The sequence below is a fragment of the Eucalyptus grandis genome, chromosome 11, assembly GCF_016545825.1.
Source record: "Eucalyptus grandis isolate ANBG69807.140 chromosome 11, ASM1654582v1, whole genome shotgun sequence".
NCBI classification, from domain to species: domain Eukaryota; kingdom Viridiplantae; phylum Streptophyta; class Magnoliopsida; order Myrtales; family Myrtaceae; genus Eucalyptus; species Eucalyptus grandis.
Genome location: NC_052622.1, coordinates 5928013 through 6000101, shown reverse-complemented (window position 1 = coordinate 6000101; position 72089 = coordinate 5928013). Strand labels below are relative to the sequence as shown.

Sequence of the window (72089 nt, the reverse complement as noted above, 5' to 3'; positions counted from 1 at the left end):
CTTTGGTTTCTTTCGAAATAATAACTCAAATGGAGTTTTCCCTTTAAGTATCTGAGTTGGCATACGATTGATTAGGTAAGTGGCTGTGACCACACAATCTCCCCAATAATCATCTGGAACTGACGCTTGGAACTTCAAGGCTCGTGCGACTTCCAATAGATGACGATGTTTCCGTTCTACCACGCCATTTTGTTGTGGTGAATAGATACATGAGCTCTCATGTTGTATGCCATGTGTAGTAAATAGTGAAGAGCAATCATGGCTGAAGAATTCTCTCCCATTATTAGTTCAGATCCACTGTATGGATTTGTCAAACTGATTCTTTGAGAGTGAGATAAAACTTTTCAAATGAGAATAAGTCTGATTCTTAGACTGCATTAAGAAAATCCAAGTCGCACGAGAATAATCATCGACTATAGTGAGAAAATATTGAGACCCATCATGATTTAATGTGTGGTATGGTCCCCATATATCCACATGAATCAAAGAAAAAATCTCACTAGTTCGGGTGTTACTAGACGGAAAAGGCGTACGAGATTGTTTAGCAAGAGGACATATAGGACATTGTGGACATGGAAAGGAGGCACTATGACCCAATCTCAAATGCATAATGGAATTTCTATCATTGGTAGTCAAGTTACACAATGATGACTTATTTAAAGAATTGCAACGAAAATTACTTGAGAAACTATTCCAGAAAAAAAAAGGCTTTTAGAGAGACTACCCAAGCCCATTAGTTTCCCAGTCAAAATGTCCTGAAAGAAACACGTGTCAACATTGAAAATGGCCCCGCATGAATTTTCTTGACAAGCTTTTGAGACAGAGTTCAGGTTAAACTGGAATTCTGGGACATAAAGAACATTTCTAAGAGTAATCTATGAACTGAGATTGACTGTCCCTGTTTCATGGACATGGGTAATATCCCCATTGGGCAATTGCACGGAAATAGGGAAATTCAATCTGTCATTTATACTTGAGAAAAATCCCCTGTCACATATAATATGGTCGCTTGCCCCTGAATCAATTATCCACGCCTTTCTGGATATTGAATTAATCAAGCAATGGGTAATACCTGAGAAACTCGCTCCTCTATTTGTCTTGTCCATTTTTTGAAGTGCCTCCATCAACTGATGATACTGACTATACGAGATAGGTTGGTCAATTTTTTTACCGGTCGACCCAGTAACTTGATAAGCTGCTGAAATCTTTTTTTCTTTTTCACCGGGTTTTCCATGCAATTTCCAGCAATTATCAATTGAGTGATTAGTACGTTGGCAATAATCACAAAATAATTTATTCTTGCCTTTAAAATTTCTTCTGAAATTTCTTGATGATGTAGCAAGCATCGACCGTCCGTTCCTTTAATTGCAGCGAAGATCTAACCGTCCAATCCTTTAGTCGTGAGCTGCTGTCCGCCGTTGGATCCGATTGAGAGATTGAAAGTTTGCGAGCTGCCGATCCTCGTATCACATCCTGACCGTCCATCCAGTCTACTTTAAATAGCCTAAGTTCCTCTTATGCGAACCCTAATTTGGCCGCTCGTCTCTCTCTCTCACGATTTAGGGTTTGCGTCCTGGTGGCCGCGTCTTGCCGATCTCCGCGGGCTGCGAGTGCGACGCTCTCGCTGCTCCTGGTGTGGTCTGGCGTCGCATGTTGCTGACTCTCCTCCTGCACAGCCAATTGAAATATCTGCCCAATCGGCGGCATGGGATCCATGGCGAGGATCTGCAAGCGAAATCGAGGTAAGTTTCGTTCAAAATAAGGAGAAAGCGTGTAGCTTTCTCCTTGTCTTTAATGGATCTGTATTGTTTTAGAGTGGATTTCGGTCCCACGAGCTTCTCCTCGGCCGCTTCGAGATTGTTCCATAAAGACGAGAGCCTGTTGAAAACGGCTGTGACTGTCATATTTCCTTGCTTCAATTCACTGAGCTCTTGCATTAGATTAAAAATTTTCGCCTAGTCCAGCTTCCCGTACATTTCCTGGATATTTTCCCACATTTCTTTTGCATCTTCTGTTGGTGGGAGTCCGACCGCAACCTCGGAGGAGACGCAATTGCTGATCCAGGTTCGGACTAGGCGGTTGCTCTTCCTCCAGAGTCGGGCCAGGCGTTCGTCCACGAGAACTGGAATGGTTCTGTTGAGGAAACCATCTTTGTCTTTGGTTGCCAGGGCGCGCCGAAATTCCTGCGACCATCTTGTATAGTTTTCTGGCCCGGTCAATTGCTGGCTGATGAGTCGCATTTTGGTCCGTTGGCATTAGAGACAAACAATGGATCGCTGGGTTTTGGTCGTCCGGCAAGCGCCGCCGCCAGAAAAGGTAGAAAACCAGGCATGAGGTTCGGGTAGGTATTTCCTTGACCCGATTCGCTCGCCCCAATTGGATAACCCGCATGATAAAAAACCGGTTAGGGATTTGTTCCCATACCTAGCTCTCCCGACCTGCTCAACTGCTCCGATTCAATGGCTGGGCTTGCCCCATTCGTGGTTGGTGGGCCCCCATCGGCTTGGACATAGCTATGGTGGCCCACATATGCAGACGATAATGGATTTGGGCTTGGCCCAAAATAAAGTGGATACAAAATCCACTAGTATGGTTGACCCGCCAAGGGTTGCCCCACATTGAGCTGAGTCTACGTGGGTTGCCACTGTGCGGGTTGTAATTGAGTCTGCTGATTTATGGCTGGAAGTGTCGCAGGTTGAAGTTCAACTTGCAGATCTTGGGGTGTTACTTCTCTAGTCAGTGAATTTCCGGAAACATAGGTGCTGGTTTGTGGGGAGGCCATGGTAAGTAAAAAAAACTCCTTCGGATATTGATTCTAATGCCGAATAGAACCCTTTTCTGTAGGCCGAAGAACTATTTGGCAAAAGAACAAAGCAGAAGCAAATCAGAAGCCAAATGCTCTGATACCATGAAAGAAACCGAAGGCGATGGAGAGAGGAATAATATTTTTCTGTATTTCCTCGATATGTCTGTAAACTGTACAGAACCTAAAGATATAGAACTGGGTTTGTACAATTAATGGAAATAAAGAATTGTATGTATCAATCTAGATATGTATCTAATCTTTAATTGATATGTACATAATCAAATAAAATCCAAATCTCCTAAAGGAATATCACATATCTTCTAACAAAAACCATTTGATTGCATGTTAGTAAAGTGGTTGCTCGATTGATGCCTATCGTCGCAAACCTATGATGAACCCATTTGAGCCTACACAAATTTATATTTCGTTTTATCAAAGAGACGTGGGTATGAGCTTAGAAATGTCGCGGACCTAAGATGTAATTGCCATCGCGGGTCCATAGAGTCCACAAGCTAGACCGTGAAAAGCTGCATAAAAATTGATTAGTCGGCAACGGGCCCTTTGACCTTGTGCTAAGTCACTAATATAGACACGACACGTACGTGAATTAAAAATAATCCGACCCAAATCGATGCATTTGATCCATTTTGACTAATCTATGTGTATTTATAAATTTTTAGAGACTCAAATCTAATCAAGTCTGTACCCAACCCAGATCAACTTGACCCACATTATTAAAACACATAGATAATGCTACGTACTATGTAAATGATGAGATCTTTAATAGTTTTTATAAGGTTCTTAATAAGATTTTCAACTTGTTTGCGACTTTTTCTTTATTGCAAAATTTTCCAATTTCTTAAGGAAATGTCTGATATTTCTTAAAATCAATAAGTCAATAAATAACGATATGTAAAATCATACACTATTTTTCACGATTTTCTAGAGCTTGAAAGATCATAAAAATTTTAACTATTTCTCAAATTTAAGAAAGATTATCATAAATAGAAGACAAAACTAAGAAATAAGTTGCCCCACCAGAAAATCCCCAACCTGGACTTGCAGGCAAATGAAGAGCGAAGCAAAAGCCCCTCCTCCCTTTCAGACCTCAAGAGCACATATTTTTCCATGTTTGGACCATCTCCCATTCTTCGCTCTAAGCAGCTGAAGTCATGAACTTGACCTCGCCGATGTGCTTGTCGCCGAATATCACACCCTCTTGGAACGGATCGACGCGCAGGAAGGCGCGGTCGTAGTCCCTGAGGGAGATCTCCCTAAGGTTGACTCGCATCTCACGCTTTCACTTGGGATTGTCGTCGCATTCCTTGCCAATCGGAGTTTGTTGCTGCTGGTTCTGACTGAGTTTCTTGCTGGGGTCGTCGCTGATGACGGAGGCTTGTGCGTCTATGTAGGCGATGGGAGCGATGGCGACGCGGATTGGTTGGGATCCTCAGCGGTGTTACAATAGGTGGAGAAGAGAGGAGCGACTCACCTTCAATAGAGACCGCAGGAAGGTTGGGCTTTAGACCATTAAAAACCCAAATTTTAGTAGACTTTGTTACTCAAATCTATATCAATCCATTTAGCAAGGTTTAGCTAATTTCCTTAGATTGTCATCTAATAAAACCTATAGATAGATTCCGTGTACTCTTTTCTATATAAACATAGAAATATACATGCATTGTTAAGACGCGTCTTCGCACGGTAACTCTTGCTCAACAAAGAAATAGCCACGCTATTCATATTGGTCATGTTACTATTCCAACAGCAAAGTTGACCGTAAAAGATGCATGCTGTTAGCCTCCTATTCTCGTCTTTGCACTTCTCATTTTAAGAAGCCAACACCATCACCAAACTCGCTGTCATCGGACGATCAACGTATTGAAATCTCATCATTAGCAGAAGCCTGGAGCGAACACACACACCCCACGTGTAGCCACGCCATGAATCCACCATGCCCGACGCTAGGCAAGTGTGGTTTCGACCATTTCCTATGTGATTTCATGGTGATCGAGGATTTCGAGAAATTGTTGCGATTACTTTTCAAACTCAAGCTGATAATTTGTTTTGACTCACCTAACATTTGAGGGGATATTGGAGATATTTATCTATCTTCTATAAATATTTAAGATATTTCCTCTGATTTTCCATATCTATTTTGATTATGCATATCTAATTTGATTTTTTTTAGATAGTCATCTATTAAAACTATAAACAAGCTCCAGATTCTCTTTTTATGTAGACATAGAAATATACAAAAAATTCTACAATTTCTCTTCCGTTGCATTATTCTTAACTTCAGTAATCATGATTAGTGATGGTTATTACTTTCTTAAACTTCGAATTAGTCTAATTCCCCATATCCTAATCCATAAATCAACGGTGGTTGCTGAATATATAACCCAAGAACCATGTCCCATGGATATTATCTGGCTTCGATAAACAAACAATAGATTTCTAGGAGAGAGAGAGGGATTGATTGATTGATTGATTGATTGATTGATTGAACCTAACAGCTATAATTGCTAAGGCTTAGGTCTAAGTAATATCAAGTTTGTTGTTACCTGTCACATCAACTGAACAACCCAAAATATCGAGTGTGCTAGAGTATTCTAATATGATTAACTTAGTTCTCCACTTGTATCATTTGGTGCGTGGTAAGTTATTACCCCCTGAAGTGCTAGGGTTCTGAGGAGGGCTTAGGTCTAAGTAATATTGAGTTTGTTGTCACCTGTCACGTCCAATGAGCAACCCAAAATTGAGTGTGCTAGAATATTTGAATATGATTAACTTAGTTCATCGGTTGTATCATTTGGTGTGTGGCGAGTTATTAGCCCCCGATGTGCTAGGGTTCTGAGGAGGGGCCCTCGACTTTACGATGTGAATGGGAATGGGGTTGGCAGGATGAGATGGTATGAACGGCGTTGACTTATTCATCGTCTGATCAAAGGACATTTCACTTCATCACATGCATGTACACTTCAAGATTAAGTAGGGGAGGCCTGATCTCAACAGCTATTCCTAGCCTTCCAGAGGATTTGCATTCAAAAATAGTATAGAAATCTACGAATTTAACTCTTATATTTGGTTAATTTGGTGAAGCCAGGAATTCGGACCAGTTTCATTTCTCTTTTCGAAGGAGGAGGGTACCAGGTTGGAGGATCGGACCGGACTAGCTGCCTATCATTTTCTTGAACTCAGTCTAATATGCTAGGAGAAGGGCTTCACGGAAATCAAGACCGGGGGACCCGAATTAAGGGTGGTCCGGACCCTCGCGGTTATCATTACCCCATTTTACCGTTGGGGTTGACTCCGAGAACAGAAGCAGTTTAATGATATGCTTAGGTCCTAAGCCAACCATTACCTTCGACGAAAAAGCTTGTTCTGAGTTTCATAAAATGTTCGGTTATGTTTTTAAAGCATTTTGTCTTTTTAGTATGTGCATTTGTCGAAGAGACTATAGGAGGAAAAAAGCCACTCGGCCACCGATGATTTATGCACTTGCCAATATAGAATGAAATGGTTTCGACCTTCCAAATTACTTTATTTTTTTAAGCTTAAGAATAATATATTGGGCATAACGTGAGAGTAGGTCCTGCACCACATCCGTCTCTTCCCTAGTTTGGGGATGAAAGTGTCAACACCAAATGCACATTACTTTACATATATATATATATATATATATATATATATATGAAACGTGGAATATCATAAATGGCCGCATTTATTAATCTCTGGTGCCTAACCACCCCTAATTCCACCACCTACTAAAAAAAGCTCAGATTCTCCTCCTGCCTTCATCTCTACATAACCTTCCTCAACCCTCCAAAATTTCGAAACGCCTCTATTCTATCAAGACATCGTCTCAAAAAAGAGGAAAAAAAGAGGTCAGATCTCAAGATGGGTTCGATTCCGAGCGAGACCCTGGTGGCTCCGACCCAAGTCCCCGACGAGTACGAAACCATGTTATACGCCATGCAACTCGCTAGCGCGGCCGAGCTGCCCATGGTCCTCAAGACGGCTCTCGAGCTCGATGTCCTCGAGATCATGGCCAAGGCCGGGCCCGGCGCGTGCCTCTCTCCCCGTGAGATCGCGTCTCAACTCCCGACCAAGAACCCGGATGCGCCCACGATGCTCGATCGGATCTTGCGCCTCCTTGCGACCCACTCCGTTGTCACGTGCACCATGCACAAGCTCCCCGACGGCCGAGCCGAGAGGCTCTACGGGATCGCTCCGGTTTGCAAGTTCTTGACCAAGAACGAGGATGGTGTTTCGGTCGCCTCTTTGTGTCTCATGAACCACGATAAAGTCCTCATGGAAAGCTGGTTAGTGATCAGATACGCAGATATACACCTGCATCATATTCTTCCTTATTTTTGCACTACTAATCATTCGGCACCCGCACCAAATAGTTATAATCTCCGACGCGTTGGACTCAGTCAATCACGATTTTGAAAGCACACGCACAACACATAATCTTCTGCTAAACTATTCTTTTGATGATCTTTTGTTTTGTTAGTCGTTTTGTTTGATTGGGGAGACAACAAATTGAACGGAAAAACCTCGCAGGCTTGTTCATCAATAAATGTGACTAGTCGCTGACATTACACCCGTTTAGCGTTAGGCGACGCTAAATTAACTCTTTATAATCAGTTAGTAGCGTTGACTTCATTTGTTGGTAGAAATAATTTCAAGATAATAATGCAGTACATCACCTACGAAATGCACGATCATGGAAGAAGGTAAATTGACTCGGTATTAAGGGTGAGCATATCAGACCAACTAGACCGGGAATCGCTCGGACTAAACCGGATTGGCTGGTTTGGTCCGATTCCAGCGTCGATCTGGTTCCGTCCCATAAAAATGGAACCGGTGATATTTGGTTTGGTTCCTGGTTTCGGGGAGAACTAGACTGGACCGGACCAATTTTTTTTTAAATATATATTTTTAATTTATTAAAAATAACAATAAACCCTAAAATTGTAATAACTTTGGTATTTTTTTTTTTTTTTTTTTTTTTTGCTAAGTGGCTGATTCCATTGAATCAGACCGGACTAGTTGGTCGGGTCCCATTCCTATTCCCAAAAAGAGAATCGGAACCGATCACCTCTACTTGATAGTATAATACCTTGACGTAGATGTTGAAAAGTGACTAAGATGTCAAAATCCATAACAGCATGATTTAGCCCATAATACGAAAATCGAATATTTTGTTTAAGCTTCATATTATCAATCATTGATGCAATTATTAAGCGATCACTTACTCATAAAAGTCCAGTGTAACTTTGATCGATGATCATCACCAAATAGATTCACGGTTGAAGTCATATATACATCAAGAGAAAAAAAAAATGCTGAATCGACCAAGATTTTTGACCTAAATAATGCAGGTACCACTTGAAAGATGCAGTTCTTGAAGGAGGAGTCTCGTTCGACAGGGCATATGGAATGAATGCATTCGAATACACCCGTACCGATCCGAGATTCAACAAAGTATTCAACAAAGCCATGTCCGATGTTTCGACCATCACCATGAAGGAGGTCCTTGAGACGTACAAAGGCTTCGACGGCCTCAAGTCGGTGGTCGACATAGGAGGTGGAACTGGCGCTGTCCTGAACATGATTGTCTCCAAGTACCCCTCCATTAAGGGCATCAACTTTGATTTGCCTCACGTCATTGCCAATGCTCCGTCCTATCCCGGTACTTATATTATATTCCGCAAATCCCTCTATATCACTTCATGTTAATTACATTGTATGCATGATTAAAACTAAAATCGCCTTAGAGACATTAAATTATCATCAATGCGTGTGTGGTAATATATAATTGAAAAGCTTATTTCCTATGCTAATCGATATTGACTTCCTCAACTATATGACTACAATCTTCGAGTTAGGCGTCGAGCATGTTGGAGGAGATATGTTCGTTAGTGTTCCTACAGGAGATGCAATTTTCATGAAGGTTAGTTCAACTTATATTACCACTCTTATCTGCCAATTACTTGAAATGTGAATGATGATAACATCTTGTTTCTAATTCGCCATGGAAATTGATGCGTTTGCGACATGTAGTGGATATGTCACGATTGGAGCGATGAGCATTGCCTGAAGTTCTTGAAGAATTGCTACAACGCCCTCCCTGAGCACGGGAAGGTCATAGTGGCCGACTGCATCCTTCCCGAACTCCCGGACACGAGCTTCGCGACCAAGGTAGCCTTTCATGCCGACCTGATCATGATGGCGCACAACCCCGGCGGGAAAGAGCGGACGGAGAAGGAGTTTGAGGCACTGGCCAAGGCTGCGGGGTTCAAGCGCTTCCGCATCGCGTGCGTTGCCTTTGATCACGTCATGGAATTCCTCAAGAACTAAGGGTAGATTGAGCCAATGGGTCCGAATGTGGAGACGTATTGGACGATGGAGCATGATTTTTAGCTTCTTGTGATTAAGAAGAGCATAACAAAAATGATGGACCGAATGTCGACTTATTTTACTTGATGATGTGATTGGAGAATGCAAAAGATGTTATGAACAATTCAGTTGCCGAATTGCAAATTCCAATCCTAAGTTGTGTCAAATATTACCGAATGCCTTCGCATGCTAGTGTTATTCATTGAGACTGAAAGCTAATTATGCATGCATTTAATATGCCCAAAATGAATGGATGAACATTAGTGTTTAAAAGTTGCCATTTGCATGTGCTGAGCAAATCGGAAAAAAGTATGAAAAAGTGTTTTAGCGGTCTCTATGATTGTTGTATGTGACCAACCCATCATTTAATCCACGTGGCGGCATCTCATTTTAAGTGACGCTTAAATTTTGAAATCACTTGTTTGGTATTGGCTTGTCACACACCATGTGATATTGTCACATAATATGTGGTAGGTAGAGAACCTCACAATTTGTCGCTAATCATGATCAGTGATAGACTTTTAAATTTAGATATGAATTGGAGCCCATAATGGTTATTGTATTAAACATTGATTAGTATACGTCTCCATATTTGGAAAAATAGAACAAAGGTGAGTGCGTATATGTACGCATATAACGTTTATTTCTCCATAACCCAAGATTCGTCTCACTTGATTATCATTGCCATTAATAAACAAACACTAAACTCTCTTGTCATTGAAAGGAGAAGTATGACTTAACATTTATATTATCGGCACCGTACATGTTTGTATTTTTTGGCCGTGCCTTTGTACACGTTGACTTCACACCTTTCTACGAAAATTTTTGCATTACTAAACTAAAATCATTGAGGTATAAAGTGAACTAGGTATCTTACTTATTCAATGTTTTATACAATCACTGCAAGATTCTTCTTTGCATTTGCATTTGATATGCACAGAGGATTATGTAATTTCTGTGTATTAGATGTGTCTAATGAAAAGTACATGACAGACTATCTTAGACGACTATCTAAAGTAATCAAATCAAGTATGATCAATTAGATATATGTACAATCACGAGAGATATGAAAAATATTTTAAATAACTTTATAAAATATCCTGTATTTCTAACATCTTTTCAAATTCAAGGTTTGGATAACAAAATCCAAAAAATCCCGATGGATTGCCCAAGAAGTTGAATGTGCTGAAGAAAGAATCGGCTGAGCTGACGTTGCTACTTACGTGGTTGTTATGTATTGTCGTGGCTACTATGAAATCCATGTGGCTGGAGGATAACATCACGGCAGGTCTGGTGATGGTGTTCGCTTGTGGATTGGCGAAGAAATGCGCCCAGTACGGCTGGCGTCCTTATAAACACCATGGAGAAAGCGAGTCAGGTGGAGGCGTTCGTCTGCGGACAGAAACGTGGCCTGTGTGTTGAAACCAAAAGAACAATATTTACAACTTATGACTTCATCACTTCATATAGAAATTCAAGCTCACAAACGCCAGTCATAACTATTGATAAATAAGACATAACAACCTGCAAATGTCAATGCGAGGATTTAATGAAGAAAACAAAACAGCCCATACATACTTATCATAAACACAAATTAAACACACAACAAAGTAACATAAGTCTTTGGTAACTTTCACTTTTGAATCCCGTAGTAAACATGCAACCACCCTAAAATTATAACTTTCTTGATTTATTTTTGTCCTCTATCATTGACGAATCTAAAGCGTTGTCAACAAAAATCAGTTTTGCTGTTATTTCAACACTGTGAGGCGGTTGTTGTTACAAGCACTATGGATAAACATGGCCGATGTGGCTGGCATTATAAATAAACAAACTTGGTGGGCACTTTCTCAAATAACAGGTTCTGCAGACTATAGGTTAACAGAACATGCCGCGCTGGCTATTGAACGAGACAGAAATGTTGAAGATTGATACTGATATTAGTAATTATTGAAAAAGAAGATGAAATGAAATTGGAGAATTGTACTCGGGTGTGAACGTTGGTGTAAAACGGGTGCAATCTTAGTATGATCTAGCTTATGATAAGAATTATGCAGAATAGGAAACCGTGGATTATAGACTTTATTAAATGACTATTTACGGTAACCAAATCAAGTACAAATATGGAGAATCTCCTGGATGTATGCACAAACGAGAGAGAGAGAGAGAGAGAGAGAGAGAGAGAGAGAGATGCATTTCCACATGGACTTACCACATCAACTAAGTTATTGTCATATGTCATCTAATTTAGCAATTTCCCCATAAAATTTGACGGAAGTTAATAGATGATAAATATGTCACGAGTGTATCAATTTTATGTTTTTCGATGATTCAAAAATTAATTTGAGTTTAATCAGTCACGGGGTAAGGGTGGCTAGCTCGGCCTAGATTTTGGTGAGCCTCACTCGCTTCCTCGCCCTAGGCAACGCTAGCTATTGTCCAAGGTCGGCATTGTCACCGACCCCATTAAGGCCTCGCTGGCCCTAAGTGTCGGTTGACGACCTTGACTAGGCTAAGGTGAGGCCTCGTTAACCCTAATCGAGGCTCCCCTATATCTAGATTGAGGGTGTCCAAATTTGGGTGACGCTTGCCTTTGCCCGGGGTTGGCAAGGGTCGTTGGCCCTTGACGAAAGCCCATGTCGCCCATAGCGAGGGTAGCCAACTTGCCCAAATTTGGGTTGAGCTCACCACCCTTGCCTAGGGCTGGAGAGCTCCATTGGCCCCTTTGGTAATGGGGGTGGCGACCACGCTTGCTGAAGAGGCCCTAGCTTAGTAGCTTTGTTTTTTTCCCCCAGCTTTTTTTTTTTTCAAAGTAAATTTTTTTCCTTTTCTAGTTTTTTTGTTAAACTAATTTAAATATAATTTGGAGAAGAAAATAATAATATGAAAAATACATGAGTAAAAATAATTACAAAATATACGTCGGTATTTTTGTTAGCCAAATTGATAATGTTAGTAGAAACACTTGATTGTACTAATTTGATAAGTTTTATAACTTGATTGCATTTTTTGAAAGTTTTAATATTCAATTGTACATTCGTCACAAGTTTTAGATTTTCTAATACACTTATCCCCTAATTAATCCTATTTACATGAGATTTTTGTTAAAATATTGACATCAAATTATGTGACTCACAAAATGACGTGCAATATGAGAGATGCATGTTATGGGACTAACTAATGCGATCGATATTACCTAGATGACATTTGTTTATTTGGTTTTTATTTTTATTAATGGAAATTTTAGATTACCCTAAACATATATGCAATTTAAAATTAACATACATTGCTTTAAGTATGAAAGCTCTAAACTATGAATTATGCATGTGTCCTAAATTCTAAATATGCATGCGATATATGATACACAATACATACGCAACGATTAATAAATTTTAAGAGTCATTAAATATACATCTTACACAGAGTTTTGTTGATATGATTTAACAAGATATTATTTTTATCCAATCAAGACTTATCTAACCGATCAAACATAATGAACCATAATATAAAACACGAACGATAAATAGGACAATATTAGGGATCCGACCTTTATGCATAATGGTCCGGCGCCCTGAGATATCTTAATCAATTCAAGGGAGTAATAAAATAACCTAAGGTTTTATTGCTAAATAACATCCATATGGAACTATACAATAAAATTAAACTGTGGCATAAATTTAAAAAAGCTTTATTACCTTGATTTGATTAACCTAACCTAAGATGTCCAGGCAAAGCAAGCAAGGGCAGCCAAGACTTGTAGGGACTAGCAAGGAGGAGCGTGACTGCAGGAGCTATGGGCAATGACCGCTATAGAGACCTTCTTAGAAGTGAACCCTTAAAGGAAAAACTAAAAATTATTAAGTCCAAAGACTTAGCACATACTCTCTTAAGTCCTCTTAATCACAACTTGGTACTCAATTTAACATACAATTTTCTTACATTTTGGAGTCGCCATTAATTAGTTAAGGTCAATTAGAAACCCAAATAAAATATGAGAGAATACTTTACTTCTATGAATTAGGGATTTGAGACTTGATGACTATAGATTAATCTAACGCTCTTCATCACTTTTTCCCTTTATTTTCAAAAATATTTAACGAGCAATCTTGGTTGTTTTTTAGCCTAAATGATGAACATACAAGAGTGATTATGTGGGTGCGTAATCAATAATTTAGTATTCAATAATCAAAGTTGCGGTAGTTTGATTCGATTTCCGAATAGAACTGGTCGGTTGCACACCTTTGATACCTTTAATATGCCCAAAATGAATGGATGTACACTTGTGTTTAAAATTTGCCAAGAAAGAATGACGTCTCTTGGCGTAATTCAAATTTGCATGTGCTGAAAAATGGTACGAAAAAGTGTTTTAGGCATTTGTGCGGCTGTTGTATGTGACCAATCCATTCATATGTATCTTATCCTATGTGATGCTTAGAATTTGAAATCACTCACTTTGAATTGGCTTGTTACACATCAGTGTCCTTATCATGTAATACATGGTAGGTAGAATCTCACATGAAATAAGTTGTAATATGTAACATGATATGTATTTTCATTTATCATCCGTTATGATAGAATTTCAAATTCATAAATAAATTGAAGTGCATAATGGTTATTGTATTAAACTTAGAATTAGTGAACGTATCCATATCCAGATGCATAAAACGAAAGTGAGTGCAAAAATATAAGTATGGTTAACATCTAAATCTTCGCCTAAGGTACCTTGTGCATTTGGGACTTAGAAGCATTATCGTTTATAGATAACTAGCTTCCGCGTCATGTAGGTCATCCATGCATTTTATAAAAATTAGAATCGGATTTGTTGGTAATGACGTAGTTTGACTCCAAATCACAAATACCCTTACCGTATGGCTCGGATTTGGGTCGCTTATTTTTGTGTGTGCTCTCATCATTCATTTTTACAATTATAGAAATTAATGGCCATCCTCTAACCACTCATTTTGCCTCACATTTTTATGTTGCTAACCTTGTAACTTTACCAACCACTAGGACTGCCTGAGTGGCCATTCTTTTCATATGGGAAGGGAGAGGTAGGGAGTTTGATTACCCCATCTCAAGGGAGGCTGGGGATGGGGACATGAACGTTTAATTTCAAATGTGAGGCTTCATTCTCACGCTTTGCAAAAAGAAAATGTAAAAATCTAAGAGTGAGTTGAAAGTTAGTGTAGGACCAAAAAAAAAAAAAAAAAAAAAAAAAGGCTTGTAACTTTACCCTCATGGATTGGTGATTAAATGGGAAAAATTGAACTTGCAAGTGAGACTATTTGGGGATGCTAAGTGAGGTAACGATGGAATATTGAAATTGAACTAAATTGGTTAGATTTCCATGAAAACAATCTTAAACCAAGAAAACAATCTCTATGTCCTTATCCATTCCAGAAAACCAACGGATAAAACTGCACTCTTTGACTCGGACAAAGACCTCCCACTTGTGAAGTCATTAATCATGACAGCTCAAGGAAGTCATAACCATGTTTGGACCATTCAAAAGACCAGCGGAAAGGAAAGAACTGGCAGAAACTTCAAGAGACCGGCGGCTGAGCTTCAAGGAACCAGGAGGTAAATGCAAATTTTACTATAGCAGCTTCGGCTGAGTTGATTGGACAAAGAGTGAAGGGAAAGAACAACTTCAACATAAAAGGATCAATGGACAATAAGCTCCAGGACTGAAGAAAACAGAATAAAAGAAAGAAAAGAGGACAGAGTTTAAGGGGGGCGGTGACTTTCGTTGAGCAAGGAGGCAGAGCTGGAGTTCTTCCTCTTGTGGTCGTAAGTTAACGAGGAGAGGACAAGTATATACCGTCTATTTTCTCCATGACCCTAGATTCGTCTCACATGATTATTATGCCATTGATAAACAAATACTGAACTTTCTTACCTTTGAAAGGAGAAGTATAACTAACCATATTATTTTTGCCACCGTACATGAATTTTTTTTTTTTTAGGGCCGTGCCTTTGTACACGTTGACGTTGACTCCACACTTTTCTGCGAGAATTTTTGCACTACTAAACTTAAATCATTGAGTTGTATAAATCACTGCAAGATTATTTGTTGCATGTGCATTCATCAATATGAATAAAAACAGAGAGATAAAAAATATGTGGAACAGAGAACTGTTGAATTTATGTGTCTAATTAAAAGTACATAAGCCCATGTTAAGGTAATTAAATGAAGTATGATCAATCAAAATATGCACAATTGGAGATATGGAGACTTCACGGATTCATATACAATCACGAGAGATATGAACAATATCTTAAATATCTTTAGAAAATATCCTAAATATCTCTAGCATTCAAACTTAAGGTGCATAGAAGTAAACTTGACCCAATGGATTGCCAAAACGGTTTAGTGTGCCAAAGGGAGATATTGGAATCTCTACTTATGTGTTCTTTATGTGTTGTCATAGCTACTATGCAATATATGCAGCAGGAGGCTATCCTAGCGACGAGTCTAGAGACGGTGCTCATCTGTATACTAGCAGAGAAACACGGCCGATGTGGTTGGTGTTGTTATGAACACCATGGAGAAACGCGATCGTGAAGCTAGCATTATTACAAAATAGATTGGCTAGACATGCATTCTTAATTTACACATTGTAGATATTTGGAAATTAACCTCGATGAGGTTGTGCTTTGCTAGCTTGAGGTATTTAAGTGATTGCCCTGATCTAGCCATTTATTTAATGTTTTGATTATTTAGTGTTAAATTATTAATTGCGCACCTGCATGATTACTTTTACATATTAGTGGTTTAGGCTTAAAACCAGCTAAGAATGCATGCAAATTTTTTTTTTTTTGAAAATAAAAAGAAAATGTACTAAAATAACATTAGATTAATCTAGTGTAACAAAGTTCTCGAATCTATTAAATCTCTAGTTTACAGAATTAAAAATATTCTCTCATACTTTACTTGGGTTTCTCATTGACTCTAATTGATTAGTGGCAACTCTAAAAGGTAAGAAAATTGCAGGTTAAAATGAGTATTAAATTGGGATTGGTAAGGCTTGTGAGAGATTGTGTTAAGTCTTTTGATTTAGTAGTCCATTAGCTTTCCCTTGCGTGATTCGACTTTGGGAAGCTTGCAAAATTGGCAAGGAGTCCAGGAAAGCCACCGAGCTTGCTAGATCGGCGAGGGTGACTGAGGAGGCGCGATGAGGCTTTGCTAATTGCGTCAAGAGTTGGAGGGATGCTGGTGACTTGATTAGAAGTGTTGGATGCTTGACTGGGAATGACGGTAGACTGCTTTTGGGCACTACGAGGATCGCTCGATTGGAAGAGGCGGCCCACCTCCATTTGGTCAATTTTTAAAATTTTTCTTTTCTTTCCTTCTTCCTCCACCAATTGCTTGGCCCTACCGGCCCTCTCTTGTGGTGAGTCACTAGCATCATTAAGATTCAATGATTGGTGGAGGAAGAAGGTTAAAAAAGAAAAGCAAAGAATATAAAAAATATTAAAATATTTAAAAAAAAACAGTTATCCACATCAAAGCCAGTCAGGTCACGTAGAACAACTAACATTCACATTAACGAACTCGGGCCAATTTTGACTGGAATGACTATAATTGACAAATTGTTAAAATGTTTAGGATTAAATTGACCAAATTAAAATATATACGACTTAATTGACATTCATACAAAAGCACATCACACATGCAATACCCAACTTCTAAAAATTACAAATACCAAATATTCATTCTATATCTACTATAGTCATCGCACATTGCACATGCAATACCATGTCTTTTTGTTGTCCACTCTTTCCTTCCCCTCTCCTTTCTTCCAATTGTTTGTATCTTATTTCTTGACTTTAAGATTCGACATCTACATTTATTTCTTGCAAAAAAGATTGGTAGAGTCAACTCCCATAATGAAATTAAGCATAATACAACACATCAACTTGAGTATCAGAAGACCAAAAAGGCTTCAATGTCTTATAAACTGAAATGCCTTTTCAGACCTCAAATGCCCTTTCTACCGAGAACTGTAAAGATAAATGGCAATAAGTGAACAACCTTCCTAATTCTCACATGGGCGGTCTTGAAATTCTTTTTGTGATACCGAAACCTATCTCGTTAAATTAACGAGATAGGTTTAGATTCAACTACAAATGGATTTTTTTTTTTAAAGCTAAAAATTACAAATGGATTCAAGCCATTTACGCTTGCGGTTCTTGAAGAGCTCAAGACAGTGTTCTTGATCCAAGTTTCTGCTGCAGAACTTCTTGTAGTACTCCGCATATGTGAATTCCCGATAAATGGGCCCACGACCGTTGTCTAGGAGCGATACGGGTGAGCTAATCAACGCGTGGCTGCTCGGGCTAAGAAACGATGCGATCGACATTCTTGGCTTGTCGGCATTCACTATGGCCCGGTGCCACACGCTCTTGTACCTCCCATTACTCAATGCCTGTGATACACCATCAACGTTAACAGCATCTTGTTTAGGGATGAATCTATGACCAACTTTCGGAGGGACTGAGATTAAAGATATCTGAGGATTTTCAAGAAATAGTAACAATATTATCAGAAATCATAAGGTACTTCTTTAACGCATTGAATCCGGGGAGGCGGGGCCCGCACACCTTCTCCCCCACCTAGGTATGTCTCTGTACACATTCATTTCTAAAGTTTTCTTCTTCGACAGAACATCTTGACAAAAGCTATAGTCGGGTGAGCAATACATTGAAAGTGTTAGATATAAATCACAATCGATAAATATTTCGAATCCATTTTTGATTGGCCAAGTCAACATAATTTTAATGGTGGAGACTACACTCGATCCCTAATGTTCGCATGATTCATTTGATATGAGTGACTCAATTTACCAAGTTAGAAGTACCTGTAATTGGTCCCCGATGTTGATGACAAAGGCATTTGGGTGAGGATCAATGGCGACCCACTTGCCATCTTTGAGGACCTGAAGGCCTGCGACATGTAGATCCTGAAGTAGAATGGTGAGTGCATTTGGGTCAGTGTGGCCTGGGAGACCGTAAGTGAGCTCTGGCTCTGGGCATGGCGGGTAGAAATTGACGGCCATGTGTTGTCCTTGTTCTCCTAGGATGTTCCTTACGGCATCCTTCTCGAACCCCAGGCTCTCCGAGATCAGCTCTTCGAGCCTGTACCCGAGACGTCGCACTTCGCGACAGTAGTTGCTCACGAACTCCCTGCCGATGGCACGTAATCAAGACACAAGTGGTTAGTAGCTCGACTAGGCCTTGATAAATACAATCATTTATACGTTATTTCAAAGCTTTTTTGCTAACGGGAGAGATTTGGGCATCACAGCTTAGGTACCGACCATTTGGGCCTAAAGTTTTCATGAGGGGTGGCCCATGTTCATCCAAACTTGTCCATTGATCAACTCTTGTTCGTATCTGGGCCAATCTCGATGCAACGAATATAGGAAAAGCAAGACAATCGCAATGAAAGGAAGATATTCTGGCTGGAACCCAACCGATTCCTGGACTCCTCAGTTTATCCACTTTAAGATGAAGTGGACTTTGCTCTTCTGGCCATTCAGGCTAATGCTGGGCCTAATTTTGAAGAGGAGATGGGCTTGTGCTATTTGGGGGCTGTGGTTAGCTTTTGTACCGAACATAATGAAATGAAAGGCTTGAAAGAAAGAAAAAGAAAAAAACATAACGTAATGAAAAGATAATTTATGCTGATCATCACTCTTCTAGGTTGTAACTAGGGATGATTGGTTCTAAAGTGGGTAGATTCTAGACCTGAAACTTGGAATTTGTCTTGTTAGGGTTGGTTCCTAATATTTCGAATTGAGAACTGATCATGTTGATCATGGACCTAACCTAGAACTAAATTTGCCCAATTCTAAGTTCAATTCAAGAACAGGCCAAGGCTTTTTTTTTCCCTTCATTTTTATTTCTCGTATATATATAATAAGCATATGTTACATATGAATAGAATCCTTTCTTCTTGAGGAGAATATATCCAACATATTTAATTTTGACAAATATTTTACGTTCCAAAAAAGAGTGAAGGACTTACTTGGGTTAGAGATAAACTGGTTCAGTTCTAGCTTCTACCCTAGATTTGACTTCTATGTTTTACCTTGGAACTGGCCTGATAGGTTCTAGGTTTCGAATAGAACCCACTAGTTCAGGGTATAAACACATAACCAAACTTCTTAATGCTTATTCCTAATTTTGGATTAGGGAACTAGACTGGTGCCCTTGTAAATTGGCTTAGTTGTTCACCTCTAGGTTGTGACAAAGTGTATTACATTGACCAATTAAACATCTACCTACCTTGTAGATGTGTACCCATTTTTCTCCATCTTGAATTTCACATAATACTATGGAACTAGCCTTGCAAGTTCCAGATTTTGAATATAACCAGCTGGTTTAGGGTATAGAACAGTGAACCCAACCTCTCAAGGCCAATTCCTAGTTTTTGGGTTTGGGAACTGGACCAGTCCCCTCGTAAACCAGCTCACTTGCTCAACCCTAGGTTGTGACAAAGTCCATTACATTGACCAATTAAACATCCACCTACCTTCTAGATGTGTATCCATTTTTCTCCATCTTGAATTTCACATAATACCTTGAAACTGACCTTGCAGTTCCAGGTTTCTAATAGAACCAATTGGCTTAGGGTATGAATCAAACTCTTAAGGTTGATTTCTAGTTTTTGGGTTAGGGAATTGGATTGGTGTCCTTGTAAACCAGCTCAATTGCTCACCCTTAGTTTGTGACAAAGTCTATTATTTTGACCAATTAAACATCCACCTACCTTCCAGATGTGTACCCATTTTTTCTGCATCTTGAATTTCACCTAATACCTTGAAATCAACCTTGTAGTCTCTAGGTTCCGAATAGAACCACCTGGTTTAGGGTATATAAAGTAGTGAACCAAACCTCTCAGGCTGATCCCTAGTTTTTGGGTTAGGGAATGAACCAGTGCCCTTGTAAAAAGGCTCAATTGCTCTCCCCTAGGTTGTGACAAAGTCTATTATATTGACTAATCAAACATCCTCCTACCTTCTAGATGTGTACCCATTTTTCTCCATCTTGAAATTCACGTAATACCTTGGAACCGGCCTTGTAGGTTCTAGTTTCCAAATAGAACCAACCAGTTTAGGGTATAGAATAGTGAACCGAACCTCTTAAGGCCAATTCCTAGTTTTTCGGTTAGGGAACCGCACTGGTCCCCTTGTAAACCAGCTTACTTGCTCAACCGTAGGTTGTGACAAAGTCTATTACGTTGATCAATTGAACATCCACCTACCTTCTAGATGCGTCCCTATTTTTCTCCATGCTTGCATTTCACCTAACTACATCAGCAGCTTTCGCTTCTGCAAAATCAAGACCGTCATCTTCTAGAAAATTCAAAGTCTTATTTCCGACAGAAAGTTAGAGAGCATCTAACTGTATATAGTCACGCTTATAAATATATAAGTGTGCCAATTTAGGTGGCTTTCTTTGACCGCAGCTCATGTCTTGAGCTTATACCATGGTCATGAACCTATAATCTACTGCATGCCCGTAGTTGACAAGGCAAGGAAGAATGCTTACGTCAGACGACAGCAACGAGTGCATTATCTCTTTATTTAAAGGGTTTAAAACAATATTCGAAGGTTAATGCGTGCTGACTAGTGTAAAAGAGATTTCATCCATTACGTTTCCTTTTACCTTTTTGGCTGATTCAGCCATATCCGTCATCTTTGTCGAGATAAACTTATGATCAAGGATAGACATAACTGATTTTCGAAGCCAATTTATTTCTTATTTTTTGGTATATTGTTCAGCAAGATGAGATGCCTAAGGGATAAAATTGCTAGCTCAGCTTAATCTGTTTCCTAGTCTGCATAAGCACCAAAGTCAAGCACGTCCAGTTGACTAGTCACGATTAGGTGAATGTCGTACCTAGGAATTTTATCATAATCACCTCTGTCGTCGTGATCTATATTTTTCAATGCTTGACTTCTCGATCATAGATTGATTTTCCGATTAACGCAATATGTGAATGAGAATACACAGAGCCCAGTGCGTCGGTTTCAAAAAGACTAATTGACCTTCCCCGCCGCACTTTTATCTCCGTGTGAATCCTCTCTCTTTGAAACCTAACATCATTGAACTTGGGGAGGAGAAGCAAATTCAAAATCGAGTTCCCATCGTGACAATTATAGGCTGATTTAATATAGACATTATATGTCTCTGTTAAAAAAAAAGACATTATATGTCAACATCGTATAGACCAAGAAGCTACGTTGCGGAATCATTTTGAAAAATTGACACTGCTTTCTACATTTCTAAAATTAATGTTATGCCCTCACCCCTTTTATTTAAGTAGGTTTAAGTACAATTTGCATAGTATTCATATTATTATTATTATTATTATGTTTGAAACCTAAAGTAAAGGAAACGGAATATTGGCTTGATTTAATGGGTTCTCGAGTACTAAGTATTCAACACAAAATAGAAGGGTGTAAAAGAAACTAAAATATACTCTTTTTTTTTTTTTGGGACAAAACTAAAATATACTTGAAGGACGGCATCTTGCATGTGATAGAAAATTGTCATTTCAATGTAGGGAAGACGAATTATAACATCAGCATCAGGACGTAGGAGCTGACGTCATCTACTAATCTGGAAAAGTGCGACCCGTTTGTGCTTTTTCATTCCAACTTGCGTTACCCGTGATTGAGGGGATCTGACCACTGTACAAAATACAAAGGTCGTTCCGTGCACATTCTGCTCCATGATTGACAATATTTCAGTTGCAATAGCAATAATTCTGCTCCCCAACCACCCCCCTCCCCCAAAATTTTCAAGCAGAATAATAGTATTAGGTAATCAATGGTGTTAGAATATTTAGACATTATTAATATTTAAATACCTAGCAAATGGTAAGAATAATCAAAGACACATTAACACGATGATAGAAGATTTTTATCTTTCTTTTAATTCATTACTTATAACACTTGATATTATATAATCACGACTTGTTATAACAGCACGAAATGGAGACTATTCTCATGTAAGGACCGACAATTGAGTCAATGTTCTGGCCGTCTATTCCTCCTTATTTTGATGCGTTTTCTGTGGTTGTCCATATCCCTTCTTCCAAAGCACATACCATTTCCATAATAGAATTCTCCATTTGACAACAACGCTCCACTCATTTTTGTGGCCAAGACCAAAAGTGGAGAGATAGTGAGAAGAAAAGGGCAAACCGATAAGACGATAATGCTTGTCACAGTGGGTTCACGTGGGTGTAGAATTTGTCGAAGTCCGTGACGTATAGAGGAGGAAAAACGCTCAAATAGATAGAAAGAGAGTGCTGGAAATTTAACTTGAGACCTCCACTTTAATACGTTTTGATGTCTCTAATGTTTTTTTATATAATAAAGATTGGGCACTCGACCTTAAACGATTGCCTAAATCTTTCTTGACAAGAGCAAAAAGTGACACTTTCTTTTTCCTTTTCCTTCCCAACGCATATCGCATACATGTTGATTTCGTGCGCACTCGACTTTCAAGAAAAAGCCAAGCCATTTAAAAGTTGAAAATTCGTGGGCCATATTGTTTTTCTTCTATTCCAGTCTTGAATAATTCTTTTGATTAGTAGGTTTTAAATTTTGGTGTAGTTGAACTTTCAGTTACGCTATTTTCTTCAGAAAAATAAAATGAGAGAGAGAGAGAGAGAGAGAGATACTTGAACGTAGGAGGATTGGCGGGCCATTCTTCCATATACTTTTCAAGGGGGTGACAATGGAGCCTGAGATAGTCTCTCCAGTTGTGAACCTTCTCTTTCTTCACATTGAAACTGGTGGACAATCTCATCGTCTTCGTAGGATCCTCCGAATAAAGTTTCATCTTCTCTTCCACCGGCAGGCGGAAGAACTCTGCTGCCACCTCTTGCATCCTCTCCACCGCTTCCGTCGATACTCCATGGTTAATCACCTAATAAAAACCACGACAACCCGAAGTCCCAAATCAGAAATATATATATTATAAATATATATTATTACTAGATGATGAAAGGGCGATATCTTTTAAGGATTACTTATATTACATCATTTATATCACGTGATATGCTCAATACTTTTTATATTATTAAAGTGCGTGTAATATATTAAATAGCATATTCAAGGCAGCCTTCGTTAGGACATTGCGGGTTGGACGAATAATTGTGAGACAGGGCACGTGTAATACAAGCATAGAGGAGTAATGTCGAGAACAAGTTCCAGGTGCAAAATGATCAAATGATAGGGTCATGGTCCAACTAATCGAGATACCGTTCTCTCGGGGACTTTCATTTCGAAAAGCTTAAGTCTATAGGTGAAGTAGATCCCATGCACACGTGGTCAAATCCAAATTATGTATTTGTGAGACAACTCTTCAACTAACCCTTTAACAAAGCGGACAAAAGATCACAAATGAGCTTCACCTGGAAGAAACCGTAAAATCTGCAAGCATCGCCGATTTGATGAACGACTCGGGACCTGTCGTTGCAGCCTAAGTCGATGATCGGGACGTGCTCGAAGGCAGACACTTCGGAGAGGCGGGGACGCTCGGATTCCGGCCTCACGTAGCTTCTTGGCAACCTGGTGAACCGAGTCCCACCGGATATGACTTTTGCTTCCATGCGCAAACTAAATGATCAACGGCGCCACAGAAACAGACAAAATGAGTGGAGGGTTTATATTTTCTGCCCCCTTTTGAGTTTGTGGGTATGACGGGCTTTGGTGAGCTTCCGAGAAGATGAGCACTTTGAGGTGCTACAGACGTACTTATACTAATAGAGCAGCGCCGGCCACCAGCTTGTTGTCGAAATTACAAAAATGACCTAGCCCGAAATAAGATTGACCGAGCCACTTCGGTGGCGGAGTACAAGGGATTTGAAATTAATGCCCTAACGAAGGCTGCTGTGAATATGCTATTTAATATATTACATACTTTAATAATATGAAAAAGTGTCGAGCATCTCACGTGGTATAAATGATGTGATATAAGCAAGCTTTAAAAAGATATCATACTCTCATCATCTAGTAATGATACATATAAATACCCGAAAATTCTGATTTGGGACTTCGGGTTGTCATGATTTTAATAAAGTGATTAACCATGGAGCATCGACGGAAGCGGTGAAGAGGATGCAAGAGGTGGGTATGAGAACTTTCGTGAGCTTCCGAGAAGATAAGCATTTTGAGGTGCTACAGACGTGCGTATATTAATAGAACAGCAGTGGCCAGCAGCTTGTTGTCGAAATTACAAAAATGACCTAGCCCGGAATGAGATTGATTGAGCCACTTCGGTGGCGGAATACAAGGGGCTTGAAATTCGTGTCGCGCCTTGCGAAATTTTTGTATGGCTATTTTCTCATCATTCCAGGGTTGATGCTGGGAATATTTGATTTGTAAAGTGGATGCGCGCATGGTTTGAGGAATCTGCTTCCGTTTCTCCGTCGTTGTATAAATCATATCTAGACAAATGCATGTACCTGGAAAAAATGACCATGCTTTTGAACATTTTCTTGATCTAGGTCCAACAGATTTGACTTTATTTAAAGCAAACATGATCGAGCTTGATACAATGTATGTAGCATTCATATCGGCTTTCTTTCATTGGTTACCTTTCAATACAACATCTTAAAGAATACCTAAAAAGTTCTAAACTTATTGCATTTATGTCAATTTAGTCTCGGATCTTTCAATTTGGCCAATGATGCATTCATTTTATGGAAAATGAGTCATTTGAAAAACATTATTAAAAAATAATCGATTGTATCGCTTACAAAAATAAATAAATAGAGACTATTTTTCATCGCCTAAGGTATAGATTGTTATCGATGATAGAAACATTTTCCGTTGATAATTTTTCTAAACAATATAAGCAATCATTTTTCGAAAAATATTTTTCAAATCACTCACTTTTTGCGAAACCGATGTTAAATTTTTTGATGATTTGCCAACTTAATCATTCCAGCCAATTTTTACTAGAAATCACTGTCGTGGACTTTGGTTGTGCCACATAGATTCCCGATGCTAAATGGACAATTTTAATACTTTTTAAAATTATATATTTTTCTTTTTCTTTTTCTTTCTTTCTTTTTCCCTAGCAAATCTAGCTAGTGTCATCGACTGACCCTTATTGGTCACATGCAAGGCTTGGTAGACCCTTGCTGACCATAGGCAAGGGCTTCATGGCCGTTGCTTGGTCTAGGCGAGGTTGCGGCATTGAGCGAGTTTAGAAAGAAAAAAGGAAAAGAAAGAAAGAAAAAGGAAAAAGAGAAGAAAAATAATATAAAATTCACAAATCATTTTTTTTTTAAAATTATAAAAATTGGCCATGTTAGTGTTGGCTATCCTAAGCCAATTGTGTCACGTAGGATAACTATCATAAACATCAGTGATTTTTGGTCAAAATTGATTGGAAGGATGACATTGATTAATCGCTAAAAATTTTAGAACTAAATTTGCATAATTCAATAGATTTAAGACTTTTCTAATAATTATCCAACTTCTTCTATAATTGGTAAACTAGTGACTGTAGCTTTGATACGCTTTTATAACCGGAAATAGTAAAGAAGAGGAGATAGGGTAGAAGGAAGGTAGGATTGAGTGGACAGATTGAAGTGCTAGCTTTTAATCACTTTACCTAATGAAGTGATAGGGTAGGAATTTTTTTTTTTTGGTAAACGATAGGGTAGGAATTTAGGCACACGGTCTGACCTGCTTTGTATAATGCTCGATTATATATATGTTTTTTAATTCTCCACAAGTTAGGCAAGTGAATACGAGGGAAAATTCCTAAAAGATTCTATATCGATTGTATATTTTTCAATTCGGTCACAAACATTTTAATTTGGTCAATCAAGTCCTAAACATTTTGGTAATTTGCTAATATAGTCAATTCAACCAATTTTGGCCGGAAATTAATAATGCGTACACTAGCCATCTTACATAATACAGCTAATATTGATGTGAAATTTTTTTGTAATTTTTTTATTAATTACTTCCTTTCTTTTCTTTTCGTTTTTTTGTTGTTGTTGTTAAGGGCCAGTTAGTGGTTGGTGGCCATCAGTTGAGGCTTGGTGACCCTTGTAGGCCATTAGGTGAGGGTAGCACGCGGTGAGTGATGACTTATAGCCCTCGCTCAGAACTAGGTGAGGGCCGCAATCATTGCTGTGGTTGGCAATGACCTCATGGCCTTCATCGACCACATGCAAGGGTAGTGAGCCCTCACTAGCCACTAGGAGCTTTGAGTGAGAGCCGCAAGCCCTCGCCAAGTGGCTTGCAGGAATCACAAGGCCTAGCCCGTTGGCGGACGCCCTCGACCGACCCTTTAACAATAAAATAGAAAAGAAAAATACTAATAAAAATTGAGAATAGTTAAAAAAAAATTAATTTTTTTTTTTCATATTTGTGTCAATTGTGTCATGTGTGATGTCTAGTGTCTATGTTATCAATTTCTGATTAAATTAGTCAAATTGAAAAGTGTATAATTGAATTGGTACAAGTGCAATAAGTTTATGGCATTTTTAATAATTTTCTCGTAAACACGAAAATGAGACTTATATGTTATTACTCTAATAGCCCATGCAATTAGCCACGTTTTCCTTCGTTTGCAATTTGGAGATGAAAAGATTGAAACATAGTGTCGGCAACTTTATTTCCTTCCTTCCCTCTGCCCCATTAGCTAAATACATAAAATGAATGATAAATGCGAGGCACGTGTTGAGAAAGCTTAGTAGTTTACCCTAAAGTTCAAAGCAAAAAGAGCACGAAAAAGGGGACAGTGGTACGTTCTGGCAAATTTAACGATGAGAAGATGCTAACCAGCCAAACATTGACAGCAAAATATTGGTTTTTCTTGGGCCATGAAATGAAATAGAAACCGTTCTAAACGTGATGCAATTGCGAGCTTCATCATGTTTTCAGGATCCTAGGATATGTCGGTAGAGAGGACGAAAGTTTCCCCATTAAAGAACGGTGAATGAGATGTCGGCATCGGACATTCACCGTTCATGGACATTGGAATATATCTCAACCTATCATCGTAGCATCAGTCGGCCACTATGAAGATTCTCGATATCTTAGGCAGAAAGAGATGTGCCACTTCGTGCAGCAACGTTAATTGTATGTTAGAACCCGTGACGTGCACTCATCGGTCTTTGGAACACGTGAGTTTTAGTTTGTCTAAATCGACTCATCTAAGGCGAGATAAGTTTGGCTCCGATCCCATGTCCATTTGCAATTGGTGGAGACCGATGTAATTCGACAAATGTCGCAAGTTTTTTGTCAATTTAGCTAAAGGTACGTAACTATGCTTGTGTCATGGTCCGTGACACTCTATACTTGTGACTCTTGTGAGGGAAGCTTGGGATTATTGAGTGAAAAGTGAGTGATGCAGAGGGGATGGACACAATTGATATGTGGGAGTTGCCTTAGGACAGTTGCTACTATAAGTTTTAAGATAAAACGAATATATCTCCTAGGAGCTCTAAAGACGGGTTTAACCATGCATAAACTGATCGGGAGCTAATATCACTCTCTTGATGAGGTCATGATAGGTTGAAATTAGTTGTCAAGCTTAAAGTGATATGTTGTCGCGCTCGATGGTTTAGACGCCCGATATAAATTGGATATGGTATGATCTCGTATAAGGAAACTATTCGTAGTATTGTTCTCTTGAACAATTATCAAACGAAGGCTGGCTTGGTAAATTTCGCTTGCTAGGTGCCGCACGGGTTGTTCTGTGGCCATAAAATTGCCAACCTGTGATACTTGCATGTGGCGAATGTAAACCTTACAATATAAACTTTAGGAACATTCGTGACTCGATTGAATGTGCTATCTTGTCTCCTTTTACCGACCATTCGTGGCTGGTCAGTGACGTCGTAGTCCCAATGACTGAAATGTCAAGGATTTTTTTTTTTTTCTGGTATAGGTGCGGGGTTCGGCTGTTCTAAAAAGGAGCGGACAAAAAATTGAGCCTTATTTTTTTACTTTCAATTAATTTAGAGAAAATTTCTCACCCCACCAATCCTTTCTAAATGGCGAATTGCGTCTCCTACGGTCTCTTCCCGCTATCCTATTCGTGGGGTCCACGAGGCCAATTAAGAACATTGCAACGCCAAAGAGATGCAGAGTGTTTTGAGTGTGAACAACGTCATCGGGCTTCTGACATCACAAATTCATAATTGCCATCCAAGGTGGTAAAAAAAAGGGTCGCACAAGGCGTCACTCTCCACCAGTTGTGGAGTTGGAATCCCACATCCCCACTAATTAAATGGATTCTGCCCAAATTAAAGCTCTCTTTAGTGCAAGCTAGTCATCACCCTTTCTAGTAGATTGCTATTATTGTCGGGAGAATTATTTAAAAATTTCATAGACATATTGCATTTTTGTTAATTTAATTGATACATTTCAATTGTGCCAATTGAGTCTTAAACCTTTGTCAATTATACTCATCAGGCCAATTTTAGACAGAAATCATTGATGTGGATGTAGATTGTCCTAAGTAGCACATGACCGACGTTGACACTGGCAATTTTTCATATTTCTTTTAATTTTTTTTAGCGGTGACCCTTGTTGGGCATGGGAGGAAAAAAAAAAAAAGAAAGAAATGAAAAAAAGGAATAAAGAATAAAAAATTATAAAAATTCTTTCATGTCAAATCGATCATGCGACATAAATTGAATGACGTCCATGTCAACGATTTCCGAAAAAATTAACAAGATGAACTTGATTGGCAAAACATGAAAATATTTAGGAATTCATTTGGAAAAATTAAAAGGTTTAAAATTGGATCAGTAAAAGCACAGTAGGTTTAACACTCTTTCGATAATTTTCCCTATTATAATCTCATATCATCTCTTTGGCAAAATATCAGGATCTTCTACGCTTAAGCTATATATTTATATCGTAAGTTTTCCTCTTGAAGGGAGTGCGCATCGGTGCATTACATTTCAATGAAACAAAAGTATATTGTCTCTCTTTTTCTTTTTCTTCTTTTTCAATCTTTTATCCTTTACTTCCTTCTGTTACCTCCTCCTCCTCCTCCTCCTCCTCCTCCTCCTCCTCATCTAGCACCTTCTTCGCTTGCGTTCGTCGCTACCGTTGTGGCATACCAATTGTTGCCGCCGAACCATCGTGGTCGCCACTCGGCCTAGCTTCCCAGTCACCACAGGCGATGAGCCTGTGCAACATCTCTCTCTCTCTCTCTCTCTCTCTCTCTCTCTCTCTCTCTACGCCAATGAATTCCGCCCCTGTGGCTGTGTTGACAAGAAGCGGTGGATGACCGTGATGGGATGCAAGCAACGGGTCGTTGGGGACGGAAGCGATTGATGATGGTGGAGAGAGAGAGAGAGAGAGAGAGAGAGAAGAGAGAGAGAGAGAGAGAGAGAGAGAGAGAGAGAGAGAGAGAGAGTCTAATTGTGTCATTTTGAGGCAGCAGAGCGAGGGAAACTTTGACAAATTCCATTCTCATCCACTCACGAACAGGAAAAATGAAAATACAATGAAGTGAAAGATTGGAGAAAACGATTCAGTCTTTACGCATGTCAATGAAGCACGAGATCTCAAATTCGATATTTAGCTCCTTGGTAATCTCTCGTGGCCAAGGCACAAATTAAATTTGCTTAAACCATGAAATAAATGTTTTTACTAACCCCAAGTTAATAGAAAAAATACCAAAAAGGTTCAACACCTATTACATTAGTATTCAATCTTAAACTTATTAATTGTACTAATTAAATCATAAACTTTTTGATGATTTATCAATATAGTCCATTTGGCTAATTTTGATCGGAAATCGATGACGTGAATATTAGCTATCTTACGTGGCCTAAGTAGCATTGATGTAGACAAATTGTATATTTTTTAATTACTTTTTGAATTTTTTTTTCTTTCTTTGTTTTTTATAACTTTGCTCAATCATCACAGGTCACAGGCAAGGGCCAAGATGCCCTTGCTGGCAATATACGAGGACCACAACCTCTCCTAGATCTAGGTGAGGGCCCGATGCCCTTGCGTATGGCTGACAAGGGTGCGGAGGCCCAAGCTTGTGATTGATAAGGGGCGGAGGCCCACACTTGTGGCTAACAAGGGGTGGACGACCTCATCTAGACCTCGCTTGTGGCTAGCAAGGATTGGTTGGCAACCTCACTGGCCCATGGCTAGGGAAAAAAAGAAAGGAAAAATAATTAAAAAAAAAAGTAATGGAAAATTAAAAAATAAATAAATTATTCACATTAGTGCCAATCATTATACAAAATGAGTAATGTCCATGTCAGTGATTTTTGGAAAAATTGATTGGATGGATTATATTGAGAAATCATTAAAATATTTAGAACTCAATTATCACAATTTGCGACAAAAAAATTGACATCATTGAAGGTTTAAGACTGAATTAATACAAATATAATAGAGTTATGGCTTTTTAAGTATTTTTCTCCCAAGTCAATTATTACGAGATAAGTTCAAAAGGACTGGCATAATCTTAAAATCGACTCCTCGCTACATTTATGTTCTACGCCATCCAAATGTTCGTTACTAACCTCTTGCCGTGTCATGGACGATCACTTGACACGCCTTAGATCCGACGAGGTAGCTTTAGTCTGGTCAGGAAACCTCGTCCAGAATATATGAAAACATGACCAGAATACTAAGGAGTATTTTCAGCAAAGAGACAAAAAGGAAAAAGATTTGCACGGACTTTACTGTCTCTACGTGCTTTTTTCTATTGTCCAAGTCACTTTCGGTCCACGACTTGACCTGGGTAGAGAGAAAAGCTCGTTTTGCGTCGAATAGAAGTTAAAGAAGAGATAAGCCGGTGCTTTTGGGTCAATGAATCGGGTAATGATTGGCTCGAATTGTGTAGACGGCAGATGAATAGTTTATGCTGAAACTCGCGTCGGATTGCGATCGGCTCGAGAGAGTCCAGATTAGCGTGTCGAGCAGAAAGATCCATGCACAAATATTCATATGGTAGTGTATTATTGTGGAACACTGAGCAAAACATATGGTCTGAGTAAATTCCCAAAATGTTTTTGCTCAGTTGTTCCAGTCTTTCAAGTTGGCCGATTTCAACGATGTCATTTTAGATGGTATGAAAATGTCTCTCGGATGGCCCTTCGTATAAAGAAAATCTTAGCGAAACGGTCCCCAACAATGAGTAGTGTATGTACTAAATCAAGGGACCTGCATTATATTCTAAATTGAGACTTTATTTGAAGTAAGGATAGTCAAACGGTATCACATGATATGTTATAGCAATGATTTGCCTTGTGGGCCGGATGGCTCTGGTTGTTGAATCCACATGGGGAGCAGCATGCATGAGAGGGACGTAGGTCCGCTTTTACTAGGATAGTACATTTGTTACTCAACCTTTGCTCGGCCATGTTAGCTGCCGCAGGCTGGGCCGCCCTTGCCATCGTCCACCTCCACAGGTTGCCCTCCATCACTGTTGCCACTCCACCGTTGATCCACTTCTCGGCTTCATCCCTAGCAAGCACACCCGCCACACCACCCCCCACCCGTCCTCAATGATGGCATCCAGCTCTTTATTGATGGCGGGGCTCGAAGCCATGTCAAGCTTCCTGAGGCCGACATAGAGGGTCGACCTCCATGGAGGTGCCGAGGGCTCCATGACTATAAGAATCAACGGTGACGTCAAAATCTCAACTACCACGGAGGCGCTAAAAGACGGGAAATGATGGTGGCAAAAGCAGCGAACTTCAGTGTGGCCTGGCAGGGGGCCGAGCTCGAGTGTAACGGAGGTGATTTCGAGGGGGCGGGGACCGATGCGGGAGGGGCGGCTGTCAGGCATGAGGCAACTAAGGGTATAAGAGGATAGAAAAATGATGTTTGTGTACTAAGGTTCGTAAGATTTGAATTAGGCGTGTATGGCCCTATAATTGGTGGATGGGTGTTGACATCTGAATTTTCATGACTCCATTTAGTCATTTGCTTAAGAAATTGAGAGTTGATCTTGATCCCTAAACAAAAATAAATTGCATTTGCATTATAGTATTAGGAACATTTTAATATAATAGTAATAAGCCCATATAAACTACATTTTAATTAGTCAGATACTGAATGAGTTTAAGTAGAAAGACTCTAAACTGGATTAAATTTTCAGATTTGAGCCCTCGTGAGCATAAAGTTTGATGAAACCCATAATCTTATACATATGGCCGAAATTTGCATACGCTCTGCACATGGATGCCCCAAACTTGGAAAAATTGCATTATTTAATCAATCTTTGAGAATAAAGATGTTATCCTTGAAAAATTCGATTAGATGAGAATAGGGGGAAGTGATATCTTAATTTCTTAAGATGAGACGGTTGATATATTTCTTTGCTTTATTGTTACCTTGAAAATCCTTGGTCCCATACCTAAGAAACAACACATGCCTAAGAGGAGCGCACTCCTTCCTCTCCGCGGTGGCTACTACCCGCCGAGTTCCAGCCGCCGAGCTCCCGCCGCCGCCTCCAACGGCCATTGACGTGCCACTGCTGCTCCTGCGACGTACGTAGGTCTCCAGCAGCATCTAGACTAGCTCCGTTGTCCTATCTTTTAATAAAAGTCATTTAGGTGATTTTTAGTGTGCTAGACTCTAGTCTTCTATTTATAAGAAATAAAATACAAAAATGAATAGTCTCGCGTAGTTTAATTGATAGGGTTAATTTATGATCCTATCTCATGTCATTAGTATTGCAAATAGGTTGCATTTAATTATAATATAGCACACACGTTATTTTAGATTTCATGTTAGTTCATTAATGTAGTCATATTACATAAATTAAGTCATGTTTATTTCAAACAAGAAAAACTCAAAAAGAGTTAATTGGCCTTGCATAATCCCATTTAGAAATCGCATCTAGGTCATGTATGCATTACATCATCGTCTGCTCTCCAGTTTATACAATCCATGTTGATTGGGGGAATTAAAAAGCTGTGCTCTTGCTTATTTAGTAAATCCAGGTTCTTTATTATTTTCCAAGCAATTTATTTACCGTTTTAATTAATGAGTGTTACATTATTGCTTGCGCACATGTAATATCACCTCTCACCTATTATTAGTTTAGAATTAAAGTTGACCAAGACTATTTGCGAAATATATTTCAAAATAAAGAGAACAGACTTTAAATTTATCTAGCGTAATCAAGTATTTGTATCCATGAATCTCTATTTTGCATAAATAAAATATACTCTCAAATTTTACTTGTATTTCTAATCAATCCGTAACAGATTAGTGGCGACTTTAAAATAAATTGAATTGTATGTTAAAAAAACGATAAATCAAAAGAGCAAGTTGCGATTGGAATAAGTTTAGGAGAGTTCGCGCTAAATGACAATATTATCTCTTTAATGAGTAACCGTGGTTGCTCGCCTAGCAATCCATTAACTTCCTTTTAGTGGTTCATTTCGAGAAAGGTATAGTCGCTGAGAATTCAGGACGTGTTCACAATAAGGAACAATGGATCTACACCGGCATGAGTGGCTGCATGTGATCGCACATGCGCTTGCTGCGATCGATTGGCTCGAGGGACTGAAGCTGGTCATTTTGACTTCGCGTCAATCACAAGAAATTCGGGATATGCATCGACATTGACTTGAGTCAATGTTCATGGACGGTACTGCGTAGGATGTGGATCAGCGATGGATGGAACAAGACATCTAACGTGACCCTGTCGGGCCCATCTCGTTTCGTACTGTTACCTTTGCAACTTGGAAGGGGAATCGACGCCCATGTGTATCATTTTGTTGATGTGATCGTTACTGAAGGAATGAGAGAATGAGAACGAAATTAAATTAATCTAAATAAATAGTCGAAGAGCGAATTCATAGTCTGCCCATTTAATTGCACTTCTCAAACACCTTATCTTGATGCTTAAGTGGGAACTTTATGAACTCAGAAATTATCAAATACCAGATAATCAGCTCTTGTTTGTTGATTCGTAGATGCTTGTTATTCTCTTTGGTAGCAGGTGACCGGCAGTAAGAATTTTAGTATATATTCACTTGCTATGCTAAAAAGGCCTCGAATATTTGTTGCAATGGTGCATCAATCTGACTCATGTGGCTTCATCCCTTTGAATTACGCGACAATCTCATCATCTCTGTCTTTTTTTTTTTCTTGGTCAGAAATCTTATCATATCTTTGCCTCAAGGATTCTTACTCATTTCGTCTTCGAAGTCTGCATGCATGCGCAGAGGCTAAAAGTTTGCGGCGCCTATTGCGGGCATCTAGATCGTTCTACCTTTCTATATTTTTTCGTCTTTTAATGTTCTTTCTAGTTAACTCTCGGACATGACATAAAATTCTAATTATTCAAAAGCTTAAAAAATACTCTGCAAGTTTCACAAACAGATTAAATCCAGACTTTTAGCCCATGCATAGATTGTTTATCTCGACCACATCGAACAGGAAAATAATTAGTTACGAATATCCCAATTTCAATATTAGTTGTTTGTTTGCATCTATCGGGAAGATGAGCTTTATCTATTATAGAAATGGTGATTATGACATCACTAAGATTCTTTTAATTGAAGGTCTTACAACATCGAACATTATTTTATACCAAATTGACTTATAAATCGATGGGATAAACTCTAAGTGAATGATCTTGTAAGCAAGTGAGACACATTCAAGCATTCGCATGACCTAGAGACGTATTTTTTATTGTCTCTATGCTTATCGATAAGGACATCTATCTAATCCCTCTATTGCATTATATCAAACCTTATCTCGGCTGATTTTGCGGTCTCCGGAGAATTCCAATGTGATATGCACTCTCCAGAGAATTCCAATTTGATATGCAGTCTCCGGAGAATTCCAATTTGATATGCTCATCGATTCCTATCAAGAACCCAACTAAATCGTCGGTGCTTTCATCACCTACACACCTAAGAAGAAGTGACGTCACCCCAGGATCACATTACCTAATATTTCTATTTATACCTAACAAATTTAGGCCTTCAATTATTGCTAACTCGCTTTAATTAAGCAAAATTTCTTTCTTTTTTTTTTTCTCTAAGCTATTGTTACGATAGAGTTTTCACGTGTGCCATGCATTACGTCAATTATAAAAGCCTTAGGACATATTTGCTTCGGCAAGCTTTATGATAAAAAAAAAAAAAAAACTTCTCCAAAAATCATTTTTAGAAAAATATTTTCCCCTTTACAGTTTAATAAATAGTTATTTTCGTCATTTTAAATATATATATTTTCTTTGACAGTAAATACTTTTTGTTGATCAATCATTTTTAACAAACCGGACGTGTGAAAGTTTAGAAAATTAAGTCATGATTATTTTTATTTTCACTCAAACAAACATAGCTTAATGCTAGACAAGACACTAAATCGCACTCTCTCGCTAAAAGTGCCCAAAGCATTGATCGATGCACGTCATTCACGGCTATCTGTTCCCCGCAATGGCAGACATAAAGAAAGGCCGCATTCTGTTGTGTTCTCTAATTGATAGGAGAAACTGTTGACTTGAATGTAAAGTCACTATGACACAATCCCTCCAATTTCACATGGTCTATAGTTTAGTCAGGTCAGTCACCGAACATTACATCATGTTCCGGTGTTCACTTAACAATATTTGCAAGCTAACCAGTAGATGCATAAATCAATTAGGACATCAATTTTGAGAAGGACATGCCATCCACCCGATTGATATCATTGGGATTTTATATACATATGGTCTTCCTCCATCATATAATTTAAATTGTGTGGTTGAATATTCTAACACGTTGAACACCTTGAGTGCTGTATCACATCTAGATTGTCCAAGATCATGTGATTTGTTAGAGATTAATGAAGAGATTCTTCATATCTCCCTTGATCGTGCATATCCAACCAATGAAAGATATGTGCAATCAATGGGTATACGCACAATCACTGAAGATGCAGAGAGTATCCTGATTATCTCTTACAAAGTACACGATCAATCCAAGGTATGCCCAATCAATGGAGATTTCGAAAATCTCCAAAACATCTCTAACATGATTAATGGCAAGTGCATGCAACCTAATAAAGACAAGACCGATCAATGTTAACCATCGACATTCCAGAAGAATATGAGGGAACGATAAGGAGATTGACAAGTCTTGTGGAAAATTACATAACCAAACAAAAAAGAGAAAAGGAACAAACAGGCTTTGTGGAAAAATTTTGCGTACTACGAATGTGGCAATTGCCAGTCCATGTGCACCGAATTCAGGCAAGCGTACGTAGAGAAAAGCACTACACACGAATTCGTCCCATGCAGGAAACAAGAAAAGAGGCGCGGCGGACCCGCGAAAGATATCCATCAGTTTCACTTGCCTAGGCTCGTCCACAGTTAAAATTTATTTCAGATGATTAGCAAAAGTGCACATGCGCATGCGTACGAAAGGAATCGGTATTTAAAAAACTTCTGCAAAATTGTATAATTATAAAGCACTTGAATTATCAATCATTGGAATGAAATTATTGACACATTATGAAGGAATCACGAACATGCACGTGAAAAAGGATAACATTTATTGATTTGGACTTATTTTGGTGACTTGATTTTAAGGTTAAAAAAAAAGAGAGAGAAAAAGAAAATCTCAAGCGTGAACATGCATGAAGAAAAGGAAAACATTTGTTGATTTGGACTTATTTTAGTGACTTTGATTTTAAGAGAAAAAATTCTCAAGCTTTGAAAATGAAATACACGATAGATAGGATATATCTATCGATTTATGCGTTTGTCCATTGGCAGGAAGACTTGTAAAGTAACTAATCGAAGATATGTGAAATTTCCGAGGAAGGGGAATAAAGGACTTTGTGATATCTTAGAAATTAGAGTTTCTCTTTACTTTACACAACAGTATAGATGAGAATTCATCCCCTCGCCGAATCCTACTCCTAGCCATCATCAAACAAGCCTGCATCCCGAGCAACCCATGAATTTAAGAGGAAGGCCTCTCAATAGTCCCAACCCATGAAGAACTTCTCAGAAGGCCACAAAGACTGGCCCAAGAACAGTCTCCACTTTGCGTGCATCAACGCGTCTTTTTAATTTTTTTCATGCTCAGTACGTCTTAATGAACAGTAGATTGATCTCGAGTACGAGCTTGAGCCATAAGCTCGTGGAGCCTCACCCGATGAACATAAACAAAGGCAGTTTATCAAAGTTTGTCAAGATTAGTGAAGAAAAAAAAAGACTCATACATACCCCGCCAAGAAACAAGAGCCTATGTATAATAGCTACACGAGAATAAAGACGGATTGCATTGTCTAATACATGCACTTAGTATTGGGATTTCATAGTAAATTAATACCGATTACACAAGCGACCTCCACTGCCTTCCTTCCTGTATGTCTAATCTTTGAAATGTTTCCCTTAGCATCAAAAAAATTTTAGATTGTAAAATCCATGTCATTTGTCAGTTTTATACCTTTTAAAAGGAATGCCGAATTCTTCTATGGACAGTGGCCCCCACGCCATGGGCTTTTTTCTTTTAGCCAATGCAATCAAAGGGAAAGAGCTCCCTGCACGTAGACAGAAGGTGGTGGGGCCCAAGGTCAAAAGTTTGACCTTGGGCACACACACGATAAAAGCTGAAAGCTTTTTCGGAGAGTGACTGCTGCACCCGTACGAAGCCGCGTAGTGCACGATCTTTGAAGCCGCAAGCCGCGCGAAGCTTTGAAGGGATATGCGAAGTCGTACGTAGAGTATATTATTTTGAGCTTGAACACACAGTAATTTGTACCGTGAGTTTACTCAAGTGAGTTATTTATTTATAAACGCTTTGAATTTGGGGTTAAATCTAAGTATGAAAAACACTTGAACGTTTGAGCGATTATAAACTCTGATACTCTGATTATAATGGATTATTTACTGCTGGCTCTCCCATGGACGTAGAAACCGATACTCGGATCGAACCACATAAATTTTTAGTATCCTTATTTTTCTCGTTTATTTCTCTAGCGATTTCGCATTGACGTAAATTGCAAGATTCTATCGTTTCCACGTATTATATCCCAACAATATTCACATCTAAATTTTCGGTCATGACCCCTTGCCGTGTCATGGACGACCGCTTGACACGCGTTCGATCCAAAGAGGTAGATTTCGTCTAGTCGGGAAAGCTCGTCCACAATATATAAAAAAATAACCGGAATATTAAATAAGTATTTTCAGCAGGAGACAAAGAGGAAGAAGAAAAAGAAGAGGAAGAAAAAGATTTGCATGGACTTTGCTGTCTCTTCGTGCTTCTTTCTCTTGTCCAAGTCACTTTCGTCACTTTCGGTCCAGGACTTGACCTGGTAGAGAGAAAAGGTCGTTTTGCGTCGAGTGGAAGTTAAAGAAGAGATAAGCCGGTGCTTTTGGATCAATGAGTCTGGCAATCTCGTATTGTGTAGGCGGCACATGAAGTCAATGTTGAAACTCGTATTGAATTGCGATCGGCTCGAGAGATTCTAGATTAGTATGTCGAGCAAAAAGATCCATGCACAGATATACATATGGTAGTATATTATTTGTGGAACACTGAGCAAAACATATGGTCTGCGTATATTCCCAAAATGTTTTTGCTCAGTTATCCTAATCTCTCGTCTTGGCCGATCTCAAGAATGTCATTTTAGATGGTATGAAGATGTCCTTCGCATGAACAAAACCTTAGTGAAACAGTTCCCCAAACAATGAGTAGCTTATGTACTAAATCAAGAGACTTGCATTACATTCTAAATTGAGACTTTGTTTGAAGTGATATGTTATAGCGATGATTTGCCTTGTGGGCACGATGGCTTTGGTTGTTGAATCAACATGGGGAGCAGCGTGCATGAGGGGGACATGGATCTGCTGTTACCACGCTAGTCCATTTGTTCTCAACCTTTGCTCGGCCATGTTAGCTGCCGCAGGCTTGGCCGCCCTTGCCATCATCCACCTACAGAGGTGCCCTCCATCGCCGTTCTTTACTGATGGCGGGGCTCGAAGCCACGTCGAGCTTCCCAAGGCTGGCAAGAGGGCAATGACTCCACATATAGAGGGTCGACCTCCATGGAAGTGCTGTGTGCTCCATGACTATAAGAATCAACGGTGACGTCAAGGTCTCGACTACCATGGAGGCACCACGGCTAGAAATATAGAGGATGAGCAAAGTATGCGGAAAAGACGGGGAAACAGTGGTGGCAAAAGCAGCGATTGGATTAGGTGTGGCTAGTCTTATAATTAGGTGAATAGGTGTTGATATCTAAATTTTCATGACTCCATTTTGTCATTTACTGCACGAGAAATTCAGAGTCAACCATGATCCCTAAACAAAAATAATTTGCATTTTATTACAGTATTAGGAACATTTTAATATAATAGTAAACTAAATTTTAATTAGTCAGATGCTGAATGAGTTTAAGTTGAGCATAAAATTCGATGAAACCCATAATCTTATACATATGGCTGAAAATTGCATATGCTATGCAACGGATGCCCTAAATTTGGAAAATTGCATTATTTAATCATTTTTTGGGGAATAAAGATGTTATACCTGAAAATTTCGAATATATGAGAATAGAAGGAAGTGATATCTTAATTTCTTAAGATGAGAGGGCTGATATACCTCTTTGGTTCATTTTTATCTTGAAATGCCCTGATCCCGTACCTAAGAAACAACACATGCCAAAGAAGAGCGCACTCCCTTCCTCTCCGCGGCGGCTGCGGCGGCTACCACCCAACGAGTTCCAGCCGCCGAGCTCCTGCCGCCGCCTCCAACGGCCATTGACGTGCCAGTGCTGCTCCCTGCGACGTACGTAGGTCTCCAGCAGCATCTAGACTAGCCCCGGTGTCCTATTATCTTTTAATAAAAGTCATTTAGTTGATTCTTAGTGTCCTAGACTCTAATCTTCTAAATATAAGAAAGAAAATACAAAAATGAATAGTCTCGCATAGTTTAATTGATAGGGTTAATTTATGATCCTATCTCATGTCATTAGTATTGCATATAGGTTGCATCTAATTATAATATAGCTCACACGTCATTTTAGATTTCATGTTAGTTCGTCAATGTATATTACTTTAGAATTCACGTAGTCATAATACTTAAATTAACTCATGTTTATTTTAAAGAAGAAGAACTCAAAAGGAGTTAAGTGGCCTTGCATAATCACGTTTAGAAATCTATCTAGGTCATGCATGCATTACATCATCGTTTGCTCTCTAGTTTATACAATCCATGTTGATTGGGTGAATTAAAAAGCTGTGCTCTTGCTTATTTATTAAATCCAAGTTCTTTATTCTTTTCCAAGCAATTTATTTACTTTTTTAATCATTGAGCGCTACATTATTGCTTGTGCACCCGCAATATCACCTCTCACATATTATTAGTTTAGAATTAAAATTGATCAAGACTATTTGCAAAATATATTACAAAAAAAAAGAGAAAATATACTAAAATGACGTTAAATTGATATAGCGTAATCAAGCCTTTGCATTCATGAATTTCTAGTTCTCAGAAATAAAATGTATTTTCAAATTTTACTTAAGTTTCTAATCAATCTATAATTAATTAGTGGTAACTCTAAAATAAATTGAATTGCATGTTAAAAAAATGATAAATCAAAATAATAAGTTGCGATTGAAATAATTATGGGAGAGTCCGTGCTAATCGATAGCATCATCTCTTCAATAAGCAACAGTTGTTGTCTGCCTAGCAATCCATTAACTTTCTTTTAGTAATTCACATTAAGAAAAGTCACGGCAATAGACATTGTAAGCGTGAGAATTCAAGACGTATGATCTGCATCGGCATGAGTGGTTGGATGTGATTGCTCGATGGGCTCGAGGGATTGAAGCTGGTCATTTTGACTTCACGTCAATCACAAGAAATTCGAGATATGCATCGACATTGACTTGACTCACAATTTACGGATGGTGCTGCGTAGGATGTGGATCAGCGATGAATGGAACAAGACATCTAACGTGAGCCTGTCGGGCTCATCTCGTTTCGTACCGTTATCTTGCAACTTGGAAGGGGAATCCACGCCCATGGTTATCATTTTGTAGATGTGATCGTTACTGAAGGAACAAGAGAGAATGAGAACGAAATTAAATTCATCTAAATAAATAGTCTAAGAGCGAATTCATAATATGTCCCTTAAATTGCACTTCTCAAACACCTTATCTTGATACTTAAGTGGGAATTGAATGAACTCACAAAGTGAAGAGAACGTAATCAGAGGACTGCTGATTAAACCTTTTCTTCTCTGCCATGTATACATATCTCAAATTATTTTCATTTCGGAATCAATACTAGATAATCAACTCTTGTTTGTTGATTCGTAGATGGTTGTTATTCTCTTTGGTAGCAGGTGACCGGCAGCAAGAATTTCAGTTTTTATTCACTTGCGGTGCTAAAAAAGGCCTTAAAGATATGTTGCAATGGTGCATCAGTCTGACTCATCTGGCTTCATCCCTTTGAATTACGTGACGATCTTATCCTGTCTTTTTTTCTTGGTCAGAAATCTTATCATATCTTCATCTGGAGGGTTCTTACTCATTTTGTTTTCAGTCTGCATGGATGTGCGGAGGCTAAAAGTTTGCGGCGCCTATCACGGACATCTAGATCGTTTTACCTTTCTACTCTTTTTCGTCTTTTAATATTCTTACCTAGTCACAGCATAGAATTCTAATCGAAAGCTCATGAAATACTTTGTAAATTCCGTGAATAGGTTAAATCTAGACTTTTAGCCCATGCATAGATCATTTATGTTCACCACTTTGAACGGGCTAATAATTCTTCACGAATATCCAAATTTCAATATTAACTGTTTATTTGCATCTATCGAGAATATGGTTTTTATCTAGTAAATGGTGATTAGGATATCACTAAGGTTCTTTTAACCAAAGGTCTTAAGACATCATACACTATTTCTTACCAAATCGACTTATAAATCGATGGGATAAACTCTAAGTGAATGATCTTGTAAGCAAGTGAGACATTCAAGCATTCGCATGACCTAGAGACGTATTTTTTACTGTCTCTATGCTTATCAATAAGGACGTCTATCTAATCACCTCTATTGCGTTATATCAACCTTATCTCGACTGATTTTGCGGTCTCCGGAGAATTCCAAGGCGAAATGCACTCTCTGGGGAGACGTGATAGTTTAGGCTCATCGATCCCTATCAAGAACCTAACTAAATCATCGGTGCTTTTATCACCTACATACCTAAGGAGAGATGATGTCACCCCAAGATCACATTACCGAATATTTCTATTTATACCTAACAAATTTAGGCCTTCAATCGTTGCTAACTCGCTTTAATTAAGTAAAGTTGCTTTTTCTCTTTCTCTAAGCTATCTTTATTGTAGAGTTTTCACGTGCGAGATGCATTACATCAATTATAAAAAAACTTAGGGCGTATTTGTTCCGCAAACTTTATGATAAAAAAAGAAACTTCTCAAAAAATCATTTATAGGAAAAAAAGTTCCCCCTATTCAAGTTAGTGAATATTTATCTTCATAACTTTAAGTGTGTGTATATATATTTTTTGACTGTAAATAATTTTCCGTTGACAAATCATTTTTAACAAACTCGACGTATGAAAGTTCAGAAAATTAATGGTGATTTTTTTTTTAACTCAAACAAACATGACTTAATACTAGACAAGACACTAAATCGCACTCTCTAGCTAAAAGCGCACGAAGCATAGATCGGTGCACGTAATTCACAGCTATCTCTCCCCCGCAATGACAGACATAAAGAAAGGCCGTATTATGTTCTGCTCTATAATTGATCGGAGAAGCTGGTGATTTGAATGTAATGTCACTATGACACAATCCCTCCAATTTCACATGGTCTATAGTTTAGTTAGTTCGGTCACCAAACGTCACATCATATTCCGGTGTTCACTTAACAATATTCACGAGCTAAACAGTAGATGCAAAAATCAATTGGGACATCACGTTTAAGAAGGACATGCCATCCACTCGATTGATATCGTTGAAATTTTATATACATCTAGTCTTCCTCCATCATATAATTTGAGCTATGTGATTGAATATTCTAACGTGTTGAACGCAACGAGTGGAATATCATGACTAAGCTGTCCAAGATCACGTGATTTGTCAGAGATAAATGAGAAGATTCTTCATATCTCCCTTGATCATTGCACGTCCGATCAATCAAAGATATGCACAATTGTGAGAGATGCGGAGAGTATATGCACAATTGTGAGAGATGCGGAGAGTATCTTGAATATCTCTTACTAATCACCCGATCAATTTAGGAGATGCCCAATCGCTGGAGATTTCCAAAATCTCCGGATTATCTCCATTATTAAAGCGAGGTGCACGCATTCTAATAAAAGATAAGATCAATCAATTATAGTCATCGACATTCCACAAGAAAATGAAGGAACGATGAGGAGATCGACAATCTTGTGGAAAAAAATGCAAAACCAAACAAAAGGGAAAGGAACAAAAGCTTTGTGGAAAAAAATGTGCGTACTACGAATGTGGCAATTGCCAGTCCATGTGCATCCGATTCAGGCAAAAACGTACGAAAAGTACTCCGCACGAATCCGTCACATGCAGGAAACAAGAAAAAGAGGCGTAGCGGATCCGCGAAAGATATCGATCAGTTTCACTTGCCTAGGCTCGTCCACAATTAAAATTTATTTCAGATAACTAGCAAAAGTGCAGATGCGCGTGTGTACGGAAAAAATCGGTATCTAAAAAACTTTCGCAAAATTGCATAACTATAAAGCACTTGAATTATCAATTAATGGAATGAAATTATCAACACAATATGAAGGAATCGTAAGCATGCGTGTGGAAAAGGAAAAAATATCTTGATTTGGACTTATTTTGGTAACTTTGATAAAATAACCAATCAAGGATGTGTGTAAATTATGAGGGAATTGTGATATCATAAAAATAGGAGTTTCTCTTTACTTATATAACAGTGCAGATGAGAATTCATCCAGGTTAATGTTTATCCGGCTTTAAATTCTGTTCTTGATATCTTAGACACTTCACGTAAGAAATTCCCGCGGACGTCGTCTTTTAAACCAAGAAACAAAACTGAAATCAGATATGAGAAAGAAAGCCTACCACTTGAGAAGCGACGAATGTTTCTATTAGGTCCAAACGTTCAAACGTCGTTTAATACAGAAAAAGAGGAAAAAGAAATCAATCATTGCCAACGTTAAAGACATCAAAGCCTCATCGCATGTTTTAGCAAGTTTGTAGAACTTAACTATTCCATCAACATCGTCGAATCCTAGCCGTGATCGAACAAGCCCGCATTACGTGCAACCATGAATTGAAGAGTAAGGCCCCTCGATAGTCCAACCCATGAATATCTTCTCAGAAGGCCACAAAAGACTGGCCCAAGAACAGAATGTCCACTTTGCGTGGATCACTGCGTCTTTAATCTTTTCTTGCTTAGTGCATCTTGAGAACCCCCAATTCTTTAATGAACAGTAGATCGATCCCAAGCTCGAGCTCTAAGCTTGTGTCCAACTCTACAAGTGGAGCCTCATCCAGTGAACATAAAAAAGGCAGTCTACCAACGTTTGTTAAGATCAATTAAGTCGAAAGACTTGTACATATTGTGTTAGAGTAATTAGATATTAAACTATGCATTTATCTAATAGCTTAAATTTTTTTATTAGTTAGCAATGGTTTACAAAATCTCATATAATATCGGGTTGAAAATCTCAAATTTTCCATGCCCCATTAGGCTTCCCAATTAAATTTCTGCCTTTGGAGTAGTGTTAAAATAATTAAATATTAAATCGCGCATTCATTTAATAATTTAAGTTTTAAAATAATTGACAATAGTCCTACAAAATTTTACACATTTCATTGAACTAGGGGAAGCAACTTTGAGATATATTTGTGAAGATTGAAATTAACTCATAGAGGTTCTTTTTGATGTAATAGCAAACTTTGTTTTGGAATTCCGCATATACACCAAAGGACAAAAATGTGACGCTTAGTAAGAAACATGCCAAAGCAGACAATATCTTGAATGAGTTAAATTTAATATAGTATCAAAGCAAAGACCCTCTTTAGTAGGAGTGTGGTTTGGGAACCAACCATGTCGAAGTTGGCAGGTTGGTAACAACCCGATTTGATGAGAGTAAGAGTGGTCATTAGGGTTAGAGGGTGTCGCAACCAAAATTTCAAGGCATGAACCACTTAGGGTTTGGCTAATAGATTGTTAAGCCTAGACTTAACTTGAGCTCTTTCAAACTCATACCAATTCGCTACTTAGGTTCATGTTCTTAACATGCAATTGATTTTCAATTAGGAGTCGCCACTAATTTATTTTTGGTGGGTCAATTAGAAATCCAAGTAAAGTAACAAGAGATTTAATTTACTCCTACGAACTAAAAATTCTAGGTTGGGTCCCCAGCGGAGTCGCTAAGTGCATCGCGACCAAAATTTCGAGGCATGAACCATTAGGATTTGGCTAATGGATTGTTAAGCCTAGACTTAACTCGAGTTCTCCCAAACTCATATCAATTCGCGACTTAGGTTCGAATTCTTAATATGTAATTAATTTTCAATTAGGAGTCGCCACTAATCTATTTTTGGTGGATCGATTAGAAACCCAAATAAAGTAATGAGAGATTTACTTTACTTTTACGAACTAGAGATTTGGATATGGGGACTTGATTACGCTAGATTTCTCTAACGCTCTTTCGGTACCATTTTTTTTATTTTGAAAAAATGTTTTTTGTAAGTAGCTTGGATCAATTTTAAATATGTTTCCCTAACATGTGAGCCGATCATGTGGGTGCGCAATTCACCAATTTAACACCTAAGAAAACAAATAATAAAAAATACAGGGACTTATCTCGTAGCAACGAAAACATCTGCGTTCTTAAATTAGAATTCATATCAACAATCATAGATATGATTTCTAATTAGCAAGTAATCACTCAATTTTCGCTTTCACTTTTTAACGAGACTATAATCCATATACAATACAATGCTTTTAATTTAATATGAAATGATATGGCATGGCAACATGTCCTAAACTATATGAATGGATAACTTTTTTGTGATTTCTTAATGAACATGCAATAATTAAGTATGCATTTTAAATTAACCAAATCGACTTAATTCTAATGACGTGTAATGCAATGCGATGACGTACAAAATTATTTTAACTAAAATGACATGCAACATGTAATTTAATATGCGAGCTATATATCACACGGCATTTATTAAATGACCTAATCTAATGACGGGCAATTTCTAATTAAATGAACCTAACAACAATCAATAAATGACGTGCATTCCATAAACCTAATTCTATATGACATGGGCATTTTTATTTTCCTACCAAAAACATGCAATTTATCTAGGAGAGATTATCTACCTATAATTGATGAACATGCAATCCTAACATGCAATGACGTGCAAAGAATGCCATAATTCAACATGATATATACATGACGATTTTTTGTTCTTTTTATAAAATTCGAAATTTAAAATTGCCAAATAATTAAACGTGCCATTTAAATTAAAGAAAACTAACATCCTAAATGAATGCACTTTTTTTGGATTTTTTAATTTAAAAATTCGAAATAAGATTGTAATTTTAAATATGCATGATAACCCTAAAACTAGGAACATTCTAAAACAAACTTAACCCTAATTCAATTTTTTATTTTTGGATTTTTTCTTTTTCATTTACAAAAATAAAAAAGACTCAAACACCACGACATCAAATCAAACAAAATAATATTGATATCCAAAATTGGCGAATCATATCTCGCGTATGAGATCGGGTTGATCAATTTTAAAATTAAATTGCGAATCGAATTTCGGGCGTGAGATTGAATTATCGATTTTTGTAAGGGATTGTGAGTCGGATTTGGACACGAAAATCAGATTGTCAATCCTTAGCTTAAGAGACTTTTTTCATGTCGGAATATCAACCATATATTTAAGGAACAATTCTACTAAAAACAAGCTATAAAGGAAAAATAATAAGAATTCAAGAAAGAGATGAATAAATAAATAAACTACCTAATTTTCCTTTTTTCTTTTTTGTTTTTCTTCTTTTCCCTTTCTCAAACACAGCTTGCTCGTGCGGCTGGTCTCCGGGCAGCGGGTCGTCGGTCCGGTGGCGGAAGTGCAGGCTGGAGCTGAGGCTGCAGTGGACTTCGGCTTCGGGTGGCGTCGGTAGTGGAGATGCCTGGCAGCAAAGAAGCCACTCAGACGTGTGGGGGCTCGGATCTGGGCCTGGCGTCGCGGGTCAGCAGCAAGTCGAGGGCGAGATCGGCGCTCCGGTGCGGTAGATCGGGCTCCGAGCGGATGCGGGGACTGAGCAGAGGGCAGTGATGGCGCGGTGTGGTGTCCGGCGGGAGGTGGTCTGCTATGACCGTTGACGCAGGGGTGGCGTTGGGCGGCAACGGCTCGTCGGAATCGTCGGTCGGCGCGGCACGGGGAGGAAAGCGGTAGCTTCACCGGACTCCGGGCTGGGCAGATTCGCGGTCGGATCAGGGCAGAGCAGATGCGTGCGGCAGCATCTCGGACCACCGGCGAAGGGTGTGTCGCGGGCCGAGAAACTTCAGGTGCAGGCGTAGATCGGAAGCGGGGCCATCTGGTGTGGTGGCGCGGTGAGGCGGCGCCGCGGGCGGTCTGAGATGCGGTCGCTGGACCCCGGGCGCGGCGGTGCTCACAGCTGCGGAGGCACGACGGATCGGGCGGCGAGGGAGTCCGAGCAGCTTGCGGTTTGATGGCGTCGGCGCAGCGCGGGCGCGGGTGAGGAGAAGCCGGCGACCGGGGCAGCGGATGGGGGCAGCGAATGTGGGGAAGACGATGAACAGTAAATGCCTAATCACTTCCTCCCTCTGCTGCTTCTGCTTTTTACTTTTCACTTTCCTTCACTTTTTTTCTTTTTCTTTTCAATCGACCAAAAGAAACCCTCGAAAAACTCCCCTTTTAACTTTTTCCGTGCACTCCTTACAGAAGGATAACAAAATGCAATCTTTTATAAATATTTCATCTCAGACAAAGATTGCTTATAACTTTTTTATCAAAAAAAAAGAAAAAAAAGATTGCTTATAATTCCTACGATCACAAAAATCCTTTTCCTTATCTCCCGAATATCTTCTACTGATTTTTAAAAATAAGATTACAACCTAATTTTCTTAAATTTCAAAAATCCTAATTTCAAATCTCAATTTCAAAAACATGTTCATGCCAATTTGTTCTCTTTATGAACTTAGTCCAGTTTGTTAATTTAAAACCCAAAACCACTAATTCAATCCATCCGCCACCCGTCCAGTAAATAAATGTAAAAAAATGCAAATTAAAAACAAATGTACCTAAATTTATATGCTATGTAATTAATATTTTTTCAAGGATAAAATTAACTCATAATTTTTTAATGTGATAAATAACTAAATGGGTTGCCAAAATTTAGGTGTCAACAGAGGGTTTAGAATAGGAGCGACTCTTAGCATGCTTCTAAAATAGTAAATGTGGCAAGAATGAACCGAATTGTGCACCATATAAGGGAAAGTAACTTTGAGATACATTTGTAAAAACTGTAATTACTTTATGGATGTGCCTTTTGGCATAAAGGCAATATTTGCATTGGAAGTTCAAAATTAAGCATGCTAAAGCTAGAATATCATAGGATGAATGACTTTTTGGGAAATTGTCTCATTGTAAGTCAAATAACAAAATCATAAGATTCGGTATATAGCGGGACAAAGTAAATAATATTTCAAGTGAGTTAAATTTACGGAAGATGAATTAGCTTTTATTCAAATGTACAAGCAAAGATTATAGTTTCTCAAAAATAAGATCATCCGGAGGCTTCGCAGGTTTCTACCCCTCTTTTTTGGGTGGGGTTGACGTAGGGCTAGGGTTGGCGACTTTTTCCGCATATCCCTGGAAAGTGCTTTAGCTTTTGATAAAAAGCAGTGTTCAGCCCAAATTATTTTCCCTCCTTTTTCCTCATTTTCCCTTTATGAGAAAATTCACTGTTTTTGTCTTTACCATGTGTATGTGCTACCTTTTTGGCTATTCAATTATCTAAATTCATACTTGGGATTCATATGGTAAGGACCAAAGTTGCAGCCCCAATTTGAGATTCAATTATCTTTCTTTTACCAAAACAAAAACAAGATAAAAATTTGGGTGCCTAAGAACTCTTTTAATCTCACATTAATAAACTCTATTCCTTCCACTATCGCATAAACCTGAGACTTTACGCATGATTAACAATTTTCCAGCTACATTAATTACAAACGTATGATTAGAAAATAAAAGGCTATAAATAACTCCAAGGAAGAAGCTGGCGTGGGGATCGGAGTTTCGATACTACTTTTCATAATTATACTTGTTCAAAAAGTTCAAAATCAAGACCATTAGGATCAAGAACATTTACATCGCGAGTACATAATGCGTAGCTTCTTAACAATTTTTAGTTTTCCAGTATAATATAAAAATAGAAAATCATTCCTCTACTCTCCACTTTCATGAATCGATATCGCCCACAAAAGCGACAGCACATACGCCTCCTTTCGACTCCATGCATGGCAATATAGCGACTGAGCATATATCGAGAAAGGGATGACCAAGATAACATTAACAAATCAAAACAACCTTTTTACATCTCATTATAACTTCAACTTTCTCATCTTTTCAACCATCATTAACATCATATGTACACGCCAGAAAAGTAAAAATACATCAACAAAAGGCCAACGCTATCAAACAGAAGAGAAGAAAGCATAAACCTGAAATTGCAAAAATATGTATCGTAAAAGTAGCGGTGACGATAAGTTCCCTTCTTTCCTTTTTTTTTCACAGAGAAGTAGAACATTGGCTTCCTTGCTGGGAGCTCAACGGGCCGGTTGGAATCGCCGGCCCGAAATCCATAACCGCGATGCAGTTGACATTGATTGGATAATTCCACGAAACCCAAGTCCCTACCTTCCACCTTATCCTCCCATTCGCTTTGACACTGATCGCCAATTTGCCCGAGCTCTGATCACGGCCCACTTCATAACCGAAAGAGGGAGCGACGGGAATCGAAGTCCCCACGAGGGAGGCGGTCAAGAGATTGGTGTCCTGGTGCCCTTGATAAAAGGGTGGAAGCGGATAGTCAAGGGTTATCTGCTGGCCTTTGTAGGCGACATAAACCCGGAGGCCATCGTAGTAGATACCGACCTTGGTGTTAGGGTTTGTAGAGACGAGGGTGACTTGGAGGGAGGAGTTGATGAGCTGCGGATTGGTGGAGAGGTTGAGTTGGTAGATTTGGGCTTGTTGGAGGGAGAAGCGGGGCTTGGTGGGATGGAGGAGGAGGTAGATGAGGAAGATGAAGGAGAGGAGGGTGGTGAAGAGAGTGGACAAGGCAAAGAAGAGCTTCTTGTAGAGCTTGGGTTTGTCTAGGTTTTCGTAGAACCTTGCTTGCTTTTCGGCACAGTGTTTGGGCGATCTTATGTCAATTTGTGTCATTTGTAGTTGAAGTGAGTGAGAGAGAGAAGAGAGAGAGAGAGAGAGAGAGAGATGAGACTGAAGGATAAGGAAGGAAGGAAGGGGAGACTTGGCATGCTAAGGAAAGAGAGGTGATAGAATGGGGTTTAATAAAAGGAGAGACTAGCCAAAAAGGGTGAAAAGCAACCGTTGGTTTAATTGGGTTTGACTGGCAGCTACTCCCTCTCTCTCCCTCTCTCTCTCTCTAGATGGAGGGAAGATATTTTACTGGAAATTTACCATTATCTCTCTCTATAGATGGAGGGAAGATATTTTACTGGAAATTTACCATTATCATTTCATGCACGACCAGCATGAAATTTTTTTAGATGACCATACCCCCTTCTTCCTAGTTTGCTTCTGTAGTTTCACACAAACTGAAGAAGACATGCTTAACTACATTGATGAAAATTTCAAAAAGCACCTTTGACAATGACTGCACCGGTTCCAAATCGACCCCGATTTCGCCCGTTAATTTTCTTCTTCAAGTGCTGGCTTTGACGAAAGGTTCGTAAGCATACAGTTTTTTTTTTCCAAACAAAAGGCTCATTCACTGTTCAAATCTTGGTTTTATGTTTATCTGATTTTGTTCGTAACTATATTATGCATAGTCATTACATAAGATACCCTCTCCTATATCGTATTTTAAATACAAAATGATATACATTATGGCTGTTAAAATGGGCTACAAACCCATATTCTAATCCACATTTATTTTGATGGATTATAAATAAGTCACCTCAAACTTAAAAGCATTGGTTATAGGGGGTGGCTAGCATGATCGTCCACTGTAGAATAACAGTGGAACGGTCAAAGGCTAGCCACTAATCCTTTTGGAGGAAACCGATAACCGGTTTTAATTTGTGACCCCATGTTTCATTTCTTTCTTTTTTTTCTTTTTCTGACTTCCATGTTTCCTTAAATACCAAAGTATAAATAAATAAATACTGGCAACAAGCTCAAATTTAGAGATAACAGCAAAAGAAGGCCCACGAAATCAATTTTCTTAAATATGAAGAAAGAAAAAATAAATAAATACCGAAATATAAATAATTACAAGTAAAAAAAATATTATAGCTTACTAAAATAGTCATTAATGTCATTACAAAAATCTATTAAATTTAAAAGATGAAAAAGCGCTTGAAACATCAACTTCGCAACTAGTAACAAAATCATTGTACAATTAAATAGTTGATCATTCCTTTCGTTCAAACCAAATTGCTCTTAAAGGACTCTCCAATAGACAATTGATATCAATTATGCATTAAACAAGTGAAGCAAAGAGAAGATCAAAATAAGAATAATGAGTTAGTAGAGAGTTCCAAAAAAAATTAGTAGAGTAAAAAATGTATTCACCATATGAAAAAGTTAGGATAAGAATAGTAGGAGTGTCAAATTTTTTTTTTTTTTTAGTTCACTTGAATGTCACAAATTTGAAATATTGATTACTTGAGTACTAATTCTGATTTGTTTCACTAGAAAATTTGACGTGGACGATGTTTGTTCGACATGATATCGCATGCACGATATGGCCAATTTTTAATTTATTATTATAATTTTTTTTTAATTATTTATTATGCTTTTTTTTAGGGCCGACGAGGTCATCAACGACCCTCACTACCTAGGCGAGGCCATCAAGGCCTCACTAGCTGTTGGCAAGGCCGCAAGGGCCTTCACAGCCATATGGATGAGGTTTGCCTTGCCCTCGCCATGAAGGCCTTAGGTGAGGGCATCACGGCCTTGCTGACCACTGGTGATGCCACCCAAAGCTGGCAAGGGCATTGCAACCTCACAAGCTACAAGTGAGGCCGTGAGGGCCTTCATGACCAAGGGCGAGGGTTTCATGGCTTGTGAGGATGACCCTTGTTAGCTCCAAAGAATAAAAGAAAAATAAAGGCAAATTAAAAAAAAGAAAACATAAAAGTAAAAAATTCCACATATGATGATTTGTCAGAATTAGAATTTAATTAATCAATTTTACCTTGATGTGGTACTCAAGTGAGAGAATTTTTTTTTTTTTTTGGTATTCAAGTAAGTGTCGTATAAAAGCTTTTGACACTTATACTGTTCTTACCCTTAAAAAAGTCATAAGAAGAAAACTATTTTCTTGTCTTATTTAAAGAAACAAATTAAAGTGATAATCTTCAAGAAAAATGATTTAGTGTGACCTTTTAATTTTGTCTCCAAAATTTGAGGTTGCAATAAGGAACATAGAAGTCAAGAAAATGAAAAAAGAAAGAAACATGAAATCAACGATTAAACCGGTTAAGGAAGTCTGCAGGTTTCCTCCAAGAGATTATGTGGCTGGCCTACGACCGTTCCACTGTTATTCTGCCGTGGATGGTCACACAAGCATTTTCCTTGGTTATAATGGATTTTAAAGTTAAAAACCCAAATAGATAGTTTTAGTAGATCCGTTAGAAACCCATTTTTAACCTGTTTAATAAATAGATTAGACTAAGCCCACTTTGGTTCTCCTTTTTCCATCTTCGGTTTCATGACTTGCAACCTTCGCCCTTCGTTGCTCAACTTGCGCCATCTTTAAGTTTTCTTTAACCTCTAACTCGCATCTTCATACTACTACTATGACAAATTGCATTTCTTAAGAAACCCAAACTTTCACCCCCAACTTCATGCCTTTGTCCACAATCCAATCCCTGAGTTCCCTCACAAACTTGATGAGTTAGTTTATGGAGCAGCCCAGTCTTCAAAAGTAAATTTAAGGAGAAAAGTTGTTAAAAATGGATTCTAGGTCAATTACAAGTTTTGTAGGGTGAAGTTAGGTATGGATTACTAAATTAGCATCGGATACAAATGAGTCAATTTAGGTATGATTACCTTTGATCCAATCCATTTATTTAATAGGTCTAATATATATCCATTATATAATTGTATCCTTGCCATGCACATGCCAAGAATGATTGGTTGCTTGAGTATAAATTTTAGCCGTGTGGTTTAGCCATACAAGGATGATATACATAGAGGGACGATTTGAAGCAAAAGTGGGTCCTAATGACTTTTTGAGTAATACACAATCCTTACGTTTTCTTGATTGAACATTTCCTAACCCTAATGATTGACGGGCACGATATGGGGATGTCTTTCCTAGCTAGAATCAAAAGGGGCACGTACTTTAATAATTGCTGAAGACAAAAGCGATAGCCTTTTAAAAGAGTCACGACACGTAATGGAGTAGTGTGTGACATTGGTGCAATCACTTCAAACTAGAGACATCTACCTTTTCATCTCCACTTCTAATTAACTCTTGTCGATTTTTGCAGTGAACTATTTGATATGTATATATGGAAGCAAGCTTTGGTTTGGCTATTAAAATAAGCCGTGATTAGGGGTGCGAGGTTGCTTAAGTTACTAAGTAAGGAGACTTGTTGTCCTGTGGCCCCTTTATTTCTTTGAACTTTGTGCAAAAGTAAGAAAACACGAAGAATCTGGGGACTTGCTTTTGAAGCCCACGAGAAACATCCTTCCTCACTTTTAAATATATTTAGTTACAAGACCTTTATTGTGTCTTGAGTAGCCGTTCCTTGTGAGCTAAGAAAAGGGTGTAAATCACATTAGCTCATCCTTTGTGACAGTTGTTAAAAATGCTGAAAATAGTGACTATATTAATTGAATAGTAAATAGAATTTATATATGTTCTTATTAGCATCTCTTTGATGTCTTGAGGCATGATGGCTCGAGTGGTAAATCCATTTTAAATGGCATAAAGTATTCTTCTTATTGGCTTAATATTGATCTACCAACAATAAAAGGGATGCTCATCATGATTCACGGGTGATTATCACAAGGACCATCGTGCCCGGGACACGGTAGACGACATGCTGAAGCTCGGCCATTCGATCTGAGTGCAGGGCAAAAAATCAACGCGGTTCGACGGGCCAATCCCTAGTCGACCATTCCAATCCTCACGGTCAATCAAGCTCTGCCTGACAAAAACATGTAGGACCCGACAAGTCTTCAGGTTGGGAATCTTGAAAAGGGCATTACAGACTGGGAAGCAGAGACGTTTGAAATTAGGGGAGCTTCCCACTTTTTGTTCTAGCTTTTGAGACTCTTCGTGTTTATGGAGCCCCTTAATCAACAAAAGCTGGTTGACCCCATTTACTTTATTAATGATCTCTCAACTTCTCCTTTTTCTTATATATTCGTCCATTAGATTTTGCTTTGGGACCAAATAAAGGGTCTCCTATCTTTGGTTGCCTCTGGGGAAGGACAATAAGCTCTTTAGTTCGATTGGATTTTTACATGATAACTTTGTGGCGCTTTGGTGATGAGGATACGAACAACTACTCATCATGACCCTTAGGATATGTTTGTTCCAAGAATATAATTAGTTTTGAAAACGTTTTTGATGTTTGGATATTTTTTGAAAAATGATTTCAACCTCATAATTTTATCTCAAGCAAAAAAAAAAAAAAAAAGACATTTTAAATTTTTAAAACTTTTTATTTTTCTCTTTTTAAAAATTTTAAAAATTGAATTTTTAATTTTCTTTTTCCTTGTTTCTCTTTCTTTCTTCTTTTCTTTCCTTTTCTTTTTACCCTTTCTTCACCGTGACTAGTTGACGATGGCCACAGCCAAGCTCGAGCTCACTAGCCTTGGGTGAGCCACAAGCTCACTAGCCTCGGAGGAGCCTGAACTTGCCAAGATCGGTCGAGCCATGAGATCACTTGGATTTGGCAAGTCTCTAGCTCAACAACCTTGGCCAGCTTGGGTTCACATGGATCGACTGAGCCTCGAGCTTGCTGACTCGCAAAATGGTTGGCTGTCGAGTTGCTGGCTGGTGGAGGAAAAGGACCAAGGAAAAGAAAGAAAAGAGAAAATAAGATAAGAAAAAGAAAAATAAAAAGAAAAAGAAAAAGAAAAAAGAAAAATCATTAACAAATCATTTAAAAAAATTATTTTATAAGAATAAACATTTCATTAACAAAGGACCCTAAAACTAGGAAAACATTTTAGAAAACATTTTCATATTCTTTCAAAGAGAAAATCATTTTTTTGAGTTTAAGTCGGGGGGGAGAACCTTTTTGTTAATTAGAAAATAACTTCCGTTGACTCGTTCTCCTAAGCGAAACATACATTGAAAAATGAGGAAAATATTTTTCCGAAAATTATTTTCACGAAACAAATAGATCCTAATTATTGGCCAAATGGAGAAGCTAATAATTCCAATGGTTAGGCTCTTATGTCCCATAAATGAGTCCCCATGCTACCCTATTTTCTACTGTGATTGTATATTAATTCTCATTGTATTTCAGTTTATGATAGTTTTATTCCTGTATATTATTGTATCGTAATTTTAATCCATTTGAGTGCCAAAAATATATAAGAAATCATTACAGACAAGGAGAACTTTTTCCTCTTGGCCATAATAAAAAAAGGGGATTGTTTTTTTCCATCGTCAACATTTATTTCTACCTAAAAATAACAAAACAGTGTATTTATTCAACGAGCCACGAAAATTATTGCTCCATTCTGCTTTTTACTTCCAACAACTGGCAAATAAGCAAAGAACATGCGATTCCGTGAAGGCACATGATGACACGAATAGCTGTAGGCATCCTTTGTTTCGACAAGACCACACGATAGAGAAGTGAGAGGATCGCCTATGCACGAATTGTCTTGTAGCCTCTGGACTTTTGTTATGTTCAGGGATCTCATGTCCTATTGCCTTAGAATGGCAACTTCTCTTTTCCAGAATCAATGTGCGACCGACAAGACGAAATCGACGCTAAAATTCGCGTGGTCAGGAGTTACCATCACCACTCACATCCTCTTAAGTGGACGCTGAAAATGAATTAAATCTCCTAATCACTTGAATTATAATAAAAAAGAGGTACTGTGTATAGATATCGTGCATAAATATCGTCGGTCTCTTTTCCTCCCTAATTCTAATGACATTTTGTACAGGCAAATCCCAAGCTTATTGAAAGATCTGTATCTATAGAAAAAATTAAGGTCAATATCTAGTATCAACTTGAGATTTTATGATTTCTGCACAGGGACACAGCATTGCTACAGCAGAAAGTTTGGAGACATGTTTTAGCTGGTCTTTCTATTAAGGTTTATGCTAAACATGATATCATAAACAAACAACCAAGAAGGTTAGCTTGGAACCTTTAGTATCGTTTCGCCGAGCTCTTTGTTCCATCATCTCTGGATAATTCTCAAGTGGCCTTTTGTAAAGACATGTTTTCCTGAGGCTTCCTAACAAACTGAAAATTTTAATTGATATGAGTAAACAGTCCAACAGTAAAAAGGATGAACACTCCGTAATTTTCCATTGACTTATCAGTTCTTGCGAAAGTTCTTTGCCTGTTACTACACTAACCATGGAAAATTTCGAAATAACATCAATTAAATCTATCTTTACTTGAGGAGCTACAGAATTATGTGAAGAAAACATAAAAATGGAGAAGAGAATCCCAAAGTTCTAGACATTATAAGACAAGGAAAATCAAGCGAGAGCCCGTTTTCTCGCACAGAGCAAATGCAAAATGTATCTCGCACTGTAGCTTGCTCAATATGGAGAAAGCAAAGAGACATTGCATATAATTTGTGCTTCACTCATTCCCTCCACAAGAGGAATTGATACGCAATTAATTGCCAAATTATCCTTTACTCGCCTTTCACTGGGGACATTTTTCTGTGAATCTCTTCCAGCTCCTCGAGCTTCGAGCTTCTTGTCGAGTGCTCTCCTAAGCGAGGTCATCTGTTTATGTTTGCTTCTGGAATTCGGTTTATGTAGACCTTCAATTTATGCCAAATTGTCCTTTACTCGCCTATGAATTCTGCTGTCCATTAGACGGGTCCGGTTGGTGTACTTTTAACACTTTGTTATGTGAGGTTTCAATTGTCAAAGGAACTGAATGGAATGGGAAGAGACAGCTCCACAGCCTCCTGTCATAACGAGTGGTCTTTCTCATCAGGATAATTCTCCAGTAAGCATGAAGAACCTCGTGAATCACTAAGAAACTCAATTTATCGGAAAGCTACTTACCTACTTTATAGGATTCTTAATTCAAATTACCTACTTGTGCACATTATTTAACTTTGCAAATTTTGTTATCTGCACCAGTTAGAACACATGCATCGTTTGAGAGTGCACGTCGCTTTGTCAGCTTATGGCATGAGGTGTGGCATAACTTTATTTGCCTGGTCAAGTATTCTTTTGATAGGAATTATATGTTTAGACAATCATAATTGCTACCATTGATAAAACACATTGCTGGAAACATGACAGTTACGGTGTGCATTCTAGTTGAACACCTTTAGATTATATTCAGTCATTTGCTGAGGGGAAACTAGTAACGAGTACCTGTTGCTTTCCCTGCTCTGACAAGTCCAATGCTACGAGAAGCCTTGCAGAGGAACAATATGGAGCTAAGATGTACATCAGGAACTATACCCCAAGTGATGGAGAACAATTTCCTCCCTGACAAGTAGGTGCAATACTTGTGAATGCTTGATCACTGCATGAACCCCTCACGGATCATGCCTCTCAGTTTCAAACTGATGTTTGCTCACGAAAGTTGCTCTTGTTTCTTCTCAATCACCAATTTCCTAAATTTATGATACTGCAACAGTCTGGGAAATGTTGTAGCAACGTATGGCATGAACTCGCATGGTTGAACTTGAAGATATAAAAGCACAAGAAATTGCTACATCCAAAAATGTAGACTAACTAAAATTTGGAGGCATTACAAGCAAAATTTTCAAAACAAAAATCATGCAGAATTTTCAATGGGGCATCAGGACTGCATATTGGCAATGCTCACGAATAGAACAGAACATAAATATCTAGTATCTGAAACTGTACGCTCCAGGAAAATCCAAAGGCAAAAGCGTGACTGTTTCCAATTCCATGAATCATATTGCTGAAAGATTGCGAGCTCCATTTGAGGTCTTCTGCTTGGTATTTTGACAGAAGAGAAGTACCAAATCTATATACATTCCAGGACATGCTTGCTGGGGAAATAATAGAAGCCCAGTTCAAGTAACACAGGAACAAAGGGGAAAATCTAAAACGGAGATATGTTTTGCACGATGAATGAGACAATTTAAGAAGCATCATAGTCAGTAGTCATTGTATGAGCAAGTTTAGTCTGTAAGTTGCATCCCTTATGACTACAGATCTTCTGGTTGCCATGGAGATATATTAGATTGCAGAATTACAATCTCCACAAATGTGGAGATTCTTAAACACCCTGACAGATTTTGGACTGGAAGTACTTATAAGGCCAAAAACAACAGCAATTTTTTCACTGTGCTGGATCAAACATTGTTCCTTTTGTCCTTTTTCCACATCACGAAGAACAAATTCGATATTCAGAACATTACCCAGTTTCTTTATTCAACTAGCCAATTGGTCCAGTTCGTCATAGATCTCCTGTACCTTTGGGTGTGAAGTGTCACCCACATAGAACTTGTGAACTTTATTTTTCACTTGAATCCAGCTACAATCAGCTTCTTTTGTAACAAATTCAAGTTTCATCTTCTTTCTAATTTCTGCTGCATCTTCCCAAGACCAGCCAAGCCTCCTTATTTGATAGCAAAACATAAGCAGCAGGGTAGTCTGGATCCTGCTAAAAATACATTGCTGCAGCTTGTTTGCAAGTTCAACATTGCCGTGAACTTGGCAAGCTCCAAGAAATGTACGCCAGACCTGACCAGTGAATCAGCCATGAAAGGCAGTGAATTTATAAACTGAAGGGGGTCAGCAAAGGATCCTGATCTGCCCATGTAGGCCACCACGCATGCATAGTGGTCAATTCTCGTCTCACAGAAACTCGAAAAGCAACTTCTAGGTTTCCACACCTTAGATACATAGTGATCAAAGCATTGGAAATGCACTGATTTGAGTCCAGCCCTGATTTTACCGTCTCGCATGGATTTGCTCCCTTTACCAATAGGGAGGTTGGCAAATGTAAAAGCACTCATTCCGATTCCACTCTCCTCAATCTCATGTAGTAATTCAAAGGCTTCGTTGGACTCCAAGCTCTTGGCATAGGCATCCACAAGGGTGTTAAAAGAAATTAAATTCTTTTCAAATAGTGCATCAAAAGTTCTCTGAGCGTCTTTCCTGTGACCTGGCCGAGAATAAATGCTAATAAGAGAATTGGTCATGCAAGTATCGCCGGCAAAGCCCAATTTGTAGCTAGCTCGTTTATTTGTATCCCCATATCCACATCGCAAGTACTTCCACATGCCTTGAGAACACTAGCAAATGTGAAATGGTTTGGCCTCACCGGACCTTTTATCATTTCCGAAAAGAGTTTGATAGCCTCCCCATTGTCTTCAGTTTGCGCATATCCTCTAATTATTGCAGTTCAAGACATCACGTTACGATCTTGCACCCAATTAAACACCTTTCTTAAATCATGAAGCGATCTACTAGCTATACACTTCGTGCACATGTCCACCTAGCTGCATTTAACTCAGACATCCTAGGCCAATCCAGACCATAAAACCCAGCAATGCCACTGCATCCCCCCCAGCGATTGTAACTCCAACTCCAGACATGCCAACAAAACAGCTGTGAGTGTAGATCTATCTGGCCAGGCCCACTCTCAAGCACATCCAGAAACAAATCAACAGCTTTCTTGGGACAGCCCAACAGAGTATATCTTGTCATCATCAAAGTCCAAGCAACCACACTCCTCCGAGGCAATTTCTTGAACACCTTACGAGCTGAAACCAAATCACTACTACCGGTTGTAAACATGCTAATTAATGCACACCCAACAAACCCCTCAGAATCAGCATAGCAGGTTTTGATTATAAACCCAAAAACTATATCCCCAATTGATGCATTCTCGGAACCGGACAAGCCTAAATAACCTCTGCAACACAATAATTATTAGGGAAAAAACCATCTTCAAGCATGTGAACGAAAATTATCGACCCCTTCGAACTCCCATGTGATTACTGGCATAACAAGAGATCATAGAATTCCAGGAAACCAAGTCCCTTTTACTACCCACGTCCATATATATCCTCTCCGCCTCAGCCTGGACGCGCCTCCCAAGTGCGAATACTCGTTCATGGACGTACAATTAATAGATGATTAACTGGTATTAGCAAGTTGAGTCAACTCGAACTCGACTCCCAAGCGCGTTCAAGTTTTGAGCATCTTTTTTATGCTCTGAGGCGTGGTGGCCCTAGTGGTGAACCGTTTCAAATGTGATGAAGTCTATTCTTTTTGTCGGCTTTATATTGATTTGCTGAAGTCCATCACAAATCGTGAGTGTTTATCACTAGGAGCATCGTGCCCAGGACACGATAGACAATCCGCCGAAGCTCGGACATTCGATAACAAATGCAGTTTGAGGGGCAACACAAGTCAATCCCAAGTCAACCATGTCGATGCTTACAATCCTCGGCTTGGCAAAGCCACGCTGGACGTAACAAATCTTTAAGTTCAGGATGTTGAGACTTTCGGCGTTTATTGAGCCCCTTAATCAATTAAAACTGGTAGGCCTCATTTACTTTATTAATGTTCTCTCAACTTTTCCATTTTTAAAAAAAAATCTATTTTTGCCCTCTCTTTCGTCCATTAGATTTTGCTTTGGGACCAAGTAAAGGTCTATTATGTTTGATTGCAACAGGGGAAGAAATACAATAAGCTGTTTAGCTCGATTGGATTGTTCCAATGGTTAGGCTCTTATACCCATTTATTGAGTCCTTATGCTAGCCTATTCTCTACTCTGATTGCATAAGAATTCTCATTGTATTTCAGTCTACGATAGTCATATTTCTACAGATTATTGTATCATAATTATATCGTAATTTTAATTTATTTGAGTGTCGAAAACAAATAAGAAATCATTGCAGAGAAGGAGAATTTTTTCCATTGTCAATATTTCTTTCTGCCCAATTGAGCAAATCGGTAGATTTATCCAACGAGACACGAAATTATTGCTCTATTCAATATTTCACGTTCAAGAACTTGCAAGTAAGCAAAGAACGTGCAATTCCGTGAAAGCACAGGATGACGAAAATAATGGTAGGCATCCTTTGATTCGACAAGACCCCAAGACACAGAAGAGTCAACATCACCTTTACATGAATTGTTTTGTAGCATCTGGAATTTTCTTGTGTTTAGCATCTCATGTCCTATTGCCTTCAAATGGTTAACTATTCTTTTCAGAGCCAATGCGTGACTGACAAGATGAATTCGACGTTAAGAGCTGCGTGATCAGGAGTTGTCATCACCACTCGCACCCTCTTAAGTAGATACTTAAAATGGATTAATCTCGTAATCATTAGAATTTTAGTAAAACAGAGATACTGCATATAGATATCGTTAATATGTAGCACCGTTGTCTTTTCCTTCCCAATTCTGATGACAACTTGAATAGGCAAAGTCCTAAACTTATTGGAAGATCTCTATCTCCAAAAAAGATGAAATTCATATCTAGTATCAACCTGAGTATTGTTACCGCAGATAGTTTGGAGAGATGTTTTAGCCAATCTTTCTATTAAAGTTTATGCTAAACTTGATATCATAAACGAACCGTTGAGAAGGTTAGCTTGGAACCTTTATATATATCCTTTCACCGAGCATTTCGTTTTATCATCTTTAGATAAATTCTCAAGTGGCCATTGTAAAGAAATGTTTTCCTCGAGGCTTCCTGACAATGAATATCAATTATTGCGAAAGTGCTTCGCCTGTTACTATGGTAACCATGTAAAATTTTGAATTAACGTCAATTGACACTATCTTTATTGGAACAACTACAGAAATATGTAAAGAAACCATAAAACTGAGTAGAGAATGCCAATGCTCTCGACATTATATGAACAGGAAAATCCAGCGAGAGCCGGTTTTTTTCCACAGAGCAGAGGCGAAAATGTTGCAGATTTAAAGAATAAGCAGAGATACTTTGTATCTAGCACTGTAGCTTGCTCGATATGGAGCAAAGCAAAGAGATCTTGCATAGAATTATGTGATGGAGAAAATTCACGATTACACTGAGCAATCCGTGTCATATGACCTCAAATTAAGTACATCGTTGTGTCAATGATTAGTTCCTCCGCAAGAGGAAAAGATACGCAATTTATGCCCAAATTGTCGTTTACCCACCCTTGACTTGGAGACATTTTTCGATGAATCTCTTCCAGCTCCATGAACCTCTCGTCAAGTCCCCTCCTAAGTGAGGTAATCTGTTTGTTATTGTTTGCTTCTGGAAGTCAGTTTATGTAGACCTTGAAGTTCAGCTTATGAATTCTGCCGTCCATTAGACGGGTTTGGTTGTCCTACTTTGAACACTTTGTCATGTGACGTTTCAATTGTTCTCGTAGTCCTTTTATAGTGCAGCGGAGCAAAAAATGTCAATGGAGCTGAATGGAATTGCAAGAGCCAGCTCCTCAACCTCCTGTCACAACGACTTGTCTTTCTCATCAGGTTGATTCTCCAGTGAGCGTGAAGAACCTTGAGAATCAGTAAGAAACTCAATTTATCTAAGAGCTATTGACCTACTTCGTAATATTCTTAATTCAAATTACCTGGTTGTGCACAATATTTACCTTTGTGAATTCTGTCATCTACACTAGTTTAAACACATGCATTGCTCGAGAAGGCAAGTGGCTTTTTGTCAGCTTATGGAATTAGGCATGGCATAACTTTGTTTGCCTGGTCAATTCTTGCTTCAGAGGACATGAATATAACAACATGACAGTTACAGTGCGCATTTTATTCGAACACCTTTGGATTATATGCCGTCATTTGCTGAGGGGAAACCAGTAACGAGTAGCCGTTGGTTCTCTGCTCTGACAAGTACGATGCTGTATAATAGAAACCTTGCGGAGGAACAATATGGAGCTAATATGTACATCAGGGACGATGCCTCATTTGACGGAAAACAGTTTTTTCCCTGACAAGCAGATGCAATACTTCCAAATGGTTGATCCCCGCATGAACCTCTCAAGGATCACGCCTCTCGGTTTTAAACCATTGTTTGCACACGAAAGTTACTCGTGCTTCTTCTCAATCACTGCTTTTCTGAAATTATCCATCTGCAACAGTCTGGGAAATGTTGTAGCAACATACGGCATGATGGCATAGTTGAACTTGAAGATAAAAAAGCAAAAGAAATCGCCACGTCTGAAAATGTAGACTAACAAAATCACAGAATTTTCAACCAATGAATGAATTATGGGGCATCGGGACTGCATATTGGGAAAGCTAGCAATAGAACCGAACATAAATATCTAGTATCCGAAAACTGCACACTGCAGGAAAATCTAAAGGCAAAAGCGTGACTGTTTTAGATTTCTTTAATCATTTGCTGAAAGTTAGCAAGATCCATTTTGAGGTCTTCTGCTTGGTATTTAGACAATAGGAGTACAAACTCCATATACATTTGAAAACATGATATTTACATTGTTGGGCTCGCTAGGGAAATGATAGAAACCCGGTTCAAGTAACATGGGAACAAGGGTGAAAAATCTAAAACAGAGATTTGATTTACAGAATGAATTAGACAAGTTAAGAAGCATCGTCACCAGTAGTCATTGGATGAGCATGTCCCCTCCATAAAATGATGGAACTGGTTTGCATCCCTTACTACTATAGATCTCTGGTTTCCATGGAGATATACTTGATCACAGAATGACAATCTCTGCAAATGTGGAGATTCTTAAACACCCTGATAGATTTTGGACCGGAGGTGCTTATTAGGCCAAAAACAACAGCAATTTTTAGAGGGTGCTGGAGCAAATGTTGTTCCTTTTATCCCTCCTCCGTATCATTAAGAACAAATTCAGTATTCAGAACATAACCAAGTTTCTTTATTCTACTAGCCAATCAGTCCAGTGCGTCATTAATCTGCCTTGCTTTTGGGTGTGAAGTGTCTCCCACATAGAACTTGTTAACTATATTTTTCTTTTGACTCCAGCCATAACCAGCTTGTAAGATATTTCAGTTTCATCTTGTTTCTGATTGCTGCAGCATCTTCCCATAGACCAGCTGAGGCACACATATTCGATAGCAAAACATAAGAAGCAGGGTTGGCTAGTTCCTGCTAAAAACTCATTATCACAGCTTGTTTTGCAAGTTCAACATTGCCGTGAACTCAACGAGCTCCAAGAAGTGTAGGCCAGACCAGTGCATCAGCCCTAAAAAGCATTGAATTTATAAACTGAAGAGCATCAACAAGGGATCCTGATCTGCCCAATAAGTCCACCGTGCATGCATAGTGTCCAATTCTAGGCAAGATTCCATGTTTCTAAAGTGTTTTTATTCATCAGAAATCAAACCCACAGAGCTACAATAGGCTAAAACAGCAACACAGGTGATCACATTTTGCCTCACACCAGCCTCAAGCATTTTACAGAATGTTTCCAGAGTTCTCGCCACAAATCCATGTTTTGGGAAACCAGTGATCATTGTAGTCCAAGCTCTAATGTTCTCTCTCTCCACACCCTGAATACATGGTGCCAAAGCATTGGAAATGACTTGATTTGAGTCCAGCCCTGATTTTACCATCCTCGTGTGGATTTGCCTCCCCTTACCAATAGCGCTGATACAGGCAGCTCCACTTAAAAGGCTGGCAAATGTAAAAGCACTTGTTCCGATTCCTCTCTCAATCTCATGCAGTAGTTCAAAGGCTTGATCAGACTCCAAACTTTTGGCATAGGCATCCACAAAGGTACTAGAAGAAATCAAATTCTTTTCAAATAGCACATCAAAAGCTCTCTGAGTATCTTCCATGTGGCCTGACCAAGAATTCATGCTAATGAGAGAATTATCCACGCAAGTATCACCGGCAAAGCCCAATTTTATAGCTAGCGCATATATTTGTATCCCCATATCAACATCACGAGTACTTCCACATGCCTTATGAACACTAGCAAATGCAAAATGGTTTGGCCTCACTTGGACCTTTTATCATTTCCGAAACAGAGTTTGATACTCCTCGTTCTCTTCAGTTTGTGCATACCCCATGATTATCACTGTTTAAGACATCATGCTATTATCTTGCATCTGATCAAACACCTTTCTCGAATCATGAAGCGATCCACCAGCTACAAACTTCACGTACATGTCTGCCAAGCTGCATCCAACACAGACATCCAAAGCCAATCCAGACTGTATAACCCATGAATGCAACTGCACCCCCAGCAATGGTAACTCCAACTCCGAACATGCCGACAAAACAGCATTGAGTGTAGATCTATATGCCACAGTTCCACCGACAAGCATATCCAGAAACAAATCAATGGCTTTTATTTGGACAACCCAACTGAGTACATCTTTTCATCCTCAAAGTCCAGGCCACCACATTCCTCTCGGGCCTTTTCTCGAACACCTTACGAGCTGAAACAAAATCAGCGCTACCTTTGCAAACGTGTCAATTAAAATGCACACCCAACACGCGCATCAGAATCAACGCAGCCACTTTTGATTATAAACCCGAAAATTGTACCGCCAATCGATGCATTCTCCGGAACCGAACAAGCCCCGATAACCACCGGGAAACAATAACCGTCAGGGAAAAATAAACCATCTTCAAGCATATGAAGGAAAGCATCGACCGCTTCAAACTCCCATGTGATTATTGGCAAGAAACCAAGTCCCTTTTACTACCCACGTCCATAAATAACAAATATCCCCTTCGCCACGGCCTCGGCCCAGTCATTGGATTTTGAGTAGAGACTGACGAGCGAGTTGAGAATCACCGAGTCGGGCTCGAGCTGGGGGCGAGCCACAGCGCTTGATGGACGCGCCTCCCGAGCGCGAACACTCGGGAGCGAATGCAGGACTTGAGGAGGAGAGAGAAGGTGACGAGGCCGGGATGGGACCCATCACGAGACTAGAGGTCGAGGTGGGAGATTGCTCCAGGGAGGTCGCCGCCGTGGTGGTGGGGTGATCAGGCGGCGGTCGAGAGGCGAGCGGGTAGAGGCTTCCTGGGGAAGGACAGAGCTTTGATATCGGACGGTGGAGAGAAGACGGGGAGACTTATTGCTCCACATCAAGAGCACGACGCCCAGGAAACAAGAAACGTAAATCATGTTAAGGTTCACGAATTACATGGTGAATCCGCTTATTTTGCGTTTCATTCGTGCATGGAGAAAAAGAAGATCGATCAATGCGCGATTTCTTCATCGTTACGTGATGGGAATGTTTTGTCGTTCTTTCTTTCTTTATTTATTTTTATTTTGTTGATCCGACAAATTTAGCTTGTCAGTAGTTAAGAGGAATGGCTTTGTTCCCGTCAACTATTGCAAATTCATATAAGAATTTTTTTCAGATTTGCATGACAAATGACTTACTTGTTCATGACAAGATCGAAGATGATGCCATGCAAAAAATTCATTACCATATAAGATGCTTTTCTTATAGTGAATATATACTTCATGAAATGATTCGGTGGCATAAGAAATCACAATTACGTCTAAAGTTTTGGGACTTAATTTAGCAAATATGGAATACATATCAAGTAACTAAGTGTCGACTATGGAGGAGAAAAAATTGAAGTTGTTCAAAAGGCAACATCATATAGGACAGCCGCGGAAGGGATGAAGAATGTGGAAAAGAATTGAAGGAAAAGAAGTATGAAAAAAAAAAAAAAAAAAAAAAACTCACGAGGAAATAGAAAAGTAGGAAGCTACTTTGTACAAGTTTTGTCAGAAGAATATGAGTAGTGGCATACATGTGTCACGGCTCGAAAGAAAGCATGTCCAATAGGTTTCCATGGCACAGGCGTGACACCTTCAAACTCTCGGCTTATTTCCCCAAGACTAGAGTATTCTTCTGGGGATGGGCCATACTGTATTTGTACACATATGTTATAAATGCGAGTAGCTGGTAGTTGGTAATTAATGCGGGTAGTTGGGAGGAGCAATCTCCACTGTTAGATCTAAGGGAGATTTACGGATACGGTTTTCCTTATACTTGTATATAAAAGGGTTTCATCCCTCATTGTAATTCATTCACAAGCAATACAAAAACCATAGCTTCTCTCTCTACATACAATTTTTGTGAGTTGAGTGTTGAAAAGCTACTTAGGGGTAAAATCTTAAGGTTGCACGGGTTAGCCTACGTGTGATTGAGAGTTGATCAATCGGCCCGTGACAAGTGGTATTAGAGTTGATTTTGATCCAAGCACAAGTATAATGGCTGATCCACGATCTGATAAGGCGCTTGCCATGGGTGGTGACTGCGCTGATTGTGGGCGGAACGCCGAGAAGGGCGTTGTCAAGGGGAAGAAGAATCGTGGTGTCTCAAGTTCAAGGGAGCCTACGGGGGATCTTGCACATCGCATGGCGAAGCTAGAGTTGTTCGTCACCGATGTCCAAGGATTGGTCGACGACCTGACCCAAACTGTGGACGGAGTTGACGACGGAAGGGAGGAGCTGGTTGCGGAAGTGCAAGAGCTCAAGACCGGTATGGGAGAACTCCGCCACGAGTTGCTGGGGATCCTACAGGAGGAACTCACACAACGGTGTGAATCCTTGGAGGCCATGATGGCGGCCATGTGTGCGGAGATAGTGGAGCTTACGGGTAAGCTCGTTGAAGCACAAGCTACACGCGTGAACAAAGTGATCACGGTGCAAGGTCCATGAGTGGACACGCCGAAGCCAAAGGAGTTCCAGAGCTCGCGGGTGGCCAAGGATGTGGACAACTTTCTGTGATACATGGAGCGATACTTCCAAGCCATGGGAATCAACGACGACCAAACATAGGTAAACACTACTTCGATGTATTTAGCTGATAGTGCATTGTTGTGGTGGCGTCGTCGGTCGGATGATAGGTGTGGGAATCCTATCACGACTTGGGGTGGTTTCGTCGAGGAGTTCCGACGAAACTACTTTCTCGCTTATGCGGAGGAAGAAGCTTGTGATGAGCTGAAGCGTCTTGAGCAAAAGGGTGGTGTGTGCGACTACATCAAGCAGTTTTCGGAGTTGCTGCTCCAAATCCCCTCGATGAATGAAGTTGAGATGTTTCACCAGTTCATGGGCGGTCTCAAGCCATTGACAAAGCAAGAGTTGAAGTGGTACAACGTGGGAGATCTCATTACGGCCATGACCGTAGCCGAGTCGCTCGTGGAGTACAAGGCGCCCTCCACATCCCGATTGGACACTCGTCCGAGGGACAAAGCCATTGGTGGAGGAGATTGGGGGAGATACAACCGCCCGACCGGAGGTAGACCACCGGCTAACCCTCACAGGACTCATGCTAAGTCGAGCGGAGGTGGACAAAGGAAGGTACGCTCGTACAAGTGCTTTTTTTTTTTATTTTTTTAGTGATGGTCCGCACATGGCGTGGGATTGCTCGAATAAGGCCAAGCTGGTCGTCCTGTGTAAGGAGGATGAGCCTAGGGAGGAAACACGGTTGGGTTCGCTGCACCTCCTTAGCACCATCAAGTCCAAGAAGGCGAAGGAGCCCAAGGGCTTGATGTTTGCGGATTTGAAGATCGGAGAGTCCACAATGAGTGCGCTCGTGGACACGGGAGCCTCTGACCTCTTCATATCGGAGCAAGCTGCAAAAAGACTTAACCTACGGGTTGAGAAAGGAGCCGGTTGGCTCAAGACGATAAACTCCAAGGAAGTCCCTACAATTGTTGTCGCGAGGGACGTGGAGCTACAACTCGGGTCATGGAAGAGCAAGGAGACTCTAGAGGTAATTCCCCTTGACAACTATTACTTTGTCATTGGGATAAAGTTCCTAGATAAGATCAATGCTATTATATTGCCATTCGCCAAGCCTATGTGTGTTAGACAAGCATTGCCAATGCGTGGTCTCGATCCATCGTGAGTCGAACTGTGATTGGAGGATGATCTCGGCCATGCGACTCACTAAAGGAACAAGGAAGGATGAAGTGACCTTCCTAGCAGCTTTGAAGATCGAGGAAGATAAGGGCGAAAGGAAGGAAGTCCCGATGGAGGTAGACCAAATCCTCGGCTCATTCAAAGACGTGATGCCTTCGGAGTTGCTGAAGAAGCTACTACCCAAGAGAGAGGTGGATCATCGGATCGAGCTAGTGCCTGATGCTCGACCGCCTGTCATGGCGCCTTACCGCATGGCACCCTCGGAATTGGAAGAGTTGAGGAGGCAACTCAAGGAGCTGCTCGATGCGGGTTACATCCGATCGTCCAAGGCTCTGTTCGGTGCGCCGATCCTATTTAAAAAAAAAAAAAGCACGATGGATCACTCTGGATGTGCATCCACTACCAAGCACTGAACAAGCTGACTGTGATGAACAAGTACCTGATCCCACTCATCACGGATCTCTTTGATCAACTTGGTGGAGCTCAGTGATTTACCAAACTAGATCTTCAATCGGGCTACTACCAAGTTCGGATTGCTGAAGGGGACGAGCCGAAGACCACATGCGTGCTACAGTATGGATTCTACAAGTTCCTCGCGATGCCGTTTGGCTTGACCAACACTCCAGCCACTTTCTACACAATGATGAACAAGGTACTCCATTATTTCCTAGATAGGTTTGTAGTGGTTTACCTAGATGATATTATGGTCTATAGTCGGACGTTGGAGGAGCATGTCAAACACCTAAGGCAAGTCTTCCAAGTCTTGCGTGAGAACGAGTTGTAAGTTAAGTGCGAGAAGTGTGCCTTCGTCCAACAGGAAGTTCTGTTCCTGGGGCATATCGTTGGGGGTGGACAAGTGCAGATGGATAAGGCCAAGATTCAATCGATTGTCGAATGGGAGTCGCAAACGAAAGTGACAGGGTTGAGGTCATTTTTGGGCCTCACCAACTATTACCGGCGGTTCATCCGGAGCTACTCAAGCATCACCGTGCCACTCACGGACCTGTTGAAGAAAGAGAAGGCGTGGGAGTGGACGAATCAATGCCAAAAAGCCTTTGATCGATTGAAGACCGCCATGACTGAGGAGTTGGTGTTGGCGTTGCCCGACCACACCAAATCCTATGAGGTAGAGACTGATGCTTCGGATTATGCTATTGGTGGTGTGCTTACGTAGGATGGCTATCCGATGGCGTACGAATCCCGGAAGTTGAACGATATTGAACGTCGGTATATCGTTCAAGAAAAGGAAATGACCGCGGTGATCCATTGCCTTCGGACATCGAGGCACTATCTCTTGGGGTCAAAGTTTGTCATGAGGATGGACAACGTGGCCACAAGCTATTTCCAAACTTAAAAGAAACTGAGTCCGAAGTAAGCCCGGTGGCAAGATTTCCTAGCGCAGTTCGACTACGTGTTGGAGTACAAGCGGGGGAAGGCCAACTCCGTGGCAGATGCGTTGAGTCGGAAAGTGGAGCTGATGAGCCACACGATGAGTCGATCGAGTTGTCCTTGGGTCAATCACATAAGGGAGGGGTTAACGCATGATCCAAGAGCCCAAGCCCTCATTGGGTATGCCAAGGAGGGCAAGACTCGACAGTTTTGGTGTGAGGACGAGCTCCTCTACACCAAGGGAAGGCGATTGTATGTGCCATTCCATGGGAAGTTAAGGAGGGAGATCTTGGCGAGTGCCACGACTCAAAATGGGCGGGTCATCCTGGGAGCCACTGCACGTTGGCCCTCATCGAAGATCGATACTACTGGCCTCAAATACGGGACGACGTGGAGGCTTATGTGAAGACTTGTCTCATGTGCCAACAAGACAAGCTAGAGCAACGTTCATCGCCGGGCCTACTAGAGCCGCTTCCCATTGCAACTCGTCCATGGGAGAGTATTTCCATGGACTTTATCGTCAACCTGCCAAAGTCCGAAGGGTGTTGAACTCTAATGATTATGGTTGACAGGTTCCCAAAGTATGCAACCTTTGTGCCTGCAATAAGGGATTGCCCGACCGAAGAAGGTGGCCAAATTGTTCATGAAGCATGTGGTGAAGTATTGGGGAGTGCCACAAACGATCGTGGGCGATTGGGATCCTCGCTTTACGGGACATTTCTAGTCCGAGCTGTTCAAGCTGCTGGGATCAGAGCTGAATATGTCGACAAGTTTGCATCCCCAAACCGACGGTCAGACGGAGCAGGTCAATGCTCTCTTAGAGATCTACCTTCGACACTATGTGAACACGACGCAAGCGAATTGGGCGAAGTTGATCGATGTAGCCCAGTTCTCCCACAACTTGCATCGGAGCGAGTCGACCGGCCAGAGTCCATTTGAGGTTGCGATTGGGTAGCAATCGAACACCCCAAGCACAATTGCTTCGGGTTACCGGGGGAGTAGTCCACCCACGTATAAGTTCGCCAAGAATATGCAAGAACTTGGCACGGGCATGTCTACACAAAACCTCTAAGCGCATGAAGAAATGGGTGGATAAGAAGTGACGGCACGTGGAGTTCCAAGTAGGAGACCTAGTGTTGGCCAAGCTGCATGCGGTCCTTCGCTACAAGGACGTGCACAAGGGGTTGATCCGTCGCTACGAAGGGCCATTTC

The 72089-nt window shown here is 39.5% G+C and overlaps 4 protein-coding genes across 4 annotated transcripts; 1 reads left to right on the top strand and 3 right to left on the bottom strand.

Moving 5' to 3' along the window:
• The first annotated feature begins 6593 nt into the window (after positions 1-6593).
• LOC104424567 (caffeic acid 3-O-methyltransferase 1) lies at positions 6594-9391 on the top strand. The gene is made up of 4 exons (XM_010037023.3): positions 6594-7131; positions 8197-8507; positions 8704-8768; positions 8879-9391. The coding sequence occupies exons 1-4, from the start codon at positions 6707-6709 to the stop codon at positions 9173-9175; spliced, it is 1098 nt and encodes a 365-aa protein (XP_010035325.2). The 5' UTR covers positions 6594-6706; the 3' UTR covers positions 9176-9391.
• A 7923-nt stretch (positions 9392-17314) lies between these two features.
• LOC104426916 (protein DOWNY MILDEW RESISTANCE 6) lies at positions 17315-23977 on the bottom strand. The gene is made up of 4 exons (XM_039304175.1): positions 23649-23977; positions 22914-23161; positions 18076-18400; positions 17315-17643 (listed from the first exon to the last, which is right to left on the bottom strand). Exons 1-4 carry the CDS (start codon positions 23844-23846, stop codon positions 17365-17367), a joined length of 1050 nt encoding a protein of 349 aa, XP_039160109.1. The 5' UTR covers positions 23847-23977; the 3' UTR covers positions 17315-17364.
• A 25800-nt stretch (positions 23978-49777) lies between these two features.
• LOC104432193 (NDR1/HIN1-like protein 26) lies at positions 49778-50773 on the bottom strand. The gene has a single exon (XM_039304263.1). It carries the CDS (start codon positions 50676-50678, stop codon positions 50025-50027), a length of 654 nt encoding a protein of 217 aa, XP_039160197.1. The 5' UTR covers positions 50679-50773; the 3' UTR covers positions 49778-50024.
• Positions 50774-64953: 14180 nt separating this feature from the next.
• On the bottom strand, positions 64954-65919 carry LOC120289665 (pentatricopeptide repeat-containing protein At3g49170, chloroplastic-like). Its single transcript, XM_039304980.1, has 2 exons — positions 65713-65919; positions 64954-65598 (listed from the first exon to the last, which is right to left on the bottom strand). The coding sequence occupies exons 1-2, from the start codon at positions 65917-65919 to the stop codon at positions 64954-64956; spliced, it is 852 nt and encodes a 283-aa protein (XP_039160914.1).
• Positions 65920-72089: the final 6170 nt, after the last annotated feature.

What these genes read in the sequence shown, in the direction of transcription:
- LOC104424567 (XM_010037023.3), top strand. Translation starts at nt 6,707, where the DNA reads ATGGGTTCGATTCCGAGCGAGACCCTGGTGGCTCCGACCCAAGTCCCC. An exon ending in AAAGTCCTCATGGAAAGCTG is followed by an intron (nt 7,132 to 8,196) that starts GTTAGTGATCAG and finishes TAAATAATGCAG; the next exon opens with GTACCACTTGAAAGATGCAG. An exon ending in CAATGCTCCGTCCTATCCCG is followed by an intron (nt 8,508 to 8,703) that starts GTACTTATATTA and finishes TCTTCGAGTTAG; the next exon opens with GCGTCGAGCATGTTGGAGGA.
- LOC104426916 (XM_039304175.1), bottom strand. Translation starts at nt 23,846, where the DNA reads ATGGAAGCAAAAGTCATATCCGGTGGGACTCGGTTCACCAGGTTGCCA. An exon ending in GCCAATCCTCCTACGTTCAA is followed by an intron (nt 18,401 to 22,913) that starts GTATCTCTCTCT and finishes TGCCATCGGCAG; the next exon opens with GGAGTTCGTGAGCAACTACT. An exon ending in ACATCGGGGACCAATTACAG is followed by an intron (nt 17,644 to 18,075) that starts GTACTTCTAACT and finishes GGTGTATCACAG; the next exon opens with GCATTGAGTAATGGGAGGTA.
- LOC104432193 (XM_039304263.1), bottom strand. Translation starts at nt 50,678, where the DNA reads ATGACACAAATTGACATAAGATCGCCCAAACACTGTGCCGAAAAGCAA.
- LOC120289665 (XM_039304980.1), bottom strand. Translation starts at nt 65,919, where the DNA reads ATGCTTGTCGGTGGAACTGTGGCATATAGATCTACACTCAATGCTGTT. An exon ending in CGCTTCATGATTCGAGAAAG is followed by an intron (nt 65,599 to 65,712) that starts GTGTTTGATCAG and finishes AAATGATAAAAG; the next exon opens with GTCCAAGTGAGGCCAAACCA.